The sequence below is a fragment of the Trichosurus vulpecula genome, chromosome 5, assembly GCF_011100635.1.
Source record: "Trichosurus vulpecula isolate mTriVul1 chromosome 5, mTriVul1.pri, whole genome shotgun sequence".
Lineage (NCBI taxonomy): Eukaryota > Metazoa > Chordata > Mammalia > Diprotodontia > Phalangeridae > Trichosurus > Trichosurus vulpecula.
The window spans coordinates 294,783,421-294,846,044 of record NC_050577.1 but is presented as its reverse complement, the minus strand read 5'-3'; the positions used below and the strand labels follow the sequence as shown (position 1 = coordinate 294,846,044).

At 46.5% G+C, this 62,624-nt stretch overlaps 1 protein-coding gene and 1 pseudogene across 2 annotated transcripts in view; one reads left to right on the top strand and one right to left on the bottom strand.

Annotated features, from left to right (window-relative positions):
- Positions 1-7,542, top strand: part of TXN2 (thioredoxin 2) — an 11,309-nt gene extending 3,767 nt beyond the window's left edge. For both annotated transcript variants that reach the window (XM_036761577.1, XM_036761578.1), the window contains exons 3-4: positions 617-740; positions 6,849-7,542. In XM_036761577.1, the coding sequence (XP_036617472.1) occupies positions 617-740; positions 6,849-6,965 (241 nt within the window). In that variant the 3' untranslated portion in view covers positions 6,966-7,542. The remainder of the gene's footprint in view (positions 1-616; positions 741-6,848) is intronic.
- Positions 7,543-20,989: 13,447 nt separating this feature from the next.
- On the bottom strand, positions 20,990-62,310 carry LOC118851366 (annotated as a pseudogene).
- Between the last annotated feature and the right edge of the window lie 314 nt (positions 62,311-62,624).

Genomic DNA, 62,624 nt, shown 5'->3' with positions numbered 1-62,624 from the left:
GCACAAGCTGTGATTGATTCATAAGCCATCCCCCTAAGAAAGGGTTGTGTTTGGTAACAGGACTTTGCCCCTCCTCCTCTGCCTCCCCAGGCCACTGCCAGGGATGGTGAATGTAAAGCTCCTAGACCACAGCACCACTTCCTTTTTCATACATCTTGTGCCACCTTCATGCTCACCAACTGAACTGAGCCTCCCTTGTGGTGCTGGGGTAAACTGAGAAAGGAGCCCTGTTCATTCACGATCAGAGGTCAAGGCTGTGTTGTCACCTTCCCACAGTCAACCCAGGTACCTTTCCTGTTAATATTCAGCCAGGGCTCACAGTTCTGATGCTGCTTCCCAGAAGGACAAACATTCTCTTATAAGGAAGATGTATTTAAATAGAGATATACTGAGAATTCTTTGAAGCTAAGACTTGAGTTACTAGATTTTCCTTATCTCACTTTAGACACCTCTTTTTTAAAGGTTTTTTGGATAATTTTTATTTTTCATCCCCATCACATCCCAATAAGCCTGCCTGCCCCTAGTCCCCACAGAACCCTCCTTTGGAGCAACAGAAGCAGGGAGAGTGAGACCAGCCATGTCTGACAGAGATGCTTCCTTTCCTCCCCTTCTTGAGGTGGTGTGGCCCCTGCAAGATCTTGGGGCCCCGGTTAGAGAAAATGGTGGCAAAGCAGGAGGGGAAGGTGCTGATGGCCAAGGTGGACATTGACGACAACACAGACCTCGCCATTGAGTATGAGGTATGATACAGGGGTGTCAGCAGTGGCCCTGGAACCCAAACACACAGAGACCCTCCTGCTCCCCTGAACCACAGGATGGTGTTGGGTAGTCTGTAGCTTCATCCTCCTCCCCACATATCCCTGCACTGGACAGAAAGACCACTTAGAGTACTTCATGTTCCCAGTATTCTTGCTTTAGGCATCAGGGCCACTGTGCCAACCCTTCTGAAGGCCTAAAGCTTCTCTGAGAAGGGAGGAAGTAGATAAGCTGGCCTAAATCTGAGATCCTCTGGTGTGTCCCTCTGTCCTGACCTTCCCTCAGAAGGATGCCCTTCTCAGGTGTTTCAGGGCTTCCTTGGAAGGGTCGGGATGAAGAGCACACACACCACTCACTCCTCCTACCGCTGTTTTGAACAAAATGTTGTATCATTTTGTAAAGAGTGTTCACTGATCCCCAGAGATACATTTCCCCAAATACCTCCCTGGAGCAGCAATGACCATTGTCCCCCTGCACAGCCAAGGAGCCTCAGAGTCCTGGGGGAGCTACACCATGACAGTCTGTGTGTCTCCACTGGGCAGGCCTGGGGCAGTGATCAGTACAGGGGGCAGCAGCAAGCCAGAGGAGCTGAGTCCCCGAGCTTCAGCCTGGTGCTTTGTTCAGGGCAGATGGCCGAGATCCCACATCCAACAGAAGGATCCTTCTGGACTCCTTTCCCCCTCCCCTGCTCCATTTTTTCTCTCCCCTCTTCCTGGTGAAATGAGAAGGTGAATCTCAGCTCACAGACCCAAAGCTTTCTGAAAATCATGGGATTTTGGCATTGGAAGAAGTAAGGACTAAAGAACCCTAGCCCTCTGCCAATGTGGGTTGGCATCTTCTCTGAGATTTACAGTCTTAGAGAGTCAGAATTCACAGCTTAAGCCACTTGCCCAAGCACAGTCCAGGTCTTCCCAGCTCCAAGACTGACTGTCCATTGCACCCCATCTCTGAGAACTGGTCACCCCAATTTCTTCCTGACCTTATGGAGGAAAACTCTACTATTCAAAGAAGCCTCTTAGATGTGAGTTCATTTCTGGTCATTAGGAAGGTTTTCTTTCAGCTGAACTGAAATCAGCCTTTCCCGTAACTGCCCATTGCTCCTGGTTCCGCCCTCTGAGGCCAGTCTGACATGCAAGATAAGCATGTTAAACAGAGTTCCTTGATTTCTGGGATTTAGGTGCATTTTCTCATACTCTCCTAGATTCCTCCTGTCCCCCCATATCCTCAGACACATTCATTTGTTCTCAGAGACCAAAGCCCATTTCCCTGCCCCCACGATTGATGTAGCCCTGGCCAGCTGCCCAACTGGAGATTTCACAATCCTCAGCAGATTCCCCAGGGGGGGGAGCAGAGGGGAGAGAGACCCCCTCCGAGCTTTGGAATGTGTGTACATTCTTTGTGTTGTGTTTCAGCGTGCCCCCCAGGCTCCAGGCTGTCCTGACTACACATAGCCCACATCCCTCAAGTGTTGCTTGCTTCCAGAAACAGCCCCTTTCTCAGGTTTTCTCTGAATAAAGCAGCAGCTTCTTTTCTCTTTGTTATTCCTGTTGTCCTGCGCTTTGCCCTCTCCCCCTACCTCACTTGGTTTTGGAGTTGGTGAAATTGCCTTTCCCAACTCAGCAGGACTTTGTTGTGGCTGCTGGCCAGCCAGAGATAGAAACAGAGAGATCCCCGGATGGGGGCAGAATTCGGATCCTGATCATTCCTAGATCTCCTTACCTTCAAGCTTGGAGCGGTTCAAAGCCTTCCTCTTACGCAGCATAGACTAACTACTTAGGATTGGCTTAAAAGGGTTGATCCAGAGCCCTATGTTTCTCATCATAGATCATCAGAAAAGAGAAATCTCCCAGTGGCCGCACCCTTGCCCCCTGTTTTTTCGTGAATAATCAGGACTTGTGATGTCCATGTAGGGAATACTAGGTGTGCAGACTACCTTCACCAAGACTAGCTGGCAGCTCAGCTCTGACTATGAGTGTTAGAGAGTGTCTGGGGCACTGAGGCCTGGGGACTGCCCAGGCTCACACAGCCAGTGCGTGCTGAGACGGGACTTCTGAGCCCTCTCCCCACAAGGCCAGGCTAGGCTATGGTGCTGGCTCGGATTGTCGCAGCTTTTCCTGAAGTTTGTATTGTGACCATAGAAAACCTCTGCTCCTCCTCTACTTGGAAGACAGATCTAACTGGCTCATACTCATCAAACCCCTTAAGAGTCCCAAGAACATTTGTCATCACAATCTTGGGTTGGAGATAGCACAGGGATTGGTCCCATTTTCCAGAAGAGGAAACTTGAGGCCTCAGGGAGGTGAAGGACTTGCCCAGGGTTGCCCACCAGAGCTTGATGCTGGGTTTCTCTTACTCCTCTCTCCATTACACCATGATGCCTCTGTTTCTCTTGTCCCTCTGGGTCTAGGGAACATGAGCCAGATGTGCAGTTATTGGGTGCGTCTCCCTGGTCTGCCCCTTACCCAGAGCGGAGTCCAAGCCTGCAGAGGAACCTATGGTGGAAGCCTGGGGACCATCCTGAGTGGGGCGAGGCCCACACAGGGATAAGGGGGCTGCAGCTGCTTTTTAAAAGGCCTAGGAATGGTCCCCAGCACTGGCTTCTCTCCTCCCAGCGGAGAGCATCAAGTACGAGAGAGAACAGAGGTGGAATTGCAGGGGACTGGCCTTTTCTCAAGCTGTAGTAATTCCTAAGAACCCTTCTGTTCCATGGGGGTTGATAAAATGCATGGAGCTGTTCATTTGGAAAAGACATGAAATTTCCTTGTGTTCCACTTCCCACTCCTTACTCAGCAGGGACCCCATGTTGATCTCAGACCTTGCTTTCAGTCAGATGCCACCTCTATGTTACTTGTGCTAATTTGGCTCTCAGCTTGGGTCTGTACTAAAGGACTCTTGGGATGGGTAGGTGAGCCCTGCAAGGCTACAGTTAGAGCTCTCTGCCTGGGGTGGTGGGACAGTGCTGACCCCTGAATCTGGTGCAAAGGAAGCCTCATTAAGGGCTGTGTAGAGTGATAGTGACTGAAATTTCATCACTTTACAGTTTAGAGAGCAAATATGCTATCCCATAATGCATATCAGCTGTGAAGTAGGCAGTCTGAAGAATGGTTTTGATTGCTTGGATAAGGAAACTGATTGACTGGGTCAGGGTCACTGTAAGCGCATGGAAGAAGCTGGGATTTGAATTCACATCTTCTTCCTCCAGGCTCAGTGGTCTCCTGTCTTGCAGTTAGTCAAGCCTTGGTCTGTTAAGTGATCTCAGTGCCCAGGGGGAGTGTGAACGATTGGGTTCTGCCAGCATCCCCAGGTGGCATTTCAGGCCAGAGCTTTCCCACCTGAGTGACAGCAGATTGTTGGATTTGTATCCAGTCAGTTTTTCCTTAGATGCCAGCAAACCGGGAAATGACCAGCTCAAGGCCTAGATTAGAATATAGACTGTTAAGAGATGGAAAGAGCTCTTGATTTGGAGTCAGGAGGTCCTGGGTTTGATTCCCACTTGTGCTGGTTACTGGCTGTACAACAAGGAGGTCACACTAAGTGGCCTCTTCCAGTGACCAGTCCCATATTCCTGGGGCCTTAGAACGCAGAATCTGAGCTCCAGGTAGCCAAGCCTCCTCATTTTACATGTAAGAAACCAAGCCCTAAGAAGAGAGATCATACCATGATTAAGGCGCAGGGCCATCCCCAGGACCCCAGCTCCTGCCCCCAAGGCCCCTGCCTTAACTACAGTGTGCGATCATCTTCTGGATACCCTGGAGGTGGTCAGCATCCTCATATGTTTGACTGTAAATCACAGGATCTCCTCATTGGAGGGACTCTCAAGGGTCTTCAGTCCTTGTGGTCCCTGCTCCAGGAGCAACTTGGGGGCGGGGAGGTCATTGGCTGCCTCAGACTACCACTAGAGGGCACCCAAGAACAACCCAGTGAAGCAGGGCCTACTGAGAACCAAGCCCCACACACATCTCCCCAATCAGCATCTGCAGCCTTTTTTGGTCTTTGGTTGTGAAGGGAAGAGGGGTGGGGCACATGCAGGCTTCTTGGCACTTTAAGTGCCCACCCACCCAATCATGTGCCTGGGAGAGCTCCATGAAGCCTAGAATGGAAACAACAAAGGGGTGGGGTTGGGGGGAGCTGAGGATCACCAACACCAGCCTGGGCCTTCAGAGCCTTTGTACTCCTGTGACACTTGGCTAGTCTCAGCCACCGCCTCTGCATTTTATGATTGCTTTCAGTTAATGTGCAAGGAGTAGAGTTAGCCGTGTTTTAGAGGATTAGGCAAAAGTCGGCCCAGCCAAAGAGTAGGCTCAAGGCCCCTGCCTTTCCTGGGTGATCAGGTGATCGCTGCTTGGGGTGTCTTTCTGCCCCAGCAGACAGGCCATGTGCTGTCATTCAGGTGCCTCACAAATGTATTATGGAGCATGAAAAGTCTGAAAACTTTGCCAGCCAAACACACCTTGTACTGGGGTTTTTGATAAAACTGCACCAATGACAGTGACATTGAGGTGATGTTGAATGAACGTGTTGGAATTTAGGCACAGAAATGAGTTTTTCCCTCATCCTGCCAGGGCTCCCATCGTTCAGTTTGGGGACTCCTCTGTAAGGAGCACGCTCTTATGCCTGAAGCACTTTCTTTGGAATACTCTCATTGGGCTCCAATCTTTTCCTTTTGGGGGACTGCTAGATGTCACACAGCCAGGTTTGTTGGGAAGAGTGGGAATCCAGCTGATGACAGAGCTGGATCAGAAAAGAGGCTGATTTGTACAGGCAGTTCATCAGCTGCCTATGTCACCTTAATGAAGTGATCACACAGCCTCCTCACACTTGACATCTTTTCATTCATTTGCTAAACATTAAAATGCCCACTTTGTGAAAGACAGTCTTGTACTAGACACTGGCTGTATACAAAGATAAAATCCATATAGTCCCTGGGCTCCATGAACCTGACTTTGAAAGATTTGGATGATTAGCTCAGTATCAGTGGTTTCCTTTGCACACCTCTGCCAGGATTCTGAGCAGGGATCCCCGGGCACCTAGCCTGACTGCCCAAGGGCCTAGGACACACCAGAGACTACACACCACTGGTCTAGCAGATGATTTTGGAGGGCAGCATTCACCTGAGGGTCTGCCTTCTAAGGTGTTTTCACTAGTCTGCTTCCTTTGCACCCACTGCACATAATAGCTTGTGAATGCATAGCACATCACCTCTGACAAAGGGCTTTGGAGGCATTATTTCAGTGGATCTTCATAACAACCTAGTGAGGTAAGAGGTGACCGTCTTGTCCCCATTGTGTAGATGAGTCAGCTGAAGCTCAGGGAGGAGTGGGGACTTACATAGGGTCCTATGGAGACCTCAGAGTCAGGCTTCCTCCAAGTACAGGGCTCTGGGCCATGCCACCTCCAAGGATAGTTGTCTGTGACGAGATAGTCTTAATGAAAACCTTGCCTGGCTCATCTGGGCCTCTTTTTCTAAGTCCTTTCTCTATTGCCTTTCCTCTCCATTCCCTCCTCTAATACCCAGGATTTGGGAAGACTTTTCCATGAATTTCTCAGCCAGCTTTAGATTCTAGTGCCTCTGTTTTGGTGCACAGTGATGAGTTGTACCTGCTGCCTATCTGACCTCACATCATAATGCCTTTTTCTCTGTGCCTATAGAACAGCAAGACAACTCAGTCCAGCACTGCACCGAGGTCTTTCAGCCCCCTCTGCATTCTCTCTTCCCATTCACCCATTCTACAGCTATTTTTTGTAGTGGTAGTTATTTTCATCTCTGCTCTGCCTTGGGCCAAACCACTGGGTGATGAGTCAGTATGTGGTTTTTCAGGGGGAAGGGTAAATCCTGGGAGCTTGAATGGAAAATATTTTTCCATTGGGGAACCCCAGAGCTCTGGGATGTTCTTGTCCCAGTGGCACTTCCCCAAGGAAAGGACCTCATTTTGTTCCAGCTCTGGTGGTAGCCTTGAACATTGCTGTCCTAGAGAACCCCAGCACTCTCCACCCCACAGACCTCTCAGCCCCCCAGACTAGTAATCAGCAGGTATTTTCTGGCCTCTAAGTAATGTCATCTCCTTTATCCCCCTTGCTCCTACCCCTTCCAGGTTTCTGCTGTGCCAACTGTGCTGGCTATCAAGAATGGGGATGTGGTGGACAAGTTTGTGGGCATCAAAGATGAAGACCAGCTGGAGGCTTTCCTCAAGAAGCTGATTGGCTGCTGAGCTGGGGCCCTCCTAGAAGAACTCTAGTCCTTTCCAGTCCCTACCTGTCTAGCCCCCCCTTGGCCCATCCTATGTCTTTCTGGGGAAGGGGTTCTTCATCTCCAAACTTGGGAACCAAGAGCATTTCCCAGTTATCTGACTGCAGAGGACTGGTCTTTAGGGAAGTGGTGCTGCTGCTGATGACCATGGGGGTTAGGGCTGGGGATGGGGGCTTGGAGTTTTTCTCACCTTCCCATGCTTGATTCCCTACCCCCCCCCCCTCCCATCCCCACCACCAAGCCCACCCTAACCTAGGTCCCAGTTGTGGCCATCTCCAGAGGAGACTGGAGAGGGGCCTGCACAGGGCTACTTAATAGTGGGGTCACCCTGTTTTGACTGTGAAATTTTTATTCTTGTCGTCTGGTACCTGTGCTTTATCACAGAGGCTCCGGGACCCTGTGCCTGACCTACTTGCCACATTTTCTCCTCTGATGCTGTTTTGTAAAAGAAGAGAGAGTTATACATACATATGTATATGTATGTAAAATTCCCTCATTTTGTAGGTCTGTAATAAAGAGAGCTTTACTGATCACTTCTACCTCCTGCTGTGAAGAACAGACCCCATGGTACACCCTCTATGAAAGACTTCCTTCACTCCCCCTTCCCTTTCCAAGTCTGAGGGAGTATGAGAGCAGGCACTGCTCGCTGCCCCCCCCCCCCCCAGGGGAGGAGCTCTGTAAAGCTCTTTAGGCTGGAGAGCCCTAAAGTCCTGCCTTAGCTTCGGAGTCCTCTAGTTTTATGACCTGGAGTTTTAACTGTGGACAAATCAAACAAATAAAACTAGGGCTGAGCAGCAGAAACACCTTCCATCCTTTTTGAGTGATCCACTTTAACCCTCTCTTGGACTGGCCTCTAGCCTTTCTTTCCTTATCTGGTTGGTTTCCTACCTTGTTTACAAAAATATGCACCATCCCCCCTCTTCTTTTGCCCCTCCCCATCCCTGGCCTTTCAATTAAAGGGAGACAAGCCCACCATCCATGGCCTTGCTTTCTCTCTTGGTTTGTTGGTCCCCATTCCTTCCCCTCCTCACCATGGGAGGTTCTCTAATGAGATCTTTCTGGCCTTCTGGGGCAAACTGGCTTTTTTTAGCCCTTCATTTGCGCATTGCATCTTCTCTACGTCTTTGTCTCTGTGGGGTACTGCCTTACAGTAGCCGGAAAGACTGTTCCCCAAGGTTATGTGGGGGGAGTTTTGTTTCCCAGTCGTGGGTCCCAGAGCTGCTTTGGCATCCACTGGCTGGTGCCTCCATTGCCCTCTTATGCTGCCAGCTTCTAATAATTAATGGAGAAGAGGGCTAATTCACAAAGCAGTTGAGCTGCTGTTCTATCCCATAATATCACAGACTGAGAGCAGGAAAAAACAGATGAGTTAACAAGCTCAATGAAGAGATTGGCCCAAGGTCATAGAAGTAGTAAGTGATAAGAGCAGGATTTTTATGAAGTGCTTTCCATTCCACTATGTTGCTTATCTGGTGTTTACTTACAGGTGGTTTTAATTTTAGTTGCTTATGGGTGGGAACTGCAACAGTTCATAATAGATAAAAGTATTGGCCTTGGAGTCAGACCTGAGCTTGAATCCTGCTTCAGATGCTACCTGTGTGACCCTGGGCAAGTCACTTAATTGCTGTCTGCCTCAGCTTCCTCCTCTGTAAAGTGAGGGGGTTGGACTCAATCAGCTCTAAATCTGTGATCCTAAGGGACATCATAGAATGGGGAGAGCTGGTCTAAAGGGTTTGGAAAGTTCTGGCTCTGAGATTCTAGGGTAGTCATGGAACGTGCTGGGGAACTACAATGTAGAAAGCTTAGGGAGTGGAGAAGCCAGCAGCAGCTATGTGGCCCAAACACTGGAAGAGGAGCAGGGTCTCAGCTCTTGCTTCTAGCCCAGTCTGAAGCCTTTAGGGGAATGACCAAGGCAAAGGATCCCAGATGATAAGGGAGCCCATAATCCTGTCCCTCGGAACCAGCAGTTTTACACGTGGCTGGGTCCAGCAGTAGTCTATTGAAACATCAAATGGGGCAAGCCCACAGGTGTGTTGGTCAGACCTAAACCCAGGTCAGGAAGTTGCAAAGCTCAGACCAAGAGGGCAGAAATCAAACTTTGCCTTGGGTCACACCACTTTAAGATGATTGGAAGCTTGTAAGGCTGCAGCCTCAGCTGTCCCTGAGGTCCTGAAATAGAACATTCAGAAATGAAAGTGCTAGAGGGAAAAATGGGAAAAGAAGTGAGGGCTATAGAAAAAAAATTGAAAAATGAGTTAACTTAGGATGAAAGGTAAAAAACTGCCCAAGCAACAAATTTCTTGAAAATTGGAATGGACCAAATAGAAGCTAATGACTTCATAAAGCAATAAGAAATACTAAAGTCAAAAAGCTGAGGAAAAAAATAGAAAACAGTATCTCAATAGCAAAAATACCTACTTAGAAACTGTCAAGGAGAGATCATTAAAAGATCACTAGACAATCTCTAAGTCGTGACCAAGCCTAGAAACCATATTTTAAGAAAACAAAAATGCCCAGATCTCTTAGAATCATAGCTTAATGTAGATCTGTTGGTCGCCTCCAAAATGAAAACCTGGACCATTATAGCCCAAATCAAGAGTTTCTGGATCAAAGAAAAAATACTGCAAGTGGTCAAAAAGAATGAATTAAAAAGCTGAGGATCTAATTGGTTACAATTTAGCAGGCACCATTGTAAAGGAGCAGTGAGCTTGGAACCTGATATACCAAAAGGCAAAGGATATAGGCTTACAAACAAGAACTAACAAAACTGGGTATAATCCTGTTTGGGGGTGTGGAAAGGATGGGCTAGGAGGAGGGAAGAACAGACCTTTATGAAATAGAGGATTTTCTAGCATTCCAGATGAAAAGACTAGAACTGTGTGTAAGTGCTAATACTGAAGTGAAGACAGAAACAAAAAGGTAAACATGATGGAACAATCATAAGGATACATCGCATGGAGAGATGATACATGTATCCCTGCAGAACTTTCATCATATGGAAGAAGGAGCCTAATGAGATACAGTGTTTGGGAGTGTTTCTGTTAAGTCTTGATCTTCAAAAAAAGAATGGGAAGGTAACGAGTAGATAGGAGCTACTCTGTATCTGTCCCTTTACAAATACTTCATTTGGTTCTCACAACAACCCTGGTAGGGACGTGCTTTTACCATTCCCCATTTTACAGTTGAGGAAACTGAGGCAAACAGGTTAAGTGACTTGCCCAGGATCACACAGCTAGCATGTGTTCGAGTCAGGATTTGAATTCAGGTCCTCCTGACTGCAGGCCCAGCGCTCTATCCACTGTGCTCCCTAGCCATATGAGTGGAAATGGGGAAGGAGAAGAGGAATACACTGCAAGGAGGAGGAAGGAAGCAGAATGGGGAAATTACCTCATAATTGGGGGGTACAAGTAGAAATCTACACAAAAAGGAAGGAATGTAGCATGTATGTGACACTTGAACTTCATTCTCATCTGAACTGGTCAAAAGAGGGTACAGAAGGTATAGAAATACATTTCACTCAATGGGACAATAAGGAGGGGAGATATAGGGAAGGGTGAATCCTAACCAAACAAACTCTAATGACGTGCAAACATGAAGAGCAGTTATTCCTGCAGTGGCAAAGGATTGAGAAGGGGTGCCCAAAAATTGAGGAATGGCTGAACAGATGACAGCGTGTGATTGTGATGAAATATTATCATGCTGTAAAAAATGGAGATGAGATAGTTTGAAAGAAACCTGGGAATACCTGTATGAAGGGAGGGAGAGTGAAGCACATAGAATCAAGTGAGGAGAACAATTCACACAATGATGACAGCGACATCCTAAAAACAATTCTGAAAGACTTAGGAGCTCTGATCAGCACAACAGCCAGCCTCACTTCCAGAGGACTCCTGAGGAAAATGCTCTTCGTCTCTAGATGAAGAGGTGATGGCCTGAGATCGCAGATCGAGACTTTGGGGGCGGGGCGGACATGGTCAATGCAGAATTTGTTTTCCTAGACTATATGTATTTCTAACAGAGGTCTTGATTTTTTTTTCTCAGTGAGGGCTGAGGAGTGGAAAGGGGAGAAGACAGATTTTTGCTGATTGGGGAAAAAATGGAAAAAATAGGAAGAGGAGGGAATGTACTGGAATGTGGTCAACAACCCTTTTTGACCTCTGTCTAGTACCACGGGTGAGGCTAAAGAGTCTCTAAGGGGACCATAGGCAGGCCTGAGAAATGAAGAGGGAAGAGAGAAAAGAAGACGGAAAGAAGGTAGAAAAGAGAGGTGCTGCCCCGCCCCCCATCATCCAAACTACCAGCCTGTATACAAGGTGCTGCCCAAGCCAAGCCAGAAGGGAGTCTCTGGCTGTTCAATTTCTCCTGGGATGGCAAACCCCAGGGTTCTGTTCAGGCAATCCTATTCTGCCCACGTCACCTAAGAATTGGCTGCTGGAGCCCATCACTCAGGGGCTGTGGCTACCTGAGGAGGGGAGGGGAGAAGGGGCTAGGTCAGAGATTGCCCTGATGTACTATCTGCATAGTCCGAGCCTGACTCAGGGAGTGGCACTCTTTACTAACAGCCACTAACAAAATTTATTGTGGAACACTCCCTTTTTCTCTGACACTTAACTCTCAAGCATCCTATGAGTTAGATAGTGCAAGGGTCAGCCTTTCATTACGGATGAGGAAACTGAGGCGCCAAGAGGCTTGTCTAGGGCCACACAGCTAGCAAACTGCATCACCAATACTCAAACCGGGGTCCCCTGCCATGCCCCTCTTCATACCATTTCCCCCACACTATATGCCCCTTCTGGGGACCATCTCCAGTCATCCTGATCTATATCTGGCCACTGGACCCAGATGACTCTGGAGGAGAAAGTGAGGCTGGTGACTTTGCATAGCCCTGCCTCACTTAAATCTGATTCACTTGCATGTCATGGCATCACCTCCCTGATGTCATGGTCCTCTTTGAGAACAAAGAACAAAAACAACTGCCCCACCAGAGTAAAGCAAGAAGTAAAGCATTAAGTCTCTTATAAATTAGTTGATTGTCCAGAAGGCATCAACCTTCCTTAGCTTGAGGTTGTAAGCTTAAGGTCAAGGGCAGCTAGTGATTGTTGTGTGTATCCCCCAGTGCCTGACCAGTGCTGTGCATGCAGTAGGTACACAGAGGCTTGTCGGAAAGGACTCCGAGTCTCGTAAGCTATGGGGAACAAGAATCCCCTAAAGGCAGCTCTGTCCTAGCATGTTCTCATTCTCTCGGCCTCACTGTCCTCATCTGTAAGGGATGGACTGAATGAATCTCTTAGCCCAAAGATCTTAGGAAGAACAGCTGGCCCCTTTTAGAGTCCAGATTGGGGAGAGGGGCAATCTAGAAGAGGTTTATTTTCTCTCTAACTTGGCCTTATGTTTGTTCTGATGAGAAGAAGCTAATGAGCTTGTTATGATGAAGAGGCTGGACCAGATTCTTTCCCACTCCAAATCTGTGATCTGTTTACTCTGGCAGGACCTCAGTTTTTGGATGACCGGACACAATCAAGCTGTTTCCAAAAGTTATTGAGTTCACTCTCAGAGCGGGAGTGTGATGACGGCCATAGGGGAAGAGAGCAGAGGGTTTAAACAGGAAGCCACTTCAGAGGTCAACTAGTCCGACTCCCTCATTTGCTAGAGAAGGAAACAGGCCCAGAGATGGGGACTGACTGGTCCAAGGTCACATAGGGTGCTGAGCCTTCTCTGGTACATCAGATTCCAAACCTTAGTCGGCAGGTGGGCAGTTCTGCCAAGCAGAAGTGTGGGGGTATGTTTGACTGGAAGGGATGTGCACATACAGGGATAGAGTGCTCTGGGAAGATCCTCTGGCTCCAGTACCTAGGGAGAGTACTGGGAACATCCTCATCCCAGGACAGAGTGAGACACTGGGGTCAGGGAAGGCTTTGCTCAGAAAGGGGCCCCTGAACTGAGTATCAGAGGAAACAAGGGAACATGCATTGCCAGGGACACTGAGGCAGAGTCCCTTCCTGAGAGAGTGCCAAGGGATTCCTGAATTCAAGATTTGTGCTTTGGCTTCCCTTGTCTTTGGCCAAATGTAGTCCCACTTACCAGAAGGGGTGGTATGGTGATGGAGGAAGAGAGCAGACTTGGGAGTATGGAGACCTAAGGTTGAATCCTGGTTCTGCTGTTTACTCACTGTTTAAGTAGGTAACCTCTCTGACCCTCAGTTTCTTCATCTGTAAAATGGAGACAATCATCATTGCACTACCTCCCTCTCGTGAGGTTCTCTGAGGGAAGTATTTTGTAAATCTTAAAGCACCTTGGAAATGTGAAGGTACCAGAGGCTAGGTCACAACCTGTTGTTAGTGATCTAAGCATATTCACCCCACCAATCTCTCTGTCTCCTGCTCCCTCTCCTCTTCTCTTTCTATGTGTGTGTGTATGGGGGGGGGGGGGGGGCAGTGGGAGCAGCTTCCCAGCAATTCCTTCTGCTGAAGAGGAAGCTGGCAGCCCAGTGCCCATCCCATGGTTTCCCAATGATCTTTAAAGTCCTACATGATCCTCAAGCCACAGGAAGCTTCTGATATGACTAGATGGGGGCCTTGGGCTGGATCTGACCCAAAGAATATTGTTTTGGTCCATCTCCTGGTGCTACTGCTATGGCCGGATGCTGTTGGACAAACAGATTCCAGGCAGTGTTTTGACTGGTTCCTTTCTGTTTCCTCTGGACGTGGCTGTGAACTCTGCAACCATACAGGAAAGCCCTCAGTCAGTGTCAGTCCAGTCCCCCTGACCCATCCTGTCCCAGCCACCAACTTCAGTAATATCTAAGCCTAGTTTACCAAGGCAGGCTGGGGGTCCACAGCTAGTTATAGTGGCATGAGCTACAGGGAGGAAGGGGAGGTCACTGTGCCAGATGCTTTGAAGGAATAGAGCAGAACATTGAGCTTGCCAGCCAGATTGGTGCTGGGCCTGAACCTGACCCTACCTGATCAAAGAAGAGAGGGAAAAACAAGGTGGAAGAAAATTGAGGAGCACCTTAGGGGGCCCAAGCCTCTCTCCAAGGAATGAGGTATTGGAGCTATTTCCTTCCTTGATTTTGGTGGGCACTTTAATGTGTTCATCTCCTCCACTAATTAACCAATCAATCAACAAGCATTTATTTAGCACCTACTATGTGCCAGATCCTTGGCACCAAAAGTACGATGATAGTTAAGTGGTCTCACTTATATATTCAAGGCTTTCCCCTATTCCTCACCTCTCCCTAATTAAGAAATACCAACCTCCCTGATAAGGACCACGCTGGTTGAGCCAAGGGAGGTGCACCCATCCCTTATGATTCTGTATGATCAGAACTCTGGTCCCAATGCCCAGAAGACATAGCCTCTCTCAGCCTTCAGTCCCTGGTTCTGGCGGCCAACATACTTCTAAAGAGCCAGTAGCCTACGTGGTCCTTGGGAGCAGTTGAGAATGATCTCATCCCAGGGGAATTCCTGTTGGAATTCACCAATCTGTCCTGGTCTGCTGCTTCTGGCCTTGCCTGGCCAGGCCCCTTCTGATTATCTTCACTATCAGATCCTCAGGCTAGGAATCAGCCAAGCAAATCATTCTTTCATTCTACCAGGTCTTTACAGATGGTCTGCCATGCAGAGTTCGAGGTGCCCCACCTCAAACTCACTCAGTCCAGAACTGATAACCCTACCTTCGCATCTTTAAAATTAAAAACACCTTCCTTCTCCTGGGCACCCAGGCTGACATGTCAGCTTAGAATCCTAACTGTATCACAGATCTGGAAATGCACAGGCCATTACAGACTCTCTCCTGAGGGCTGATCCCCTTCATGCTCTTTCTGTGTGCTCTCTCCTATCCAGCAGCAAATCTGTGGCCAGGTGGCCTGTCTTTCAGGCCTTCCTTACCTCTTCTCAACTCTGGTCTGCCTGCCCTCTCATCCATCCTTCATCTCACCCTCCAAAGAATCTTCCCAAGCTTCCCCTGTGGTCAGGCCACTCCTCTGTGGAAGACCCTACTGTGGACCTTCGTTCAGACAAACCAGACTATAACTCCTCTTCCTGGAATCCAAGGCCTTCCATACTCCACATTGGAGCCACTACCCTTCCACGTTTTCATCTTGGCCTCCCTGGACCTTAAACAAATTGTCAACAGCCCTTCTTCCTTCCTCCCCGCTCTCCCTCCCCTTCCTTCAAGGCTCACTTCATGGGTCACCTCCTCCAGAACCTTTCCTGATTAGTCCCCACCCCCCAGCCTCTGGGGTTCTGCCTGGGACTGTCTGTTCTTTCTTGCATCACTGGACATGGTCCTCACATCATCTCCTCTTTCGGGGCATCAGCTCCTCAGGGGCAAAGACATGGCTATTTTTTCTTTGTATTTCTGCCTCCAAGTTCAGTGCTTTGTATACAGTAGGTTCTTAATAAATGCTTGCTGAATACTAACAACAACATGTTGGCTCTATATTCTGGTAGTTTGTTTTTAATGGAGTGGAGCTGACCTTAGGTTCTCCAGACTATACCCATCCTACCAAGCTCAAAAGGCTTTGAATAAGGACCTAGTAATGGACGTGTTTGTCATCTGAGGCCCAGCCCGGCTAAATTCGAAAAATTTGGCATCAAAAGTCTAGCCACCAGGGCTCAGGTTCTCTTTTTGGCGATGGTAAGGAACGAGCATGGTGTATGGAAAGACCGAGGGATCTGGAATCAGAAGAGCTAGATTCGAATCCCAATTCTGCTTCTTTACCAACTATGACTTTGAGCAAGTCACTGGGCCTCAGTTTTCTCATCTTTAAATGGGGGGTTTAGATTAGAAGCCTCCGAGTTGCCTCTAGCTTGAAATCTAGGCAGTGAGCCACAGTCACAAAGACTATTCTATTAGGGAGAAACTCTGTTAATCAGAGAAACGCAAGGATGTTTATCCCTCAGGTACCGATTAGTACCCATCAAATGGGCAAAGTATTTAAAATATGAAACTTCAAGGCTGGCAGGGCTGTATAGACCCTGGCTATTATATAATGTTGGTGGAATTGGGAGTTGGTGACATTTTTAAGGAAGATAAGAATGGGGCATAATAAAGGATTAAGAAAGATAGCAAAAGGGCCACTTGGTCCAACCATCCTATTTTATGGATAGCAATAATAGCCAGCACCTAAATATTATTATAATCACATTTATATAGCACTTTAAGGTTTACATAGTTTATTGCATTTGAGCTTCACAACAGCTTTAGAAGGTAGGTGCTATTAGCCCCCTTTTCTAGATGAGAAAATTGAGGCTGAGAGAGATTAAGGTCCTTGCCCTGGATGACAGAAGTAGTTAGTGTCTGAGACAGTTTCTGAACTCAGAAGCCAGTTCTGTATCTGTTCTTCCACCTATCTGTCTACAAGATGCAACTGAGGCCCAGAGCAGTGAGTGGACAAGCCAGGATTCCAACACAGACTATCTGACTCTACCCGCACTGGAGGCCACCACATCTCTAGTGAGCAGAGAGAATTCACTTGGTATTTGATCATCTGTCCTCCAGAACCGACATTGGTCCCTGCAATGAATCTGAGATCAGCAGTCTTTCAGGGTGGTTTTCATTTATATTATCAGAGACATTGTATATCTTGTTCTCCTGTCTCTGTAGTCTTTGAATATACACATTAAAAAAAAATTTGTAAACAAGTTAGGGAAGTTTATGTTCTCTATACACAATAACTTGTTTTATTCTCATTTGTGTTTGAATATTTGTATTTGATGGTTACTAAGTTTATAATAAATACAAAAAAACTGAAGACTCTCCCCAGACATGGAAGGCCTGTGACCTGCATTGAAGGGGGCAGCTGGCCCCCACACTCAGGAAATCATGGCTCCTGACAGTATCCGGGTGTCAGTGAGGCATTGATTCTACAGTGAGGGAGAAAGCAGAGGCTGAGAGCATATTAGTCACTCCTCAAGATGGGGACCCTCTCAGGGGCAAGGATCGTTGCAGCCTGGACAGGAGGTCATGCTCTAGAGTGGTCTGCCTTTCCCCATCCATAACACCCTCCCCAGGGACATAGCATGGCAAGGAAATACAAATGCTAAAAGGCCCCTTCTTGCCTGTGCTTCTTGACTGCAACTTGGACCTGGGTTGGGGTGCACATTCTTTGCTCTAGGACGACAGAGTCAACCTGTTTCTGGCCCGGGCCTATGATTTCATGGGTGTGTGGCACTCTCAGTGTGGAAACTCCCTTCACAAACTCCTAGAGAGTTGCCTAGAGGGCACGGAGAGTGTCAGGTGACCTATCCAGAGTCACACAGTCAGTATGTCAGAAATAGGATTTGAAGCCAGATCTTACAGACTCCTAAGCTACCTCTCTATCATAATATACTTCTTGTCAATATGATACTGCTGCTGCTGTTGCTGCTGCTGCTGCTGCTGCTGCTGTTCCTCCTCCTCTTCCTCCTCCTCCTCCTTTGGGATCTGCTGAGGACAGTTCTGGAAGCAGGACGAGTTTTTAGGCAGAGGTGAAATGACTGACTAGTGCTTTTAGCTAGAGCGCTCAGATTCAAACCTTGACACGTTCATTCCATCACAATCATAGAAGCCTCTTTGAAGAAGTGACTAAAAAGCCATTTGTTACATGCCAGGCACTGGACTAAGTGGTGGGGATAGAAATGCAGACAATCAAGACAGCCCCTGCCCCCGAGAAGCCTACATTCTAACAGAGGAAGAAAACACATAAAAGGGAATATTGGCCAAGTAGGACTGCTTTGGAAAATGAAGTTAGAAGGAGTCCCAGGACAATTGATTGACATGTCCTTTCCAGGAATAGTGGGGTTGATTGGACTGCTTTTCTCACAGTTGAGTCAGAAGGGGAGTAGTTGGAGGGGTGACAGTTGCTCAGTTACTCATATGGTGAAAACAGCTAATGTCATGGCGGATTGTGTCTGGGCAAGATAGGGTGCATGTTCACTGATTGAAACCCCATCTTGTGATTCGGGGGCTGGACAGGAACAGAAAGACTTGTTTTGCTCAGTCCCCACTACTTAATTAGGCAAGAATATAATCCTTAGCCTTTGATGACCATCTTCTGATGCCTCACAGTGACATGGATGGCCCTTGGAGATGGGGTTCGTAGAAGCTTCGTCAAGGGAACACAAGCTTAGGCTGGCCTTACCACCAGGCTGGAGCAGCTTCGAGGATAGGCCTGGTGTATCTTTCGTTATGAACCTGCCTGGCACAGAGGAGAGAAGCTTCTCACCAGAAGCTGACCACTAAGTAAGGCATTGTGGGAGTTTGGGGAGCTCAATGAAACCTCTTCTACCACATGGAGAATACCCACACAGATCCTGGAAGAATTAAGGAACCAAGATCTCCAGACCAGATGTAGCACTGAACCTCCCCCAACCATGAGACACAAAAGGAGGAAAGACTCCAGAACTTCGACCAATGCAGTGATCGATCACAACTTCAGGTGACAAAAGAGGCTTCCTGCCTCTTGGCAGAGAGGTGGTGGGCTGGGGGTGCAGGATGAGGCATATTCTTAGACATAGTCAATGTGTAGATTTCTTTTCTTAATTACAAGGGAGGTCTTTTAGGGTTTGGGTTTTTTTTTGGAGTTAGGGGAGGAAGTGATAGAGATACCCAAAAAAAGCGTGAAAACTACATGAATGAAACAGTTTTTAAAAGTATAGAGAGATGCTGAAGGAAGTCCAGATGGGGACACAGACAAGGAGGGCTGCACTGGTGCCATCGGTCAGTCAGCAAGCATGGATTAAGCACTTCCCTGCTGCCAGGCCTTGTGCAAAGTGCTAAGGATGCAAAGAAAAGCAAAAGACAGTGCCTGCCCTCAAGGAGCTGACAGTCTAATGGAGACAACAGGCCAACAGCCATGGACAAACAGAATGGATACATGATAAACTGGACAGGAAGGTCCCTAAGATTAAAAGGGATCAGAAAAAGCTTCTTAGAGAATGTGAGTTTTTGCTGGGACTGGAAGGAAGCCAGAGAAGCCAGGAAGCAGGGAGGAGAAGGCAGAGCATTCCAGGCCTGGGGAGGACGATGTCAAGAGTGAGGATATGCAGCATCCTATGGGAGGACCAGCAAGGAGACCAAGGACACAGGACATATCTGGGAACAGGAGGGGGGAGGAGGAATAAAGCTGGTGGTTCTGCATGCAATCCTTTACCACCCCCTGCTCTCTATATGGAAGTTTTCACGTGTGTCGATGTTTACCAAGTCTATTATAAAATGAGAATTTAAAAGAAAACAAAAGAACAAAGAGGGCATGTCAGTTGTGTTGAGAGATGAAAAGCCTTGACGCCTCCTTGGGGAGGTCGGAGGTTGCTGGCCCCAGGTGGAGCCCCAGGAATGAGGGGGACTGATCACAGTAATGGTATTCACAACCATAATGGCTCCCATTTCACAGATGAGGAAAGAGCCCCACCCCACCCGGAGGTCAAGGGACTTGTAAGAGGTCACCCCATCAGCAGGGGTCTTATCCAGAATGGGTGAAGTCAGAGCTATTATCATTTCTGGTTTATAGCCGGCCAAACTGAGGTAGAGCAACTCAGTGACTTGCTCAGGGTCATACAACTTCTAAATGTCTGGCACGGATTTCTAATCCAGGTCTTCCTGACTTAAAAGTCCTTACAAAAAAAAATATACCACTGTATTTTGTTTTTACATCACCTTCATTTTCAAATAGATCCTGTCTCCTCCCCTGCTTGTCCCTTATAAAATAGGCTAAAAGCAGTTCAAAAACCCAAATCAGCATCACCCAGTCTTATGTCTACCCTATTCCACACCCATAGGCCTCCACCTCTCAGAAGGAAGGGGGTGCCCTTTTCCTTCCAACGCTTTTGGCCTTATACCACTGTCATGCTCCCCACCCTTTGGGTTTGACTGATCATGAGGCTGTGACCTAGTGTGGGTCACTTTTCTGACTCACTTATGTACTCTGACTCATCACACTTTTCCCCTCATGATACACACAGAGCTGTAGTGTACTTTGTGCCTTCTAATCAGTAGTCTTGATTTGCCCACACCTGTGGAAATGACCCCAATCAAATTTTCCAATATCGGAGGGAAGAAACAAACAAACAACATTCCATTCTGTGTTAGAAGTAGGGTAGTCATTCCAGGGAGAAAGCGTCACAAGGTACTTAGACGACATGATTTCAGTGTCCACTTTGGAGCTTTATCTTGCTCTTAGAACAAAGCGGAAAGTCACACTGTATAAAAGTGGCCACAGTGGCTCAATGAGAAAGCTTTTTAGAAAAATGACTATGATAGCTAATGGAGAAAACAACAAGTACCAATGTAGACAATTTTAAAAACCAGGATGGTTTTTAAAAAAACCAGCTTTTAGGCATATGAATTTGGGGAGGGGGGCAGTGCATTCTGGGCAACAGGATGCTAAATAATGATTAAGCACAGTCATTTAGACAGATCATCCAAATTCTGCTTTTCTTCCTAGAGGAAACACTCTGAAATAGTACTCTGCTAAGATTGCTTGAGATAGATGACCCAGAAGAGGTTCATAGAAATAAGCAGATGAAATGTTTAAGGTTATTACAAGTCAATTTGCCCAAATGAAATATGAGATGAATGTTATAATATACTCAAAGCCTTTCCCATAATTAGTGTTAGAATTTGCTGTTATACTCCCACCTACAGAGCCCAACCTTGCAATCTTGGCCCAAGCATAAGGTATCTCAATAGTTCCAGTTATGTGGCATAGAAAAAGCTAGCCAGGTCATTGTAGTGGACTTCCATTGCATAAGCCACACATGTTATATTTCCATGATCCTTACCCCAGACTGTGAGCTTGGAGGATAGGAAGCCTGTGTTCAATAAATCCGCCATGCTTCCATCCCTCATGACCCTGTCAAGACCATGCTGATGATGACCACACTGAGCCCTATAGACTGCAGGCATGAGATCATTCTCCATGTATATACATACCTCTGGCTACAACTGTAGGAATATTCAGTTCATGTCATCCATGGCCCTCTTCAAAGTACAATTAAGAACATGTTTACTCTAGCAAAACAGTGTAGATTTTATTTCCCCCTCAATTGACTTGTTGGGAAGTTTCTCCAATTAAACTTAGCATGTTTTTACTTGAAATGATACAGATGAGCATAAGACTGCGCAGTTTTTAAAACCTGTGTTATCCAAAGCTAGATTCATCTTCAGAAATGGGGAGCATTCACCACTGTACAGCAGGTAGAGTCCAAGTTCATTAACCCTTGTCCATTTAATGAGAGGTTTGATCAATTTCCACTTTTCTTAAGTAAACAGATATAATTTCAAGTCCAATATTTGCTTTAAAAAAGAAGATGGGGATAAGAAACGATTCAATCCATCTTTCACTAAATAAATACCATCATGCTTTTCTTGCAGTCTTTGACCCCCCGCCCCAAAAAAGGCTTACAGTTTAGTCAAATATCAAGGAAGTAAGAAAGTAGAGACTTGCCCATTCTGAAATGCCTGATTGTGGAGGTCATATAAACCTCAAACACTTACTGAAACTTGATTCCTAGTGCCAGAGGAAGGTCTTTACTATGGTTGATGCTACAAGCAGATTGCTTCTATGAAATCACTGCCTGATTCTCTGCTGCCACCAGAATGCTTCTCACTTCCAAATGCACCTGCAATCTCAGCACCACTTGCTGGAATGTTGACATTTACAATGCCATAGTTGGAACCTTTGAACCCAAGCCATTGAAAGATTCTGCCCAAATTCTTTGTGAAGATACTGCTTGAAAGATTGTGTTTTACTTCATTATTCCATGGATACACCTCTTCTTCATTCTTGAATTTAAAGACATGAAGGATAGGAGCAAATGTCTCTCTATGCACAATGGGTGCGTCGTCTCCAATACTGGTCACAATTGTTGGCTCTACCTAATATCCCAGGTGATCTATAGTCTTCCCACCATAGGCCACTTGGCCACTTTGCTTTTTGGCCTCTTCTACTGCACCAAGGAACATGCTTACTGCCTCTTTGACGTGGAGGGGCTCATAGAAAATATTTGGATCCCATGGATTTCCAATGCAAATTTGTACATATGCCTTTATAAGTTTACCCACAACTTCATCATGGATGCTTTCATGCAAAAACAGTAACCTGGCCGTTGTATATCTCTGGCCTGCTATCCCCACAGCTGCAATTAAAGTCTGCATCCCCAAAAGCAAGAACGGCGCTGTTTCCGCCAAGCTCTAACAAACTTCTTCCAAACCTCTCCTGTACTGTGACTGCCACCTGCTTTCCTACTTGGATACCTCCTGTGAAAGACAGCAGCTCCACCTGCTCATCTTTGGCCCTTGCTGTGCCAATATCTGCCCCACCACATGTAATGGAATAGATCACATCAGGTAGGTTATTGTCTTCCAAAGCTTTGGCCACCATCTTGGTGACAGCTACGCTAATGAGAGAAGTTGGTGGTGCCCCTTTACAAAGGCAATCATTCCCTAAGATCAGAGCAATGGCATTGTTCTGGCCAAACACAGCTCCTGGGAAATTGAATGCAGTGATGATGCCAACTAGGCCCAAAGGATTTCATTGTTCAGTGAGGGCATGGCCTGGTTTTTTTAGAAGGCAAAATGAGTCCTCACATCATTCAAGACAAACCAACAGCATAGTCACAGATAGCCATGTACTCCTGAATTTCCCTAACTCCTTCCACTAAGATTTTTCCTGTCTCCAAAGATACCAAGTTTCCTAAGATCTGGATCTTCTGTTGCAAGGCTTCACCGATCTGTCTTACTGTTTCCCCTCATTTAGGAACTGGCATATCTGCCCATATTTTCCAGGCTTCTTTGGCCTTCGTTAGTGTTCCTTCATAGCCTTCCAGGCTGACCTGATGGACTCTTGCTATAGGTTCATTGTTTGCTGGACAGTAGGTTGTAATAACCTCTCCTCTCCCTCTCTAGATGCCATGATACACATCTTCATTTTCTTCTCTGAGTCCCAGCTCTTTCAATCAGGCATAATGAAGCTGATGGATCAGCAAAGTAAACAGAATGGTAGCAGGTTTGTTCTAGGATCTTTAAATCTTCTTCCTCCCTACGATGATTTGCAGAGAAAGTATAAAAGTTAGGAACAGTATAATAACTATCAAGAACTTTGTAAACTATTGGGCGCTGTCCAGATATGTTACTATTGCTGCTGCTGCTGGCGCTGCTACTACTGCTACTACTGTCGTTATGGCAGGACAAGCACTGCCCTATTTCCCATTTAGGCTTGGCTTTCTCTTAGAGGAGAGAGAAGGTAGATTGTTGAATTATTCCCATGTTCAGCCACCATCCAAAACTCCGGGTGACCTTCTGCCATGTCATGCTTCAAACTGAAGCTACTTGAGGTCAGGGGCTATCTATCTTGCTTACTTTGCATATCCAGCACTTAGCAGAGTCTGGCACATAGTAAATCCTTTTTTCCTTCATGTGATTAAGTCAGTTCAGTTCAGCAAGTAAGTCAGTAAGCAAGCTAAAAAAAAAAAAAAGGAAGGTGACCTAGACATTCCAATTTAGGGAGGCAAAATTTGAGTAATGGTAAATTAGACCCAAGATTCAAATATGATTCTGGATACCACCTTATAGCCACTAGAATGCAGTAGCACAAAACAAAAAAATCTAACATTGTCAGGGCTTGGGAAAACAGGTACTCATACATTTTTAGTGGTATTGCAATCTGGTGCAAGCATTGGATTATAAGTTTAGCGTGTACAGGGACCTCAGAAGTCATTTAGTCCAAATTTACAGATGATGATGAGTTGAGACCCAAAAAAGTGAAATGACTTGTCCCATGTATAGTAAGTGGAAGGGCAGTTCAAACCCAGGTTCTCTCTCTCCCTCAAAATCCATTAATTTTGTACCACTTTGATGCGTCTTCTATGTTTTGGAAAACAATATGTCAACGTGCAATGTTACCAAGAATGAACTGTTCCTTTTGACCTAGTGATTTTAAGAGTAACCTCATGGGTAAAAGGGAAATAGGAGATGTACCAGATGACCTCTACCGTACTGCTCTTCCACCTCTAGAGCAATGATCTAGAAAATGATCTTAACTCTGCCCCAACATCAAAAGGAAAAAAAAAAGTAGAGGAGAGGGGGACTTAGCTGTCCAAAAAATATTAATAAATGCTCTATTTGTACTAGCAAAAAACCTGGAAATAACCTACGGGTCCAGTAACAGGAGAATGGCTGGCTAGATCCCGGTCTATTCATGAAATGGAATGTTATGGTGCCATAAAAAGTAGTCATGGCAAAACACACAAGGAAGTATGAAGGAGCCGTAAGAGGGGACGTTGAGGGAAATCAGGACTTTGTACACGCTGACTATAACCATGTAGAAAAAAGACCAGGAAGGCAAGTAGGGCCAAGGGTGGTGGAGGCAGGCCTGGTAGGAGACACAGGACAAAAGCATTTTCTTTGTTCCTTTGTTAGCCACAAATTAATCCCTTTAGGTGAGATTTTACTGCATTTCCATAGGACTGTTTCTGTTGGTGGTTGTTAAGTTTATCATTTGTTTGTTTGTTTTATTTTTAATTTTTTAAAGAATGGCCCCAAGTCCTTTGCAGGCATAGAGGAGGGGGCAAGAAGATGCCCCCTATTTCCCAGAGGAGGCTGCTGAGATGCATCAAAAGCTGGCTTCCTTCAAAGCCATGTGGCAAAAGAGGAAGATTGGAATGGGGGTCTGGAAGTGGCCCCTGGAGGCCTGACAACCAGCCAAGGGACCCTGCTCATCAACAGGTCAAGGCCACAGGCACTTACTGCATGCTTACTATGTGCTAGGTAAGATTTGGAGAAGCTTCCAGTCTGCTAGAGAAAAAGAACATTGTATCCGTAAAAGTGGTTACACAATACAGAAAGAGTAAATACAAAGCAATTTGGGGGTGGAGGAGACCAGGAGAGGCGTCAGGCATGAGGGAGCCGGAGGACAACCTGGTTATCCCTTTCACTTCCAAGCAAATATTCAGCTCAGATGAGTGTGGCTGATCATGGGGGGTTGTGATTGTGACCCTTAATTATTCCTACTGTAGGCCAACTGACTTCCTACCCCACCTGCAATTTAACCCCTGGGGAGTTCAGGCCCAAGGCTGAGGCACCCCCGAGGCCTAGTACCTTAAAGCCAGGAAGAGCCAAAGCCTCTGCCCTTAGGAGCCTGCTGAGGCCCATGCCCACACCCCAAAATGGAAATATCAGCAGCCTTAAGTGATCTCTGCTCTTTACCCCATCTGGCCAGAACTAGAGAAGCTGCGGCTGTCTCCCATACCTGTAACATCCCAATTTGGTTTTGTAGGGCTATGGAAGGAAGAGAAAGCAGATCCAGGAGATCCCTCTAGGTCAGCCCTTCATCCCTTTGCCCCTAACCCATTCTTGCCACCCCAAAAGCTCAAGGTCCCACTTCAAAGGGATGGCCTGGTATAGTGCAAATAGTTCTAGATGGGCTTGAGACACCAGACTCTGGTTCTAGTTCTGTTAATGACCTCCAGCAGGTCACTTTTCCCTCTCTTAGCCTCAGTTTCCTCATCTGTAAAATGAGGGAGCTGGAATATGGATCATCATTAAGAGCTTCCCAACTCTAGATTCCCTGTTCTAAGGCCTCTCCCAGCTCTGACACCCCATGTCCTAAAGCCCCTCCCAGCTCTGACATCCTCTGTTCTAAGGTCCCTCCCAGCTCAACATTCCATGTTCTACAGCCCCTCCCAGTCCTGATATTCTATGTTCTAAGGCCCCTCCCAGCTCTGATATTCCATGTTCTAAGCTCCCTCCCAGCGCTGACATTCCCTGTTCTAGGGCCCCTCCCAGCTCTAAAATTGCATGAATTTCTAGGGTTCCAAGCCTCAAGTTCTTGGCTCCTCCAAAATTCATCCTTGCTGCCCTCTCACCTCTCATCCTCAGGGCACTGGGCAGACCCCTTCTCTCCTCACTGCTCACAGCCCCCTGTGCCTGAAATAAGGAGACAGACAATTCCTGAATATCTTTGAGGTACCCCTTGCCTGAGGTCCTGCCATAAAGCAGCAGCAGAGGGGAGATCAGAAGGCAACCTGCCTGTTCTTAGCTTGGTGCTGCCTTTGCCAGGCAGGGAGTTGCCTTTCCTCCAGATGCTCTAGGGAAATACTTTCCAGATGTTTGGTTAACCTTTTTGCCTTTGGAAGAGAGTGGGGGTGGTTGGGGCCTGACGAGGCCCCTCCCAGGAGGGGCGACCCTTGTTCCTCAATCAAATGGCTCCCTGGGCCCCAGCACATACCACTGCTTCTCTCTCTGCACAAGTGGTTCTTGCCGGCTCTCTGGCTGCAGGCTCTGGGAAAGGGAGGCAGGGTCAGTTGGAGTTGGCCAGGCCTGAAGGCATCCTTAAAGTGACAGCAATTAGCCTCCTGAGTGGCATGTTTGTCCTGGCAAGCAGAAGGCCTGGTGTTTGCTCAACACTTCACCACCCCCCACACTGAGGCCTCCCCAATCCCAGTCGTCAAGGGAAAGAGCCAGCTCTGCCTCCCTGGCTGTTCTGAAATGGGAAACGGAGGGACAGAGAAAGGGAAATTTTTCGGGGTGAGCAGAGAAATGGGAGTTAGGAGACTTGATTATAGCTTCTGCTCCTGTGTGTGTGACCTTAAGTAAGTCATTCCCCTCTGGGGTTTCCTCCTCTGTGAGGTAACAGGGGCACACTCGAGGATTTCTCTCTCTTTCAGACCCTTCCCACCTCTGACGTTCCCTGTTCCAAGGTCCCTCTCAGCTATGAGGTTCTCTAATCTAAAGGCCCTTGACCTTTGACATTCCATGGCTTAAGGTGCTCCCTGTTCCAAAACCCCTCCCAGCCCAGCTCTCACATTCTTTGTCCTAAGTTCCTTCTCAGCTTTCACATTCTGTAGTCTCAGATTCTCAGGTGGCCTTCCCACTCACTAGGTTTTCCCTTTCCTCTTCTTCCTACGGTTGGGTTGCCCATTGCATGTTAACCCTTCTCTCAAGCCTTGGGGATCTGGAGGACAACTTCCAGAATCCTAAGGTGGCTGGACAGGGCCAAGAACTAACTGCAGCTCTGAACCCTCTACTGCCCTCCTCTCCGGGGATGGAAAGAATTGGAGAGGAATGTGTGTTTGCTCAGCCCAAGGGACAGCCAGAGAAGATTAGAATTGTTTATTTTCACAAGCCTCACACTCCCAGGCACACACATTCTCTCTCACAATCAGACACACCCCCTGCAAGCCCCATTACCCTGCTGGTTCCTCTCTTGGGGTTGCCTTTCCCAGAGTAATTAAGAGATCAGCTCTTCTCTCCTACTGCCCCAGTACCCCCACCCCCTTTCTCTCCCTAATGTGTAGATTGGCCAGGAGGAGGAAGGGCCTCATTGTCTGACTTTCCTCCCAGGTGGGGTGGCATTTTCTCCCATAGAGAAACTTACAGGAAAAAGAACTACTTGGTGGCTTCCTTAAAGATTTGGCCCTCACTTCTCTCCTTTTCTTTAAGGAGCCTGAAATTCTTCCTTTGAAGCAGGGGTTCATCATGGACCCCTTGGGCAGTCAGTCTGGCGAAAGCCAAGGGTACTCCTTCTCAAAAAACACGTTTTCAAATACACAAAAATAGAAAACACAGGATTATAAACAAAATCATGATGAAATATATTTATCAAGATTTTTTAATAAAAATAAGTTATGGACTTTGGGGTAAGACTTCCTGTTTTAAGGAATCATTCCTTTTGGTAAAGCATTGGAGGCATTAAATTCGGTAATTAGATTTGGAGTCAGGAATACTTCAACATTTAACCAGCTGGGTGACCCTGGGCAGATCACTTTATGTGCTTGGGGCTCAGTTTCCTCATCTGTAAAATAAGGGAGTAGACCGGATGGCCTCCAAGGTCCTTTCCAGTTCTAAATCTATGGTCCTTTTGACGCGCCCTGTTACCATAATTGACTCATTTTGAGCCTACAGAACAATTTAATGGCCCCTAAAGTTCATTTGGTTCCTTCCTCTTGGGCTTTCGGAAATCAAGTCTGGAGTTGGGAAAATTGGTAAGACCTGGGCACAAGTTGGGTTCTCTCCTAATAGCTCCAAATATGCTCTTGGGTGGTTGAGGCAAAATTCGGTTTACTGGAAACATCTGAATAAAGGAATGGCAGATTATATTACATTGTCTGTGAATAGACATTGGGAAGGGAAGTTGGGAAAAGAGAATCGGACCTTTTCTTGTTACTTCCCCCAACCTGTGTTCTTCATTCCAAGATGCCTGTAGAATTAAGAACTCTCCTCCATATTTCCCTTCTCTACCAGCTCAGTTCTCCCTTTGTTTCATGCTTTTTCCAACATCTTGATTCAAGTGCTCAAAATCTCCCCACCCCCCAAATCTAAGATAGCTTCTTCCTTTCTTGTGATTATATATTATGTTCTATACTCCTTTTATGCTTAGGGCATGACCCAGTCTCTAACAGGCAGCTTTGACTGATTCAGGGAGGTGTACAGGCCCTGTTCACATTCAGTTTTGATTTGTTTATTCAACCTAGTTTTCACCTAGTCAAGGCACTAGAGTCAAAATGGTGTGGTTTTGACCCCTCTCTCACACAATTGTTTTCCCTTTATGCCCTCTGTCCAACCAAACTGGACTACTTGCCCCCCAACTTAAGGTATGCTTCCCAATCTCTGTTCTTTTCTGGAATCAGCAACACTTTCTGTACCTCTGCCTGTTGAAACCCCATTCATCCTTCAAGGCCCTGCTCCAATGCCACTTTTTCCATTAAGTCTGCTTCCTGTTCCTCTCACCTAGAAGGAATCCTTCGACAGCACTCTGTAGCCTTCCTATGCACCTGTCTCAAGGTCCTAGGTCAAAAATCTGGAGCCTGGAAAGGATCTCAGAAGCCATTCTGAAGAATGTTTTGGAATGCATCAACTAAGATATAAAGGATTGCTCACTGTGCAGTGAGGGCACAAAGGCCCAGGGAGCTTCCCTGACTTATCTGCCCAAGGTCTCCCAGGTGGTGAGCTTCAGAGGCCTCCTTTGTTGTGCTTTGTACCTGGGATGAGGCATGAAACATTCCTGGGGAAAGTAGCATATTATATGACTTCAACCTTGGGAAGGGATTGGGTAGGGGCCCACCACCCACCAGAGCCCCACCTGGTGGTGTCCAATTTTATCATTATGTTAATAAAATATTAACTGTTTATATTAGTATATAGATAATATAGGGATTATTAATATTACCATATTAGCTTAATAAGATAACGTAATATAAAGATATTGTTAATGTAATTTAATTAATATCCTTGTTATATTTGCATGTTAATAATTATATTAACTTAATATAACTGCTACATTGACATATTAACCATTATATTAATTATTCTTGATAACTAGGTGCTAAGCTCAGTTCTTCTGCAGCTGAATCGCCGGTGCCAATGTCACACCTTCTAAACTGTTGCTCCCTGAGATGAAGCCTCCTCGGCCCCACTAGTAGCTATAGAGATTTAAGCTTTGCAGAGTACACTACAAATGTTATCTTGTTTTGTTCTTGTAACACCGCTGGGAGGTAGGTGCTAACGTTATGCCCATTTTACAGATGGGGACACCCAAGGTCACACAGCTAGACATCTGAGGCAGAATCCGGCTTGGTTGAGTGAGCGGAGGGCTTGGGTTCCAGCCTCTCAAGAATGAAAGAAAAGGCAGCAATTCTGCTCTCCTTAAGTGCCCATAGAAGGGGATGGGAAGACTGGGGAAACCAGTCTCTGCCCTCCAGGGGCTTACGTCATCAGGGAGAAGTCATCAGAGAAAGTGAGGTGGAAAGGGTGGGTGTGGGGCGGATCCGGAGGCAGATTGGCTAATCATTCAAGCTCTTAGTGCCCCAGGCAGCCGGAGAGTACAAGGAGGCACACAGCGGATGGCCTCTACTAGGGCTGAGGAGACCCAGAGCTCTCTACTGAGATTCAGTCACCAGATTTGGGCCAAAGAAAGAGGATCGTGGGAGTGCTGCATGTTTCCATGGGACTCTGGCTTCTTTCCAACAGCCCTTTCAAGCTTTACCACATCCATTTTATCGATGAGGTAGTGAAGGGCTAGCCCATAGAAAAGCTGGGACTCGAACCCAGGGCCCCAAACTGCAGGTCTGGAACTCTCTTCACTTTTCAAAAATATTCCTATTCTGAACTTGACAAACGCCAATCACTGTGAGCATTTCCAGTCACGGAGAAGAACAGGAAAAGACGACAGAATTCTTTTCCCCAGTAGCAAGCCTAAAGAAGAAGCCAGGAAACACCTGGGCTGAGGCAGAACGGGGTGAGGGGGAAGAAAGAAGACTGAAGGGGAAGGGCAAGAACAAACGTGACAGTTGGGGTGAAGTCTGGTTCTGTTCTCTCTTCCCTCCTCCCCCCATGCTGCCACTCCCCTGGGCTCCAAATTCTCCCTGCCCTGCCAGAGACCCTTCTGCTCTGAAGGTGCCTTCCTGGGAGGGGATTTGTGCCCTGCTCTCTAACTGGGGCTGCTAGATGGATAGAGCACTGGGCCTGGAGCCTGGGAGAGCTGAGTTCAAATGTGACCTCAGACAGTGTGACCCTGAACAAGTTACTTACCCTGTTTGCCTTAGTTTCCTCTCAGTAAAACAAGAGAATGAAGACTTGGACATGACTAAACAACAGTCCCTGTTTGATGGGAACTCTCTCTGCCCAAGCTTTGGTTGCCTGCAAGGAAGCTCTTTCTGGCCCCACCCCCCCCACCCCACTACATGTGCACCTTGGAGAGTCAGTGGAGGGAGCCACTGGTCACTCCATCTCCATGATCCTCAGCTCTGGCTGTCCCTCAGGAGGTCCAATGGAGCAAGAAAAGGAGGGATTGGGGTGAATATGGCTGAAAAGAGTGTGGGAGAGAGGGCTGCCTGCCCTGGGTAGGGGGAGCAGAGTCCCAGATCACATTTACAATGGCAAGGGCCCCCCAGCTTTAGTCTGGAGGCCTGCATTTGCACCCTGCTTCTGACATTCACTAGTGTGCTCATCCTATGTATACATAGATAGCACTTTGTGGACTTTAAATGCAATTTAAATGCTAGCTATTATCATTGTTATCATACATTAAATGGTGCCCTTTATACTTGGAGGAGTTCCCTCCCAGGGTGGTTGTGAGCCTTCAAGAGCCTTCCTTAAAAACCCTTCCAGGGAGGGTGTGCAAGGATCACTTACTCTCCTCCTCTCCCTGGGGGATCGTAGCTACCAGTGCCCTTGGGGTATGATGCAGATGGGTCTCAGCTCTCTACATCCAGCCCTGGTCACCAGAGCAGTGGCTTTATGGACTTCTCTACCTGGATAGCTATCCTCTGGGAAGCTCAAACTCGACATGGCCACCACAGAGCTCATTCTTTCCTCCCAAACCCTGCCCTCTGCTGATCTGAGGACATCAGCACCTTCCCAGGCACCCACCTCAGTGTCATGCCTGACTCCTCATTCTCAGTCACCCTACAAATCCATCAGCCCATTGCCAAATCTTCACGGCCTCTCTCCTAGGTTACACTGCTGACTCACCTCCACAGGCCTTTCCAGCACTCAGCATAGTACTTCACAAAGGCTTCCTCACTGCTTGACCATGCCCCCTCCTCTCCTCTCCACTCCCACAGCCCCTGTTCCAGTCCAGGCTCTTAGCACCTCACCCCTGGAAAGCCTTCTGCTTGGCCTTCCTGACTCCCCTCCACATAGTTGCCAAAGTGATTTTCCTAAAACTTGGGTCTGACTGTGTCAAACCTTACCCAATAAACTTCAGTGGTTCCCTGTTCCTTCCAGGATCAAACATAAAATCTTTCATCACTTAAGGTTCTTTCTACCTTCCTACATTTCTGGTCTCTAACTCATTCCTTCTCTCCATTCACTCTACAATCCAGCCACGCCAGCCTCAAACGCAGCACTCCGTCTCCCAGACCCATCCCTCCACACTGGCTGTCCTTCCTACTTGGAATACTCTCCCTCCTCACCCTAATTGTCCTGTGGATAGGTGAGATTCAAACTGATGTGGTTTGGGGTGCTGGGAACCCCAAATGTAAGGGTACAGGGAGGTCTGCCTGGAAAGAATTCAAGTACTGAAAGCCTTCTTTCAGTCAAAGTAGCAAGGTTTATTTGTAACACCAATAGAGCCTCAAAATTCTTAGGGAATCTACTACTTAATGGGAGTAAGATTGATACCTATATACAAAAAAGGGGGAAAGGATCAATGAAAAGCTTGATGAGATTAAGGAGTGGTAAATAGCCTGGGGTGGGCTAGGTGGAACAGTGAAAAGATCTACATGGAATTAAGGAGTATCAAGTAAGCTAATTAAGTAATCAAGATGCCTTGGGCAGTGGCACCTGTGATCTGGGCCACTGAAATGTATGGGAAAATACAGGGTCCAGGTCCTATCACCCCATCAAAACCACCCCATCTGAGGTCTAGGCAGGAACACCTTTTGAAGGAATCAGTGCCAAATGTGAAAAGAGCCTCAAAGTCATTGTGAAAGAGAATGGTTTCTGCCCTATGCTAAGAAGCTATCTTAGCTCCAGGGCAAAAGATTCTGAGAACCTGGACCTGACTGGTTGGAGAAAGCATGGCATTTTCAACATATCTGAGGAGCAAAAGGAGGGTTGAGCTATGGAGAAAAGAGGGAAATATTGAGGATAGTCATTGGCTCCACAGATAGCTGGGAGCTGGTGGGGGAGAGGGGTCGGGGTGGGGACCTGGACCACAGGAAGATCCTAGAAAAGCTCATCTCTTTCTTCAACTTTCTCTTCTGATATCTAATAATGCATACTATAATGCAAATCTGCTGTTTCATTACCCAAATATTTCTAACGAACTGAATTCTGCTTCAACCACAATGAAGCCAGAGGTTAGTTAATTGGTTGTTGCTATTTAGTCTTTCAGTCGTGTCTGACTCTTCATGACCCCATTTGGGGTTTTCTTGGCAGAGATACTGGAGTGCTTTACTGTTTCCTTCTCCAACTCATTTTACTGATGAGGAAACTGAGGCAAACAGGGTTAAATGACTTGCTCAGGGTGACACAGCTAGGAAGTGTCTGAGGTCACATTTGAACTCAGGTCTTCCTGGCTCCTCTATCCAGTATATGTGCCCTGAGGTTAATTAGAAGCAGGGCAAAGAAGGTAAGAGCCCAACCTCTGACTTTTCTATCAACAAATTTCCTAACTAGAGATCAGAGCAATTGTGACTAAATTCAGAACTTTTTATAACAATCATAACTCTCATTTCTAGAGTGTTTTATGGTTTGCGAAGCCTCCATTATTTCATTGGATCTATGTTTTCATCTAAAGCCAAAGAAATGGAAACCAAGTTGACCTAGGAAGCCATTATACTGGCGTAAAATGGGCTAATTATTGTAATAAGGTGTTCTACATTGGGGCATCTGTGCAGGGTACCTTTTTTCTTATTTTCTCTATTGTCTCTGGGAGTTTACATACTGTGCCAAATTTTAAAATCTGTTTCCTTGTTCAGTTTGGCTGCCTTTTAAGCAAGAATCCCTACTTTATTGTTCAAAGTAGTTATATTTTAAGAATTATTTTATTTTAAAGCATTTTTAGATATAACTATTTTAGTTCTGACATGTGTCTAGGAGAACACCAGCTGTTTTATAATTACCCTAATCTGCTGATAACTGTGGTTGGCACTGCTATTACTGTTTCAAATTTGCATTGTTGGAATCAAGTCATTTTGTGACTAGGAAAATCTTTACATTATGGAGCAACATCGTGAGAACATGAGGATGGGACGTGAAAAATACTGTCAATTGATGGAGCTTGGTATCCATAAGGGATATGATATGTGATATGTGAAATAGAATGTGTGTTTGATAAGGAAGCTGCTATAGGTTTCATGAAGATCAGAGTAAGAGAATTAATTGGGGGGGGCGGTGGATAGCTATAAAAAAGTATATAAGAGAGTGAGGTCAGAAGCATCTACATTAAGGGTTATGCTGTATGAATGACTAGAGTCATTCTAACATTCAAAAATTACTGGAAAAATCCAAATAATGATATGACAGAGGTGTCAAATACCAGTTGCTGAGTTCTGCCTGAACCCAATTAAAATGTAAATGGCCACATTTTGGAGAGCAGTTTGGAACTATGCCCAAAGGGCTGTAGATATGTTCATACCCTTTGACCCAGCAATACCACTTCTAGGGTTGTATCCCAAAGAAATCACACAAGCGGGAAAAGGACCAATATGTACAAGGCTATTTATAGCAGCTCTCTTTGTGGTAGCCAAGAATTGGAAATCAAAGGGATGCCCATCAATTGGGGAATGGCTGAACAAGCTGTGGTATATGAAGGTGATGGAATACTATTATGCCATAAGAAATGGGGATGATGCAGACTTCGTAACAACCTGGAAAAACCTACACAACATAATGCTGAGTGAGCTGAGCAGAGCCAGGAGAACGTTGTGCACAGCCACAGATATATGGATTCCGTGAGGATCAACCCTGAGATACTGCACTCTTCTCAGCAACCTAAGGGGCAAGGACAACTCCAGGGGACCCACGATGGAGAATGCTGTCTTCATCCAGAGAAAGAACTGTGAAGTTTGAATACAGAACGAGGCGCACTACATGCTCGCCTTTTTTGCTTCTCTTTTGTTTTTGTTTTTGGGTTGTTTTTTTTTTTTGTTCTGTTTCTTCTTTCTCATGATTCATTCCATTGGTCAAAATTCTTCTCCACAACTTGACTAGTGCATAAATTAATTCAATGCGAAGTTATACATGACAGTTATATGAGCTTCCATGCCATCTTGGGGAGGGAGGGGGGAGGGAGGGGAGAAAATCTGGAACTCAAAACTATGTAGAACCATGTGTGGTAAACTAAAAATAAATAAATTAATTAATTAAAAATAAATCTTGCCACAGCATAACTTTTGCTCTACTTAAAAAAATAAAACTCATAGTTTAATCTGGAAAAAAAATGTAAATGGCCAATATTTAACAAAATAAATAAAAATACAATAGATAATGTTAATATGTAAAGCACATAAGTCAATAAGCTTTTGGAGATCCTTAGATACTTCATGGCCCCATTTCTATTTGAGTTTGACACCACTGGTGTCCAATACTTGGACATATGAGTTCACAGTCCTCCACTTAAGGTGGAAAAGATGTTAATGTAATAACTTGCAGCATTACTGAATAGAAAAGATGACTTCTTAGTACCACTTAGTCTGGGTTTGAAAATAGTTTTGGGGTGGAGCCAAGATGGAGGCTGGAAAGCAGGGACCTGTGTGAGCTCCCCACCAGGTCCCTCCAAACACCCATAAAAATGGCTCTGAACAAATTCTAGAACTTCAGAACCCACAAAATAGCAGAGGGAAGCAGGATGGTCACAGAGTAAGGTCTATCTCACTGGGAGCGGAGCAGAGGAGAGCCCAGTGTGGGCCCCATGGACCAACTAGACCAGGAGCCAGGCAGAACAGGCCCTAGCACCCTGAATCAGTGAGCTGTGGCAGTTACCAGACTTCTCAACCCACAAACACCAAAGACAACAGAGAAAGTTAGTGGGAAAAGCTGCAGGGACAGGGTGAAAGGAATTTCTGGTTCAGCCACTGTCCCCGGGGGCAAGGGAGGTGGTGCAGCTCTGAGTCTGCTTACAGAGCTACAGATGCAATTGCTTCTGGTCCCAGGCCCACCTGGTGGGAGGAATTAAGTGGCAGATCTGAGTGGGAGTGCAGAGCCAGCTTAGATCTGATTCAGGTCTGGGTTGGTGGTTCTTGGGGGAGGAGTAGCGCTGGTGTGGCAGAGCTTGCTGTGTAGAAATAGCTCTGAAAACAACAGCGCAGCCCTTCAAGCTTGGGACAAAGTACTCTATACTCTACAAGGAGTCATACCCTGATGGAAAAACTCAGGGGTCAAGTAAGTTGGCTGGGAACATGGCCAGGCAGTGAAAAGGGACTCAGATTCAGACTCAGACTTTGGAATCTTTCTTAAGAAGACCAAAACACACAGCCAGAAGAAGTCAACAAAGTCAAAGAGCCTACATCAAAAGCCTCCAGGAAAAACATGTTGGTCTCAGGCCATGGAGGAGCTCAAAAAGAATTTGGAAAAGCAAGTTAGAGAAGCAGAGGAAAAATTGGGAAGAGAAATGAGAGTGATGTGAGAAAACCATGAAAAACAAGTCAATGACTGGCTAAAGGAGACCCAAAAAAATACTGAAGAAAATAACACCTTAAAAAATAGACTAACTCAAATGGCAAAAGAGCTCCAAAAAGCCAATGAAGAGAAGAATGCCTTGAAAGGCGGAATTTGCCAAATGGAAAAGGAGGTCCAAAAGACCACTGAAGAAAATACTACCTTAAAAATTAGATTGGAGCAAGTGGAAGCTAGTGACTTTATGAGAAATCAAGATATTATAAAACAGAACCAAAGGAATGAAAAAATGGAAGACAATGTGAAATATCTCATTGGAAAAACCACTGACCTGGAGAATAGATCAAGGAGGTATAATTTAAAAATTATTGGACTACATGAAAGCCATGATCAAAAAAAGAGCCTAGATATCATCTTTCAAGAAATTATCAAGGAGAACTGCCCTGATATTCTAGAGCCAGAGGGTAAAATAGAAATTGAAAGGATCCACCGATTGCCTCCTGAAAAAGATCCCAAAAAGAAAACTCCTAGGAATATTGTTGCCAAATTCCAGAGCTCCCAGATCAAGGAGAAAATACTGCAAGCAGCCAGAAAGAAACAATTTGGGTACTGTGGAACCACAATCAGGATAGCACAAGATCTAGCAGCTTCTACATTAAGGGATCAAAGGGCTTGGAATATGATATTCCAGAGGTCAATGGAGTTAGGATTAAAACCAAGAATCACCTACCCAGCAAAACTGAGTATCATGCTTCACGGCAAAATATGGACTTTCAATAAAATAGAGGACTTTCAAGCTTTCTCAGTGAAAAGAGCAGAGCTGAATAGAAAATTTTACTTTCAAACACAAGAATCAAGAGAAGCATGAAAAGGTAAACAAGAAAGAAAAATCATAAGGGACTTACTAAAGTTGAACTGTTTTGTTTACATTCCCACATGGAAAGATGATGTGTATCATTCATGAGACCTCAGTATTACAGTAGCTGAAGGGAATATACAGAGGCAGGGGCGGGGCACAGGGTGAGTTGAATATGAAGGGATGATATCTAAAAAAAATAAAATCAAATTAAGGGATGAGAGAGGAATGTATTGAGAGAGGGAGAAAGGGAGAGATAGAATGGGGTAAATTATCTCACATAAAAGTGGCAAGAAAAAGCAGTTCTGTAGGAAGGGAAGAAGGGACAGGTGAGGGGGGATGAGTGAATCTTGCTCTCATTGGATCTGACCTGAGGAGGGAACTACATACACATTCAATTGGGTATCTTACCCCACAGGAAAGAGGGAAGAAGGAGATAAAAAAGGGGGGATGTTACAAGGGAGGGCAGGTAGGGGGAGGAGGTAATCAAAAACAAACATTTTTGAAAAGGGACAGGGTCAAGGGAGAAAATTGAATAAAGGGGGATAGGATGGGAAGGAGCAAAATATAGTTAGTCTTTCACAACATGAGTATTGTGGAAGGGTTTTACACAATGATATACATGTGGCCTATGTTGAATTGCTTGCCTTCTTAGGGAGGGTGGGTGGGGAGGGAAGAGGGGAGAGAATTTGGAACTCAAAGTTTTAAAAACAGATGTTAAAAAAAAAGTTTTTGAATGCAACTAGGAAATAAGATATACAGGCAATGGAGCATAGAAATTTATCTTGCCCTACAAGAAAGTAAGGGAAAAGGGGATGGGGAGTGTGGGGTGACAGAAGGGAGGGCTGACTGGGGAATGGGGCAACCAGAATATATGCCATCTTGGAGTAGGGGGAGGGTAGAAATGGGGAGAAAATTTGTAATTCAAACTCTTGTGAAAATCAATGCTGAAAACTAAAAATATTAAATAAATTAAATATTTTTTTAAAAGAAGGAAAATTAAATAAATACTAAGAGACAAAAAAAAAAAGAAAATAGCTTTGAGATCTCACCTGTAGAGAATGTTACAGCAGGACAGAAATATGCTTGCATGGTGCTGAAATTGCATTCCGTATGCCAAGGATGCTTCCCCTACCCCAGCCTAGATGTCCATAGGAAGCAAGCTTTCTCAACTCAAGTAGTAAGGTAGCCTTGGAGAAAATACCCAAAGATAATTCCATCACAGTGGACAAATCCCTGATTTGTCAAATGGTGGCTCCTCTGTCAAAGACACAGAGAAGCTTCTCAGGTTTCTGTGATAGCTTCTTTGTTTCATATAGATTGATTAGGGCATGAACCAGACTCTCTCACAATGGCTTTGATTGACTGAAGAGGGTGTACAGGTCCTGTTGGACTCAGCTCAAATCCTACCTCCTACAGGAGGTTAGACTCTTTTCCTCTCCTGGTCCCCTGCTTTGCCCACCCCCAGCTGCTAAAGCCTTCCCTCAGAGATGATTTAACTTTTGTCTCCTCCACTAGAATGTAAGCTCCTGGAGGGCAGGGATCCTGGGGTTTTTTGGCTTTCTTTGTATCCTCTGAGGTTAGCATATTGTTGAAACTAGCAGGTACTTAATAAATGAACTGAAACTCAGAGAGTTAAAGAATTAGTTGATAATCATATCCAAAGTGTGGGGGGGAATGACTTGAGCACAGGCCTTTAGTATGGTGCAGTGGGAAGATTGCTGGATTGGGAGTCAGAGAACCTTAGTTTGAATCCCAGCTCTGTCTCCTACTTTCCTGTGTGACCTGGGGCAATCTGCTTAATGTCTCTGGGCCTCAGTTTCCACCTTTGCAAAATAAAGGAGCTGTACTAAACATCCTATGAGGTCCTTTCCAGGAGTAGACGTGTCATCTTTACTCCAAATCTACTAAATACTCCTCCATACTCTGCTGCCTCTCGGTAAAGAAAACATCTCCAGGCTAGAAAGAAGGCTTTGGTCACAATAAACTGAAGCAGTCCCAGCTAGCCCAAGCTCTTCTCTCTCCCTCTAATAATCTGGTAAACTAGAGCCCAGGGCTGTCTGGATTGGGGGTTGCATCTCTGCCTGGGATCATCTCTTTGCCATAATGGCCAGTAGTAGGGTGTGTGAGAGATGGGTAAAAGGTTTCCACAGAAGAGTTAATTGAGTAAAGTTAGGGAAAGTTAGGTTTCCACAGAAGAGTTAAGTTCCACAGAATAATTAAGTGTCAGCTTGAACAATGAAGGAGTAAAGATTAACCAGGATGAGAGCTCTCAGCCAATGGGAATAGAGTTTGTGGTTTTGCAGAAACTTCAGTTTCAGGATATAGGCAAAACTGGTCTAAACTGGCCAGATAACGGTCAAGGTTGAAGAGAGAACTGGGTCAAATGGCTACCACGAATGCTTAATTGGCTAATTGAATATTACCTCACACACCCACAGGGAGGGGTTTTCCACCATTTTTGAACATGGGATGTATGTTGAGGAGGGGGGAACATGCCAAGGAGTTGCATGTTGGGGGCGAATAGGGAAGATTGTGACCTAGAAGGGAGCGGACCAATCCATTCTCTGAAGGCAGGTACTGAGCTGGTGATGCATCAATCTAGGTCAGCCTAACAGAATAAAGTTGGTCTCACTCCTGTACACTCCACTCCCTCTTCCTAAAGAAGGGTGGAGTCCACTCCTGGCCAGGAATGTTTACCAATTCCTTTGAATTCCTCAATAATAATAAATTTCCCTTGATATCTGAATTTCAGTGTCAAGCATGTTTCTAACAGGTGTGACATCCCGACATCCCTTTGGGGATGTCCTCAGCTCTAGGGTGCTGCTCCAGATCTCAGGTCATTTGTGTGTACCCTGCAGGGTTCCCTCAGGGTCTAAGTTCTCCAGGAGGCTTTCCTGGTTGTTCCAGCTCACACTGCCTTCAGTGAACTCTTATCCATTCAATGAGTCAGTCGGTCAGCAAGCATTTATTAAGTATCTACTATGTCACTCAGATGATGGAGGTATTTACATTCTATGGGAAGGGGAAAGCTTGCAGGCAGACACATGAAATATCAAATATGCACAAAGTAATGTCTGGGTGAAGAGGATACCTGACACCTTGGGGAGACTGAGAAAGGCCTCATGTAGGAGATAGCCCCTGAGCTGTCCAAGGTGACCCAGGCAGAAAAAAGGCTTAGCCATGATCCAAACTCATGCCCTCTGCCTCAGAATCAAGCTGTTTGCTTTCATTGTGCTGCACTGTCAGGTCCAACCCCCTCATTTTACAGATGAGGAAACTCACAATCACTGGAAGGTGGTGAAGGCTCAGCATTGGAAACAGGTTCTTATACTCCTTATGTGACACTGGGCAAGTCACTTAGGATCTCAGACTTTTGGAGAGGGCAGGGACCTCAGTGATCATCTAGGCTAATCCTCTGATTTCACAGATGAAGAAACTGAGACCCAAGGGGGAGAAATGACTTCCCAAGGTTACATAGCTAGTAAGTGGTAGGGCAGATCTTTCCTGAATAGGAGTCTAGTTCTCCACTAAACAGCACTGTTTCCTGGGCCTCCCTCAGTTTTCTTATCTGTCCAAAAAGGGATAGGGACTCTAGGGCTCCTTCGACTTCCTTCTCTGTTTAAAAAAAAAAAAAAAAGAGGCATGGGAGTATAACAGGCACCAGACAATTGGAGCACAAATATAAAAATAAGACAGTCCTGTCCTCAAAGAACTTACATTTTGCTAGGGAGACAGCACACACTGGAGAGTAGCAGCTTGATAAAGGTACACTTTGGTCTGGGAGTTGCAAGTATTGGAGCCATAGCCCTCTGTGGTGACCTCCCAGGTCCCTTTTAGCCCTGACATTCTGGTTTCAATGGCTTTGCCAAAGATGTCAGTGAGGGGCTGCAGGGGTCTCCAGAAGAGCCTTCTTGAGGAAGGTCCCCAGAGGCATTATGGAAGCACGTGGACAAGAACCAGACAAGATAAGAAAGTTAGAAAGGAAAAAAAAATAAATAAAAAAAATTTAAAAATAAAAAAAAAAGTCTGAAAGGGCTCCAAGCTCACCAGAGGAGGGAAATTCCCATGGGGGTGGGATCACACATCCCTGATATTGTCAGACTAAGTATAAAGGTGGGAAGAGGGGGAGGATGGAGAATGGAGGATGGTGGCTAGGGCTTCAGAGAGGACTAGTGAAAGACAAAGCCCATCCCTGCCTCAGGGTCAGGCACCCCCTGGTGGCTTTTGGTGACATTGATGGGATCCTAAGATTTTAGAGTTGGCAGGGGCCTTGAGATCTCTAGTTTGAGTCCCTCCTTTTGCCCAGAGAGGTCCAGGCATTTGCCCAGAGGTTCTGACCCATCGTGGCTCTGGCCACCTCCTACACACAAGACCTTGGACAAGCCAGGCCAACATTCTGGGCCTCAATTTCCAATTCTGTAAAATGAAGAGGGCAGTGTATACTCAATGAAATCCAAGGTTTCTCCCAGGTCTATACCTACAGTGGGGTGTAGGTTTGGAGCCCTGAACTAGCAATCTCAGACCAAGATGGAATCTGGGCTTTACAGACCTCAGCTTCCCTTCCCCTCAGGAAGGCCTCACCTTTACAAACAAGGGGATTGGCCTAGAGTGCCTCCCAGCTATAAAATCCCATCACCTCTAAAAGCTGGGTGGATAGGTACACGTGGCAGTCAGGATTAGCACCACCTAAATCTAGCTACTCTAAATCCCTCACGTGCGAGCGCTGACCATTGTACCGCACTGCCTGCCTGCCTTCCTTGCTGATCCAGAGGCTCGGGACCACTAGTCGGGGCGCAGGCCCTATGGGGAGGTGGGGGCGGGGGATGGCGGGGGGCGCTCCAGACGGCAGCAATGGGCGAGGGGAGCGGCGGCCAGTGTAGGAACAGGAGTTTTTTCCTCCCAGCGGGAGTTGGGTCCCTCGATTGGGGGGCGGGGAGCAACGTGAGGCTTTCTCAGAAGCAGCCGCGGGGCTGGGGGGCGGTGTCCGAGGGTAGCGGAACTGGAGGCAGGGCATCCCATCCCCTCCTCTTTCATCCTCTCCTCCTCCAACCCCTCCTCCTCCATCGCCTCCTCCTCCATCCCTTCCTCCTCCTCCTGCCTCCTGCCTTCCCGCCCAGCCAGCGGGGCTCTTCTGCCCTTATAAGGCCACAGTTGACACAAAGGCCCATAAATGGGGCTGCTGTCATTACCTGCCCCTTGGGGGAGGCACCTCTCCAAGTCCGGCTTCTTCCGGCAGCCCGGGGCCCTGCCACATTCCCGGGCCCAGCCCCGCCCACGCCCGCCCACGAGGCTATTTCCCAATTCAGCACATTCACCCAGGAGATCAGGAGCGCACACGGACGCGCGGGCACACACAAGGGCGCACTGTCATTTTGCATCGGCCTGTGGGATGCTCCCCGCAGCACAGGCATGCACACCTGCGGGCTGGCATCCAGGTGGCAATCCGCCTCGCGCTGCCTTCTCCCACCGCCTCCCAGGCCACGGAAGGCTGCTGGGAGGTTGGAGGAAGGAGGAGGGGAGAGAGACTGGCTGGAAAAAAATATGAAGGTGGGGGAGAGCATGAGCTGGATCTCTGGAATGCCAGAGAAAGTCTATGGGGGAATTGAAGGAGCAGGGACTTGTTACAGCTGGAGTCCAGCCACTTCGTCTGAAGGGAGAGGAAACTGAGGCCCGGAGAGAGAAGGGGAGGCATCTCACCGGTGTCATAGGATCATACACTTAGAACTGGTCACCTAGTCCAACCAAGCCATTTTACTGATGAAGAAACTGAGGCCAGGGAGAGGGAGGGACTTCATCATAGGATCTGAGTCATTTTACAAATAAAGAAAGGGAAGAATCAGGGTCCCAAGTCTCAAAGGCAGCCAGCATTATGAGGGAGAGACAGGAGGCTGCAAGTGACAGGCAAATCATAAAGCACCATCAGCCTTGACGGTAGTCTCCCCTCAGACCTTGATGGAGATAGCCCTGGACCCTTGGCCTTTATCCTGGCAAGCAGCCCCTGGCCACTGCTCCTGCAGGTGACACAGCCACCACCACTGAGGACCCAGAAAGGAAAGTTCTTGCCCCCAAAGTCCTTAGTACTGTGAGGTGTTTTAAACAATCTTAACTGACATCATTTTATCAGTGGAAATGACATTAAAGTAGAGGTTTCACCATCGGCTTTATTGTTGTACATGGGATTTTACCATGTGATGTGTAGCTGTGTTGTCTCTTACTTTAGAATGTGAGCCCCCTGAGAGCAGGGAATTGTCTGCACTTAGCTTTGCATGTCGTAAGCATTTAATAAATAAATGCTTTATTTATTCATTTACCAGAAGCAGAATTTGAATCCAGGTCCTCTGACTACAAAGCTAGTGCTTGCTGTGTCCAGTAAAGTTAGAGCCAGAAAGGACCTTAGAGGCCACTTAGTCCAAGTCCCCCATTGCTGAAGGACTACAAATGTCAAAGGGTGGGGAGGGGGGAAGATCAGTATTTGAGCCCAGTTTGGAGTGTCCGACTTTTGGATAACCAACTTCTCTATGAGAGGAATGCTGGGTACAGGACCAGACCAGGTGAGGTTCAAATCCCAACTGGGACATTTACCATAATTGGGTGACCAAAGCAAGGCATTTCACCTCTGAGGGCCTCTAAGGGTTAAACGCCTGAGGGTGTTTGACTAGATGAGCTCTAAGGCCCTTTCCAGGTCCAGTCTATGATTCTGTGAACTTAAATGTGAAAGATTACTAGAGGCAGAGCTAAAGATCCTGGATTTTCCAACTCCCAATCCTGTCTTCTTTCCCTGAACCAGTGAACCAACCATGAGACTTATCAGAGCTGACTGAGCCCAGGTGGGGGTCAGGGGGAGAAGGGTAGCAACCAGACAACAAAAGCCACATGCACAGGAAAAGGTAACCGCCAGCCTGATGCCAGGCAGTCTTGTTAACCAGTGCCATAGGCCATCACAGCCAAGGCAGGAGCCCTTCCCAGTGCTTCCTGTTCAGGGCAATATCCAGTATCTCCAAGGAGGAGGAGAAGACAGAAAGCTGAGCAGCCTCTCCTAATCCTTCCAGGTCCTAGGGAAGAAAACAGTTCCTGGTAGAAATCTGGTTCCCACAGGGCTTATCCTTGGGTCAGGGGTGGGGAACCTGCAGACTCCAGGCCACATTTGGCCCTCTAGATCCTCAAGTGCAGCCCTTTGACTGAATCCAAACTTCACAGGACAAATCCTCTTAATAACAGGATTTGTTTCATAAAAACTTGGACTCAAAGGACCACACCCAGTGACCTAGAAGGCCACATGTGTCCTCGAAGTTGCAGGTTCCTCACCCTTGTCCTTGCCCCTGGTTTCTTCTGGAGGTTGGTGGAAGGAGGGAGGGAGAGAGAGCCAGAGACAGAAGCGGGGTGGGGTGGAGCAGAATTGAACGCCATTCACATTGGAGGAGCACATCTGGGGGAAAGAGTTGCAGTGGGAAAAAGAACATTGGCAAGTGAAAAGAACTCTGTGAATATGCAAATTTATGAAGAGCCCCATATTTTAATTTGATTTATTTTATATATTTATCATAATTAATTTATGTATTATATAATATTCTTTCATTTGTTTTTCTAGCACACATAGTAAACATTTGATGAATGACTTTTGACTGAAGGACTAACTGATGTTCTCTGTTGCGAGGTTCCTCCCATCCCTGATATTCTATGTTCTAAAGTTCTGTGTCCTGAGGGGCCTCCCAGCTCTGGCATTCCATGTTCTGCTCAGTGGGTCAAAAAGCATTTATTAAGGGGCACCTAGGTGGCAAAGTGAGTAAAGTACCGGCTCTGGAGTCAGGAGGACCTGAGTTCAAATCTGGCCTCAGACACTTACCACACTTGCTAGCTGTGTGACCTGTGCAAGTCACTTAACCCCAATTGCCCTGCCTTCCCCCCTCAGAAAATTTTTTTTTTAAAAAAGCATTTATTAAGTGCTTGCTATGTGCCTGACATTGTGCCAGAGATACAAAGGAAGATGAGAAAAGCCCCTGCCCTCGGGAAGTATACCTTCTAACGGGGAAAACAAACATGAGACTGACTCAGACATAGCAGAGCAGATGGAAGGCTGGCTCAGAGACAAGGCACCAGTAGAAGGGAAGTCTGAAAGGCTTCCTGCAGAAGGTAAGGTTTGAAGAGGACCTTGAAGGAGGCCAGGAAAGTGGGGAAGCCAAAAGAGGGGAGTGAGTGGGGAGAACACTCCAGACACCTCGGACAGTGAGTGGAAAGGTACAGACTCAGGAGATGGGGTGTTGTGGGTGAGGAGCAGCAAATAAGCCAGAAGGGCTGGATTGTAGGGTCTTTGGAGGGGAGTAAAGTAGAAGACTGGAAAGGTAGAAGGGCACCAGGTTGGGAAGAGCTTTGAATGCCAAGCAGAAGACTGAATATACAGGAGGAACCCAAAGTCCTAATATAATTTTAAATTTTAATAGTTTACATAATTCATATACATAGGGAGCCATTGGAGGTTATTGAGTAGGAGAGGTGACTTTAGGAAAGTCAGGTTGGCAGCTGTGTAGACTGGAAGGGGGTGGAAGGGTGGGTGGGTAGGTTGGGGAGACCTGAAACAAAGTGACCAACCAGAAGGCTATTGCCATAGGCTAGGCCTGAGGGCCTGAAATAGGGTGGTGACTGTGTTAGTAGAGAAAAGTGGACATGCCAGAGAGATGCTGGCAATGGGTTGACTAAGTGGGGTGAATGAGCAGTCAAGAATGGCACCAAGGTAGAAAAGATGAGGTGCCCTTAGCAGTAATAGGGAAGTTGAAAAGTGGGTTTGGGAAGGAAAGACAATGAATTCTGTTTGGGACATGTTGAGTTTGAGACACCTACAGGACCCCAGTTTGGGATGCCCAAAGGTCATTTGAACTATACCTCAGGAGAGACTAGGGCTGGGTATATAGGTATTTAGTCATTTACATAGATATGATCATTGAGTGAGAAAGGCATCAGAGAGGTCAAGAAGCATGACACTTGAGAACTGACTAACAGGGTTGGGGAACCTGCAGTCCTGAGGCCACATGGGGCCCTCTAGGTCCTCAAGTGCTACCCTTTGATGGAATCCAGTTGTTTGGATTCTGCCAAAAGGCTGCACTTGAGGACCTAGAGGGCTGCATGTGGTCTTGAGGCCAAGGGCTCCCCAGTAGATTTGTCAATGAAGAGATCATTGGTAATTTTAGAGAGAGTTGTTTCAGTTGAATGATGAGGCTTGGGAACCAAACAAAGCAAGTTAAGAAGAGAGTGAGAGGAAAGGAAATGGAAGCACCAATTGGAGATGGCCTATTCAAGTAGTTTAGCCAAGATGGTGGAGAGGTATAGATAATAGCTAGCAGGCACATCAAAGTCAACTGGGCCTTTTCCAAGGATGGAGGAGACATAGATGTGTCTGTAGGCAGTAGAAAAGGAAGGACTGCGTAGATAGGGAGCTCTCAAAGATAAGTGAGTGAGGAAGGATGATAGAGAGGACAATCTGCTGAAGAAGACAGAATGGAATAAGATCAATGGTGAGCAGGAAGGGTTTGGCCAAGTTTGCCTTGGCCAGGAGATGGGCCACCTCTTCACGTGAGGCAGTGGTAAAGGAGAAGATAGTGGGGAAAGATGTGAGAATGATGCAAGATGAGGAGGAGACTGGCCTCAGTTTTTCTGTGTGAAGTGGAAGTCCTTGGCTGAGATGGTGTGTGGATAGGGTCCTGGGGCTGGAGGAAAGATAGGAAGGATTCAAAGAACCCCCACAGGAGAGTGGGATAATGAATCCACTAGGGAGGAACAGATTAATTGCCTTGCAGCAGTGAGGGCCCAGGTGAGATTAGATAACAAATACTTAGGGTGGAGCCAGTCAGCACAGTTTCATGATCTCTTCTAGCCCAATTCAACTTCAAGTAAATAGGAACAAAGGTGAGGAAACATGGAAGTAATCCAAGATTGAGTTTGACAAGGCTGACAAGGCGTAATCTGGAAGAGGACAAGGTTCAAGGGACTGAGGCACATAAGAGCAGAGAGTAGAATAGAATTGATTTGGTTCCCTAAATGATCAAGATAGAGAAGGGGAAAGAGTATAGCCAGTGAGGGATGAGGGCCTGGGAAAGAATCTGATGGCTAGACAGAAGACAGGTCACAGTGAGGATGAAGTGCTGGGCTCATAATGCATAAGCAAAGAAGGAATCATAAAAGTTCACAATTAGATGAAGAAATTAATTTCAAAGGTAACGAACATGGAAGTGGAACATGTGTATGTCATAGAAAAATCAAGCATATAGACATCTGTGTACATAGATGTATATGAATGGGTGTAGGTAGAGTGGAGGAAGGGGTCATGGGAACTGAGTAAACTGATCACCTGGAGTATCTCAAGGGGCATCTATATATGCTGAAGTTCCCTGGTATGAAAGTCGGACAGACTATGAGTCAGTCACTGAGCTTGTTAGAGAAGGAAGGAGAGTGTGCTGGGGGTCAGTAGATAACTGCAGACCCTGGAAGGGGGACAAGCTGCTGAGTGATGGTGGTAAAGGGAGGTCTTTACCTACTCTGCCATTCCATGTTCTCAGGTCCCTCCGAGCTCTGACATTCTCACAGCTCACTGAGAGAAAGCTATATAAGGATCCTTCTGGAGATCAGGTGTGGCCCAGGGTGAACCCATGGAATCTGTCCTGGAGCAGAAGGGAGTAGGGTTCAGAGAGAAGCTTAGGGCCTCAGCCTCCCTCCCCCACCCACGTCAGTTCCCTAAAGGCAGGCTGATGGGAAGGGCAGGCCCACCTGGGGCCCGCTTGGCAAGGTGGTGCAGTGCCAAGTAATGATATCATGGGGATGAGGAGGGCACAGTGAGTTCAGCCTGTGGCTGGGGGGTGGGTACCTCCCTTCCTGGCCCAAATCCAGCTGCCTGTGGAGCTCCCAGGACATCCCAAGCTCAGGCTTGGGCCCAGGCAAATGCACAGTGCCAGAGCCAGGCCAGGTTCAGAAAGCAGACTCATTTGGTTGGGTGGTGAGAGGCTAGTCTGCCAACCATAGCCTGCTTTCTGAGTCAAATGAGCAGAAACAAAAGGCCTACTGGTTTCCTTTTCTGTTTTCTCTTTTCCTTCCAGGCCACATTAGAAGTAAGTTATTTTTTAGACGGGAGCATTGAGGCAATGTAGTTTATCAAACCTCTCACCACACAGGCCACATTGGAAGGGCAAACCAGGCAGAATCCCAGAGGGCTGGGCCGTGAGGCAAGCTGCAGGCAGCTCTGCCCGTACCTCTCAGTAAAGTGTAAAAAATGAAGGTTATTTCCAAGCCACCCAGATATCCAACTACCTTCTTAAATTGCTTCCCCCAACTCCCTTCACCCACCCCAGAAGACGGCTCACCAGAGTCTGCCACAAGACTGTTGTTCAGAAAATCAAGGCAGTGTGGGTCAGTGGGGTGAGCTCTGACTGGGGAGCCAGAGGCTCTGGCCTCAAACCCCAGCTCTGATGCTTACTATCTGTGTGACCTTGGGCAAGTCACTTCATCCAAGTTATTTGAAAGTTATTATGGAAGATTTCAGCTGCAAGTCAGATGGAAAACTCCCAATGTCCTTAGAGTATTGCAGGTGGTCAGGCCTCCTCTTTCATGACATTTCCAAGAATAAAATCCTATCAATTTCTGATGTTGAACCATCCAACAGTGCCCAGGACTTGGGTAGCAGGAGTTTTCTTCTCCAGGTCTTCTGTAGCTGTGGCTATGGCTGTTACCAGGTTGAGCATCCACAGAGGCTATTTCCCAAGATGATGGTTGAGGGCACTAGGCCAGCAGCATTGGTATTCCCAAGGCTCTTGGGCTCAGGGTACCAGGCTGGCAGCTGCCCCTGGGGAGGATGGCCTTGAAGGCTGGGCTGGAAGCAGGACTGGGGGTCTGGGAGCTAGGAAGGTTAGGAAAGGCTTGAAAAATCCAGCAAGGTCTAAGGCTCCTCCCAGGTCTGACAATCCATGCTCAAAGGTTGCTTCCAGCATTTTATGGTTCTTAGGAATCTATCACTTCTTTATTCATTGATTCATCCACTTTTCATTCATTCAGTCAACTATTACGCCCCAAACCCAGGTTTGTTCAGATAAGAGAAACTAGCCAGACAGTTTCCTTCTCTGTAAATGAAGGGAGTGGGGTAGATGATCTCTGAGGTACCAACCTCCACCGTTCCCCATAGTCTGATAAAGAATACCACAACCAACACGTCCCAACTATTTCCAGATAGTTAATCCCAGAAGCCACCCAAGCTCCAACTCAGATGTGGAAAAAAAAAAAAGAGGACAATGTCTCAGTTTCCCTACCTGTGAAACGAGGGGGTGTCTGTCTTCTGAAATGTGAAACTGGGCAAAAAGCTTAGGAGGGACAACCAGAGAGGTCCAGTTTAAAACTGGGCTCCACATTCCCCCAAACATTTCCCCTCCAGATCTGCCATTATTCCTGGAATTCAACTTGATTCAACAATTCTGTTGCATAATGAAATCAATCAACTCACAAGCATTTATTAAGCACCTACTAGATACCAGGAGATAAATGAAAAGTATCTATTGATTGCCCAGATTATTTGATGTAGCTGGGCAGTATAGTCCTTCAGTATATACTGGAAAATATTGCAGACAAAAGGATGAAGAACTCAATAAAATCCCACAAGCATTTATTAAGCACCTACTATATACCAGAAGATAAATGGAAAGTTTCTATTGATTGCCCAGATTATTTGATGTAGCTGGGCAGTATAGTCCTTTGGTATATACTGGACAAATGCTACAGACAAAAGGATGAGGAACTCAATAAAATCCCACAAGCATTTATTAAGCACCTACTATGTGCCAGGTGCTAGGCTTGGCATTGGTGATAGATTAAAAAAAATAATTCCCCTCAAGGAGCTTATATTCTACCTGCACACAAATCAAAGTACATACCGAAGGCATAGGAAGTCTTTTTAAGAGGAAGAAAGTACTAGCAAATGAGAAAATCAGGAAAGGCTTCTCAAAAAGTGGTACCTGGCTTTGAAAGAAGGTGGGGTTCTACCAGGGGGAAGTGAAAAGGCATGGAGGTAAGAGGGAGAATGTTCTGAATGGGCAACAGCTGGCAGATTGCCTAGACCAGAGAGAGAGAAATAATGTTAAATAATAGTATTTATTAATATTAATGGATATAATTTATTAATAATATTAAATACGACTGGAAGAGTTGATAGAAACCATTCTAGGCAGGGTTTTAAATGCCAGGATGAAGATTCTGGATTTTACTCTAGAGGCCATAGGGAGCCATTGAAGATATTTTTTCAGCTGGTTAAAACTAAATGTAAGGAACTCATCCAGATGGTGAGTACAAGCTTCATGAGAGTAAGAAATTGTCACTTTATTTTTTAAAAAAACCCATTGCCTTAGGGCAGTGGTGGGCAAATAATACTGAAGGCGTGCACATAGATTGCAGACAGGAAACATTTTTAAAAGGCATCATAAGGCCCAGGTATGTCTGATCAAGGCACTGGGATCAGTCAGGAAGCAGGAGTGGGGAATGATAGACGGCCCTCAGTGACTCCAATATCCCCCAAATACTAAAGGAGCCAGAGGCTACTGACTCTAACATCTGTGGACTACCATTGCAAAGACAAAGAGGATGAGAAGTCCTGGAGGAAGAAAATACACAAGTGGACCAAGTCCTGGACCCATCACAATATCCACACATGTAAAATGACAATAATTTGTTATTATGCTATATACAATGGATAGAGTGCTGGGCCTGGAGTCAGGAGGACCTGAATTCAAATTCCATCTCATATACTTCCTAGCTAAGTGACCCTGGCCAAGTCACTTAACCCTGTTTGCCTCAGTTTCCTCATTTGTGAAATGAACTGGAGAAGGAAATGGCAAAACATTTCCAGTATCCTCTGTGACTTGCCCTAGGTCACACAGCTAGGAAACTTCTGAGGCCAAATTTGCTGTCATGGAGATGAGTCTTCCTGATTCTAAGGCTAGTACTCTATCCACAGAGCCACCAAAAGGGATATTTAACCTTTTGAAAATACTGGAGTATCATATACCACTTGCCAGGCACAGACCACCAGCCCTACCTCTACCACCCGGTTAACTTCGCCAGTCAGAATGTATCTGCAGAGGGCCCTTCCATTTACCTGGGTTGGAAGGAGGAATCACTTCCTAAAGAAACTCATTCCTGCCGTAAGTTTGGCTCAGCTAGGATGGGAGACTCCTCGAGGGCAGGGACTGTTGGCCGCTACAGTTTCGTAGCACCAGGGCCAAGGACTTTCCTTAGAAAGTGGTTTGGCACTATGCCCAAAGGGCTATAAAAATGTTCATACCCTTTGACCCAGCAATACCACTTCTAGGGTTGTATCCCAAAGAAATCACACAAGCGGGAAAAGGACTCATGTGTACAAAAATATTTATAGCGGCTCTTTTTGTGGTAGCTAAGAATTGGAAATCAAAGGGATGCCCATCAATTGGGGAATGGCTGAACAAGCTATGGCGTATGAATGTAATGGAATACTATTGTGCCATAAGAAATGGGGATGATACGGACTTCATAACAACCTGGAAAAACCTACAGGACATAATGCTGAGTGAGCAGAGCAGAGCCAGGAGAACGTTGTACACAACCACAGATATATGGATTCTGTGAGGACCAACCCTGACGGACTTCGCTCTTCTCAGCAACACAAGGTGCAAGGACAACTCCAAAGGACTCACGATGGAGAATGCTATCTACATCCAGAGAAAGAACTATGAAGTTTGAATGCAGATTGAGGCACACTTCATGCTAGCCTCCCCCCCCTTTTTTTTTTTCTCTCTTTTGTTTTTGGGTTGGCTTTTTTTTTTGTTCTGTTTCTTCTTTCGCATGATTCATTTCATTGATCACGGTTCTTCTCCATAACTTGACTAGTGCGTAAATTAATTCAATGCGAAGTTATACATGGAAGCTATATGGGACTCCATGCCATCTTGGGGAGGGAGGAGGGAAGGGAGGGAAGAAAATCTGGAACTCAAAATTATGTAGAACTGAATGTTGTATACTAAAAATTAAAAAAAAATTAATAAATTAAAATAAAATAATAAAAAAAAGAAAGTGGTTTGGCTTTAACAAATACCTGTGGATTGGGGTTATTTGATTAGTTTAGAAACAAAGAAAGGGAAGGACTTGGACCCCCAGTGGAACAATAGATTCTAATTGTTCCCTGGATGGGAAAGTGTAGATGTCTCAGTGGTGTGGAGTGGGCTCCCTGCCTCCCACCATGGAAATCCAGGGCACCTGAGTTTCTGGCTTAAATAGCTGTTGTTGTTGTGTTTGTCCTTTGTTTTTAAAGAGGACGATGACATTAGGGCAATGATGACATGACTTGAAGTTGACTTTGATTTGAGTGAGGGAGGGCTGTGCACGGTCACCAGCCTCACTTTCTCCTCCAGAGCCATCTGGGCCCAGTGGCCTGATATTCACCAGGATGACTGGAGATGGCCCAGGATGTAATGGGAGACCCTGGCACTTTTAGTCTAAGGCCTTTTCACGTACTCACTTAGAGGTACTCACTTCAGTGAATAGGCCTCTCAATAGCTAGGGAAAAACGTGAGAAACTGTGTGGTTTACTGCCTTGCCTCTGGCCATCCCTGGAGGCAGCCCCAGAGGCCTGGAAAGGGAATTTGCTTCTTCTTTGAGAACATTCTGGGGAAGGAATGGGTTGTAGAGACCTTCTCCTCAGAGTGCCAGATGTAAATGGTATTTTGAACAGAGGGCAACCATGGAAGCTTTTAAAAATCCAGAAAATGATAAGGTTGGACTAGATAAGATTTCTCTCCAGCTCTGATATTCCCTCTGAGAGTATCTCCTATTTATCTTGTACGTCCATAGTTGCATTCCCAGAGAAAATGTCCAATTTCTCCTGCCTATCATCTTGTTTGCATGTTGTCTCTCCCACCATAGACTATCAGCTCCTTGAGGACAGGGACTGGTTTTTTGTTTGTTTGTTTGTTTGATTTGTTTTTTGACTTTCCTTGCATCTATAGAGTTTAGTGAATTGCCTAGCACGTGTTTTTATTCAGTCAGGTCTGACTCTTATCGACCCCCATTTGGGGTTTTCTTGTTAAGGATCCTGGACTGGTTTGCCATTTCCTTCTCCAGTTCATTTCACAGATGGGGAAACTGAGACAAACAGGGTTAAGTGATTTGCCACACAGCCCGTGAGTGTCTGAGGCCAGATTTGAACTCAGAAAGATGAATTTTCCGGCACTCTCTATACGCTGAGGCATCTAGGCGCTTAATAAATGTTTGTAGGCTTGTTTTGATATTGTCTCCCACATTAGAATGCAAACTTCTTGGAGGCCGGGATTGTGGGGGTTTTCCACCCCTCACCCTTTTGTATCTCCCATGCCTAACATAGTGTACCTGGCACATACATAGTAAATGCTAAATAAATGATTACTGAATAAGGCCCCTCCCAGCTCTGACATCCCCAGTTCAGAGCTCCGCCCCCCCAGACCTGACATCTCAGTCATTCTCCATAGACCCCACCTCCATCTCCTACCTTCAAGTCTTTGCATAATCTCTTCTTCACGCCCAGAATGCTCCTCACCTCTGCCTCATGGAATCTTGAGTTTCCTTCCAGGAGTCGATCAGTCCCTAAAGGAACCAGCTGTCTGTCACTGATCTCCCTGCTGATCATTCTGCATTGATTCTGGGAATGTTTCCTATATGCTCCCCCTAGCCCACCCCCCCATGTATTGTTCTCTTTCTGGCCCCAAGACCCCAAGACTAGCAACTTCTCAATGCCAGGGGCTGCTTTTCACTTTTGTCCTCTCAGCCCCCCAGCGCCTGGCAGACAGTAGGCGCTCAATAAGTGCTTGTTGAACTGGCTAATCTTCTCCCCTTCTCCCTCGTTTCCTTCCCACTCGACGTTCTGTCATTCCTACGAACTGACCGCCTCCTATTCCTTGCACTCACTCACTCATTCACTCGGAGCCAGAACTGGCCGGGATCAGGCAGAGAGGGGGAGTGCGAAGAGATGAATAAGACTCAGCAAGTCTCTGATCTCAAAGTTTACAATTGTCCATTGTTTTCCTTTTTGCACAGTGAGCACAGAGGTGATAATATTTCTCCCATCAGCTGTGAAGATTGTCCGGGAGAAGAGGAGTGTGAGATATAGTGAAGCCCAGAAGGTGGGACTTGGAGCCAGCCTCCCTGGCCCTCCTGAGTCACTTTGCATCTGCTGGCCTGTTGTCTTCCTGTAGAATGTAAGTATCTTGAGGGCAGGGACTGTCCTCACTTTGTCTTTGTATGCCCAATGCCACTCAATGAGTCCTTGATAAATGTTTACTGATTGACTGGGTGACCTTGAGCTAGTCACTTAACTAGCCTCATGGACTCTAGCTTTCTCGTCTACAAACGTGAGAGCTAGATTAAAGGATTTGTAGCATCTCTCCTTGTCCTAAAACCTTTGATATGCTCAACTTTCCCTTTCTGAGCTCCAGTTTCCTCATCTCGAAAATGAGAGGCTTAAACAATAGATCAGAAGACCATAGACCTGACCCTAATTCCTAACTCGGAAAGGGATGTTGGAGATCATCTGATTTTACAAATGAGGAACGAAGGCCCGGGGTGGTCAGTGACTTGGCCAGGCTCAGCCAGCCTCGTCCTCCAGCTGTGTGCACAGTGTGCTGCCAGCTGCCCAGGCCCTCCCCAGTCAAGCCTGTCCTCCCTCAGATCTCCCTCCTTCCTTCCTGCCCCCTTCTCCAGATTTACCTGTTGGGAGGCTCACTCCCAGTTTCCTCAGTCAGCTGTCCAGGACAGGATCTGCTAGCCTAAGTCAAAATAAAAGGCTAATATGAGCGATTGGATAATGGTTTCATGTGTTTGTTACCCATTTTATTTTTGAAACCACAGACCCATGATTTCAATAGTGAAGGAGCTTCCAATACAGATGGGCATCTGTTTTGTAATTTGAGCCTTTTTTTTTTTGAGACAATCAGGGTTAAATGACTTGCCCAGGGTCACACAGCTAGTTGTGTCTGAGGCTGGAAATTTGAGAGTCTTAAAGACTTAACTTAGGGGCACCGAGTGACCTGTGCAGTGAGGACTTGAACCCAAGTCATCCACTAAGCTATGGTACCTATCACCTCTGGGCTTATTCTGCCAGTGATAATTACAGTGAGGCATCTTGGTGTAGAGGGTGAACAGGTACCCCAATGCTTGTTGAGTGCAGGAATTCTTAGGGAGATGTTGGGAAAACAGACAAAAATGAAGCAGTCCCTGTCCTCCAGTAGCTTCTATTCTGCTTGGAGAGAACAGATACAAAGAGAAGTAAAAACCACACACACACACACACACACACACACACACACACACACACAAATACATGTGTATAGACAGATGATACATATATGTTATACATACATACATATAAATATATATTCAATACAAACAAGTTTTGGAGGGGAAAAGAGAGAATTGAGGGAAGAGGAGAGACCTATGAGGTAGAAAAGATTATGTTTGAACTGACCCTTGAAGGAAGCCAGGGAATCTAAAAGGTAGAGGTAACGACATTCCAAGCATAGGGGCCCACCTGATGCAAAGTCTTGGAGATGGGAAGTGAGTGTCATTTATGGGGAATGACAATTAGACCAGTTTGGCTGGAACATAGAGACTGTTGGACTGAGTAGTCAGCCTTGAAAGGTGGGCTGGAATAATGTATAATCAAGCTGAAAATGTAGGTTGGTGAAGGTCTCTTAGTGCCAACCAGAGGAGTTTTTATTTATCCAAATCAAGAGGGAGCCACAGATACTTCTGGAACAGGGAGTAACATGGTTAGAGCTCAGCTTTAGGAATGGCATTTTGGCAGATGGGTGGAGTATGAATTGGAGAGATGAGAAGCTGGATGTAAGGGGGCTGAATAGGAAGCTGTCGTCACAGTCCAGGAGAGAGGTAATAAATTAGGGTGTTTGTGGTGGGAGGGGAGAGAAGGGGAAGTATGCAGAGAAATGTTGGGGAGATATTGGACCACTGATTGGAAGTGGGGGAGGGGGTTGGTGAGGAATGAGTCTGAGGGCTCAGTCCTGGCTGACTTGCAGAAGTATGATGGAAGTAAAGCTGGGAAGGGTTGGGGGTATGTGGGGCAGAGAAAGAATGAGTCCTGTTTGGGACATGTTTACTCTGAGATACCTAAGGGATGACAGCCTCATCTAGGGATGATCCCAGACATCCCTCACTTCCCATTAATAACCTGTTGAGCAATCTCTGAATACAAGAGAGGAAACTTGAATCACTCCCACTGGTCTCTACATGCCTGGGATGCTGCAGCTGCCACAAAACCGTGATCTCAAAGGGATGTGATTAAATGTATCCCTGATCTTAGAGCACAGGACTCTGGGAAATCAAAGCAGCTTGGAGATGGCCAAACTCTCTTCCATCTAGGCCCTGTTCCCACACCACTAACACGGGAGTACACACTACTACATGAGGCAGTTCACTTCATTTGGGTGGGGAAGGCAAGTGACTTGGCCACTTTCATACAATGAGGAGGCAGAATTTGAACCCAAGCCCTAGGACTCCAGAGGAATGACTGGCTGTAGCTCTTCCCCACACAAGAATCGAAGGCTTCTTTGACATGGCAGCAGAGAAGTCAGTCTTTAACATCTCCATGGAACATAGCATTAACTGAGAGCATCAGAGATAGGGATGAAGTTCTTCTTGTGGAGCTGAGTAAAAGGAGAGTGTGTTCTGAAATCCATGAAGGCAGGAAGGGCAGAGGCCTGAGGCCACACAGGGAAGCAGCCAGGGAAAGGAGGAGGGGAAGGGGAAAGCCTGGATGAGGAAAAGGATGCTGGAGACAGAAAGAGCCTGGGAGAGAAAAGTGATTGGGGAGACTTGGAAAAGGAGGCAGCTGGTGGATGGAGATATGGGAAAGAGAAGGCTATCAGGAGGGCAAGATGGCACCTTGAGGGTAGAGACTTTCATTTTTTCCTATGTATCCTTAGTGCCCGAAAGAAAGTCTGGTGTAGTGGACAGTAAGCAGGTCTCAGAGATAAGAAGACCTAGGTTTAAGTCTTTCCTCTGACACAAACTGGCTGTATAGTGCTAATTGTTGGTGCTGTTGAGACATTTTCAGCCACGTCTGACTCTTTGTGACCCCATTTGAAGTTTTCTTGGCAAAGACACTGGAGTGGTTTGCCACTTCCTTCTCCAGATCATTTTGCAGATGAGGAAACTGAGGCAAACAGGGTGACATGACTTGCTCAGGGTCACACTGCTAAGAAGTGTCTGGGGCCAGATTTGAACTCAAGAATATAAGTCTTCCTAACTCCAGATCTGGTGCTTATCCAGTGGGCTACCTAGCTGCCTGCCCCTCTGATGCTAGGCAAGTTAACTAACCTCTCTGGTCCCTAGGTAATTATCAAAGATTATTAATAGTAAGGTAGATGCTGTTTTCATGGGTAGAGGATTTTCCTCACCAGCATTTCCCTATAGAAATGTAATCCTAAACCCAGGCCAAAAAGAAACTCCCCAAAGCATAGTTCAGTGCCTGGCACATAGTATGCGCTTAACAAATGATAAACAAACAAAAACAAATAAATAAATGGCAATTGATGGGGCGAAGAGGGAAGGGAGGGAAATGCGGAGAAAAGTTAAGAGAAAGAAGAGGGCTCGGGCAGAGAAGGCAGAGAAAATATTGGGGGGAGGAGAGAAAGAAATGGGAAGTGGGAAATAGGAGGCAGAGGAGGATTGGGAGATTGGGAAAGAGAGGGAAATGGGGAGATGGGGAGATGGAAAGAAGTATTTGGGGGAAGAGGAAAGAAGGGAGGTGGAAAAAAAAGAGGGGGTAGGCTGAGTAACAGCAAGGAATGTGGAGACCATGGTCCATGCAGCAGTGTGGAGAACAGAGCAGAACGGAAGGCCAGCCTCTGGGTGAGGGTGAGGAAGGTCTGGATCTAAATCCTGTCTCCACATGCTTTACCTTCCAGCGCCCCCAGGTACGTGGTCAGTTGCCGAGAAGGTGCGCCTGGATCCACATGGATGACTCTAGTTTACTACACTTAGGAAATCACAGGATTGGACAAAAAGAAAATGAAAAATCTGCCCCTACAAACTAGGAGTGAGGGACCAGGGGACATTGAGGGCCAACCTTTCAATCGAAGAAACTCCCCTTTGGGGCCTGTCTTTCACTTTGGGAGCTCCGGGGCTGGGCAAGATTGCTTTGTCTTTCTGGCCTCATTTTCAGCTCTTGATCAATCAACCATCAAGTATTTAATGGTGCCCATTATGTGACAGAAGTCAGCTAGATGGCTCTGTGGCTAGAGTGCTGGGCCTGGAGTCAGGAAGACCTGAGTTCAAATCTGACCTCAGACACTAGCTGTAAGACCCTGGGCAAATCACTTAACCTCTGGAGAAGGAAATGGTAAATCACTCTAGTATCTTTGCCAAGAAAACCCCACGATCCATGGGGCACAAAGAGTCGGGCATTACTGAACAACTGAACAACGGTTATGTGCCAGGCACCAGCCTGGGCTGTGGAGATGCAGACAGAGAAGCGTCACAGTCCCTGCCCTCCATGAGTTTACATTCTCTGGATTGGCTCCTAACCCACAGGTACAAGGTGGCTCAGTCCCTGCCAAGCCAGACTGTTGCTTCCCACCTTTGAAGCCTCTCCCTCCAAGGTGATCTTCCCCCAGCCCCTCCCCAGCCTCCAGCCCCTCTCTCTTAGCCTCAGTTTTCTTAGAATATTTTTTTTTCTTGTTGTATGCCTTCTCGACATCCTGTTTGACCTTCTGTTCTGACCTTTCTTAGTCCTCTGCTTGTCTTTCCCACCAACTTTCAACACAGCCCTCCTTCCCCCTCCCTCCAGTGCCTTTCATTATTAGGGTCTGAGACCTAGAGCAGGAAGAGACTTTAGAAGCCATTTAGAGCCCCTTCATTTTTGCAGATGGGGAAACAGAGGTCCAGGGAATTGAAGTGATTTGCCCAAGGTCACACAGGTTGTTAATGACAGGGCCAGGACTGAACCTGGGTCTTCCAATTCCAAGTCTAGCACTCTTTCCAGGGCTAATTCCCTGGAATCCGGGACACCACAGGCACTTACTTAGTGTCTTTGTTGGACTGAGCAAAGCAGAATGGGCTTGGCTAGACGGGTAGAGAGCCCTGGGGCAGTGGGTGCTGGGACCCTGGGAATGAGGCAGGAGGGAAGCTGCTAGGAATGGGGGAGGGTTCCACTTTTCCTCTTTGCCTTGTCCTTCAGCTGAGCAAAAAGAATGGCCCTGAGTCCCTCTTAACTCAGGAATCCCAAGCATTTCTTGCCACCGCTAAGAAGGGGAGGAGGCCTCCTCTCCAATGCTGAGAAATATTTGCTAAACCACAGAGCTGGGAGAGGTCTGAGGGGAGCCTGGGCTCTGGAGCGTGGGGGCCAGAGATCCCAGCTCTGATTGCCATTTCTCCGGGGGGCTGGTTTGCCCTTTGAAAAGAAACTTATTAATGGGAGGGGGAAGGGAGAGGGGAAAAAGATCCCTGATGAATCATGGAATTATGGAATGTCAGGACAGGAAGGGGACCATTTAGTCCAACACTTCCATGTTATGGGAGAGGAAACTGAGTCCCAGAGAGAGGAAGGGGCTTACTCAAGGTCACCCAGTGAGTTCTTTGTGGGAGCTGGGTCTAGAATGGACTTTTCCTTACTCTTGTCAGCTGCCCCCTTCTTGCTCTGGAAAGGAGGAAAGAAGAGATGCATGGCCTTGGCTGATCCTGGAGAGGGGGTCACTTCCTTAGCTGGCTCTCCCTTGGGGCTTGGTACTCCAGCCTTAAGGGGTGTTGAGGGCGTGTCACCAGGAGCAGCTGTGTTCTGATGGAGTGAGCACTGGACTAGGAGTGAGGAAGATATGGGGTTTGTGCCTAGTACTGGGTCAATCTGGCTTCCCTTGACTATAGGGAGCTTGGCTTGGCTAAGAGCAGGAAGGACTTCCTCAGCCACAAAGCTGGGGCCTTGGTGGGTCCTAAGGGGACAACCCAGCCAGAAGATGTAGAAGAAGCAGCAGTGGGTCGTGGAGGGACCACCGGCCTCTGGTCTAGAAATGGCTATGAGTACTCAGCTGGGCTCTGTAATTGAGTCAATGGGATCATGGGTAAAGCCCAATGTTCTTTTAGTCTCCTGTCAGGGAAAGAATAGGGAAGGGCATGAAAAAAATGTATGTGTCTGGGGAGGAAGGGGGTAGAAGGAAAGGAATGAAACCATGTTTGAAGCTGTCTGTAACGGGCTTCTTTAAGGACAAGGAGGTGGCACCATGATAGCTAGAGAAATAGCAGAGGAGGAAAGGCGTGGGAGAGAAGTCAGATTCCCTTGTGTCTGGATGCCTGGGTGGGAAGGGAAACCACACTTCCCTTTGGAGCCTCTGGGGAGCTAGCTCTGTCAGAGACCAGCTGCTCCCCTCTTTTCTCCTGGGTGTATGTTGGAGAGGAAAGAGAGAGACAGAGACAGAGAAGAGGGGAGAAGAGAGAAGAGGACAGGAGGGAAGGAGAGGAAGACAAGGCAAGGGGAGAGGAAAAAGCAAGAGAAAAAGGAAAAAAGGGAGAGAGAGAAGGAGGGGGGGAAGAGAGAGGGAGGGGAGAGAGAGGAGGAGGGAGGGGGAGAAAGAGAGAGAGGAGAGAGAGAGAGGGAGAGAGAGAGGGGGAGGGAGAGAGAGAGAGAGAGAGAGAGAGAGAGAGAGAGAGAGAGAGAGAGAGAGAGAAAGAGAAAGAGAAAGAGAAAGAAAGAGAGAGAGAAGAGGAGGACCGGAGGGAAGAAGAGGACAAGGGAAGGGGAAATGATGAGAAAGGGGGGAAAGGAAAAAAGGAGAGAGGAGAGAGAAAGAAAAGAAAAGAAAGGATGGAAGAAAGAAAGAAGAGAGAAGGGGAAAGAGGAGAGAGGAGAGAGAGACAGAGACACAGAGAGAGAATGTGATGAGAATAAACCCCCCATTCTGCTTCAGTACCAAATCTCCTACATTGTCCCTCTGGATCAGGATCACGGAGCAGTACCAATGAGATGATGGACACTAATTTCCTCAGGAATTTCTTCACTGATTCTCTTCCTCTCCCATCCTGCTCCTATAACCAGTGAGGGGGACTCGCAGCTGAGCCCTGGGAGGAACTGAGAATGTTCAGTTTGGAGAAGAGAAGACTTAAGAGGGGATATGACCATTGTTCCCAATGTTCTAAGGTTGTTCCTGGGAGAGGGAAAAGCCTTGGTCTGCCTGGTCTCTGAGGGCAGAAGTAGAAGTGAAGAATGGAAGTTGCAAAGGGGAAATTTTAGAGTTGATGTAAGGGAAAAAAAATCCAGCCTTAACTCAAACTGTTCAAAAGTAGAACAGGCTTCCTTGGGTGGTAATAGTAATAATAAAATAATACCTAATATTTATAGATGCTTACTATGTTCCAGGCACTGCGCTAAGCAGTTTATAATTATCATCTCATATCATCATCATCATTGTAATAATAAAGCTAATATTTGTAGGGCACCTACTATGTGCCAGACGGTGCTTTACAATTATTATCTCATATCATCATCATCATCGTCATAATAAAGCTATTATTGATAGGGCACCTACTATGTGCCAGACTCTGCTTTACAATTATTATCTCATATCATCATCATCATTGTCATAATAAAGCTATTATTGATAGGGCACCTACTATGTGCCAGACTCTGCTTTACAATTATTATCTCATATCATCATCATCATTGTCATAATAAAGCTATTATTGATAGGGCACCTACTATGTGCCAGACGGTGCTTTACAATTATTATCTCATATCATCATCATCATCGTCATAATAAAGCTATTATTGATAGGGCACCTACTATGTGCCAGACTCTGCTTTACAATTATTATCTCATATCATCATCATCATCGTCATAATAAAGCTATTATTGATAGGGCACCTACTATGTGCCAGACTCTGCTTTACAATTGTGATCCCATTTGATCTCCACAACCACCCTGGAAGGTAGGTGCTATTATTATCCCCGTTGTACAGATGAGGAAACTGAGGCAAATGGGTTCAGTAACTTGCCCAGGGTCACACAAGCTAGCAAGTGTTCCTGAGTCCAGATGGAGAGAGCACTGAGCCTGGAGTCAGGAAGACCCAAGTTCAGATCCAGCCTCAGATACTTTCTAGCTATGTTACCTCTGTTTACCCCAATCCACTGGAGGAGGAAATGGCTAACTTCTCCAGTGTCTTTGCCAAGAAAACCCAGAGTCTGTCATGACTGAATAAGTGAACCACAGCCACTTCCTGGGTCCAGGAAGTCCCTCCCTGGAGGTCTTCATGCAAAAGCTGGTTTCTGGTACAAGACTTTAGATTCTTATTGCAGTACAGGTTGGCTCGAATGGCCTCTGAGGACCCTTCTGACTCTGACAATCCATGGTTCCGACATCTTCGATCTCGCTGGTACATGTACCCTCCCTCCCTCCCGGTCCCAGATCTCAACCCTTCTACAACTTAGCATGGGGTCTTGAGGATAACCATGGCTGAAAAGTTACGTTCTTCATCCTGATGAAGCTCCTCTTCCCTTGACTGGCAGACCCTCCAGTGACAGAGAGAATCCATCATTGGGTCTGTGCCTGCACTGGCCGGGAGACCAAGAACCCAGCACCACCTGCATCCCACAATAAGGAGGACTCCAGCATAGCCTTTTAAAATCTGCCCTCCTAACAACCCAAAGTTCAGCCAATCCACTCCCACCATCATCCAAGGTATTTTAGGGATCG